The 72,089-nt window shown below is 38.8% G+C and overlaps 2 protein-coding genes across 2 annotated transcripts; one reads left to right on the top strand and one right to left on the bottom strand.

Moving 5' to 3' along the window:
• Positions 1-28,548: 28,548 nt before the first annotated feature.
• On the top strand, positions 28,549-52,556 carry LOC114305957 (mediator of RNA polymerase II transcription subunit 20a). The gene is made up of 5 exons (XM_082869052.1): positions 28,549-28,775; positions 28,857-28,999; positions 29,118-29,296; positions 41,108-41,197; positions 52,223-52,556. The coding sequence occupies exons 1-5, from the start codon at positions 28,762-28,764 to the stop codon at positions 52,463-52,465; spliced, it is 669 nt and encodes a 222-aa protein (XP_082725178.1). The 5' UTR covers positions 28,549-28,761; the 3' UTR covers positions 52,466-52,556.
• On the bottom strand, positions 45,829-46,793 carry LOC145790682 (putative WRKY transcription factor 7). Its single transcript, XM_082869051.1, has one exon. The coding sequence runs from the start codon at positions 46,657-46,659 to the stop codon at positions 45,889-45,891; it is 771 nt and encodes a 256-aa protein (XP_082725177.1). The 5' UTR covers positions 46,660-46,793; the 3' UTR covers positions 45,829-45,888.
• Positions 52,557-72,089: the final 19,533 nt, after the last annotated feature.

The raw sequence follows: 72,089 nt of genomic DNA, 5'->3' as shown, positions 1-72,089 counted from the left end.
ACCGAAGGCCAATTTTCAAAATCCACACACAACAGAGTATAAATATATGGGGTTCACAAGTACGGAAGCAATACATACAAATCAGATTAGTCCATAAGAGCTGTGCGTAAGTCAAATGAAATGGCAAACATCCACACATGGGTTACAACTTAGTACGAATGAAGTAAAGTACTTATTACATCTTGATCAAGAGGCTTCTTAAGCCGACGTGTGCAAAATACAAGTATTACAAGTCGAGAAGCATAATTTTCAAGACTGCCGACGTGAATACAAGTCAAACCGACATAACAAAAATCCAAAACAAGCTCGCGAGTCACATCTAGGCATCACCGCCTTCTTGCTCATCACCTACATATATATAGAGAGGGTGAGCTTGGATACTCAGTGAATGATATAAATAATAAAGGGTTTGCACGAATAATAGCCGAAGTCTTTTCAAAATGATACATATCAAAACTTTATATAACAAAGGATGGACCTCGTCCATCTAGCAAATCTTTAAAGCTTCAAGGGATGCTTACTAGCATCAACATATTACAAATGATGACATCCCGGACAAACAAACCCACGCGGTAAACCGTCAGTGGCAAAACAAGACAAAGCAAGGGAGATATCTCAAACAAGGGTGCTACGAAAGTTTCGAGTCCTCTAGCATAAAGGACCTATGTTACAAAGGCCCGTAGCCCCCTAACACGAGAGTACTGCGAAAGTTTAAAGTCCTCCAGCACAAGGGACCTTCAAAACAAGATGTGCAGTTGCATTATAGTCCCCTAGCACTAAGGACTTTCAAAACAAGATGTGCAGTTGCATTATAGTCCCCTGGCACTAAGGACTTTCCCTGGAATGTCATCCAAAACAAAGCTTATACTTGATACATAAAATAGGGATATCATTCATGCTTGATCAAATACTTTTCTAAAACGAAGCAAGGCTTTATCAAAACTTTATAACATAGCTTTATTAAAAATACCACTCACTTAGTTCTTCAAACGTCGGGGTCAAGGCAAAAGCCCGAGTCCTACAAACACATGACAAAGTCTATTGAACGTACTTTCAAACAAGATTCACATGCAAACGGATGATCTCGGCATTCATCAAAACTAAGTTAAATCAAAACAAAACACTGTTTCTCATATCGGGAGAACATGCTGGGCACCAACCAGGTCTTGGCCGAGGTCCCACACCATCTCGCCGAGGTGCGGTCTTGACGGCCACATACAAAAGCGAAGTCGGAAAAATCTGGGTTTTCCCTTTGAAGAACATGAAGAACATGAAGATGGAGAAAATAAAGAACATGCATGCTAAAATCATGACTTGTTATTACAAGGTCTGAGATTTCGTGCTATGAGTTTGAAAACATGGACCTGGGCACCCATATTCAAAGATCTTGGAACAAACACAAAAACATGGTTCTAGATGCAAACTTTCGGACCAAAACAAGACTTTTCTTCAAGAACACAAGAACACTATTTCCTCTTACTAAAATCGACTTTAAATCAATGCATGGCATGCAAAACAGATTCGATCGTGCAATGCAGCTAAATGATCAATAAGAACAACAAGGGTAGATTAAGATTCTAACCTCAAAACTAGGATCTAACGGTTCAAACTCCAACGATCAAGCTTGGAAGTCTACTCTCTCACTCAAACTTCTCCTTCTCCTTCCTAGAGCCTCTCTCTCTCAAAAGACAAGATTTGATACAAAATGATATGTTTTCCTCGACAGTCACTAACTTAACCCTCTGCTGGGACACGTGGCATCGGCTGATTGGCTTTACTCAAAAAGGTGACTGACTGACAAGACAAGACCATGACAAAGTGTATTCAACAAGCTAGACGGCAAGAGCACTCCGGCAAGTGATGATCTCGGCTAAGGGCAAAGCTTCGGCAAGTAGGGTGACAACGACATCGGCTTGGAAGGACAACACTTGACTAAGCTGTGCCACACCTTGGCCTATATGTGCCACACCTCGGTCTAGGTCATACTATTCCAGGAACAAAATCACTGAGTGCAAGGATCAAGGATCTAGAACGCCTAGATAATAACATCTCAGCCTAGATAATGCACATCTCGGCCTAGGTGACGCGCACCTCGGCCTAGATAGTGACATCTTGGCCAATATGCCAGGGTGAAGATGGAGGTCAACCGAAGTGGTTCCAAGATAGTTCTAAGTGTAGAAAGGTTCCAAGGTGTTTAGGCTTAAGATGACCTCGGCAACACACCAGGCAAGAACAAAGCATGCAGCAACACTCAAGCAAATCAAGACAGGGTTTTCAAATGCACATAACAAAACAAGATCATACATAAATGTATGCAAGTATGACTAAGTTGAAGTGAGGGTTGTTACAGAAGGGCTGGTGGTCCGGTATGGTAAAAAACCCTAACACTTGGGTAATCATGGATTCTGTGATGCTGACGATGTGGCCATCAATAATGGACAGAAGTCCTACATTAGTGAGTGACTCGTACATGTTATGGTAGAAGAGCCGTACCAGACGAGGATAAGTGGGCACCGTCACAATGCAAAGGCCCAACTATTACCGGAGGTGGAGCTACTCAACAGCCCAAGAGGTGACTGGGTCATTTTGAAAATAGTTGATGTTGAACTGTGTAAGCTTGTGAAGCGAGCGTAAAGTCCACTCCAGTCGTGGTAACTCAACCGGTGGTGGCGAGGCTGGTGTGACGGTGGCAGTGGCGACGATGGCGCCGAGGAGGACGAACCTCTGGCCTTTTTGGAGGCCCAGGTGGATACCTGTGGAACAGCATGAGAATAAAGTAAGATATTGAAGCACAAGTTTGCCCACTTATGTACCACATGCAATTCTCATCATTTTTCTTTTTCTTTTTCTTTTTTTTGTAATAAATGAAACTTAAAATAAAATAAAATAAGCTAGACACATTAACATTTTATTTAAATAACTAATAACTAAACAAAGAAAGATAAACTACACTAACAAGTAATGAATTAAACTAACAAGTAATAATGAGATGATAGAATAAAAAATAATAATTAAAAAAATAAACAACTAAATAAATAAATAAATAAACAACCTATGAAATAAAAAGAATTAGAAAAGCTAAGCATTAGTATTTTTTTTTGTGGGTTGCACGTGCGCCAGAGATGGCCGCACGTGCAGTGGTTGTCTTCTCGGCTGCCTAGAATTTATTTATTTATTATTATTATTTTTAATTTTAACAATGGATCTCTATTAAACTATCCCTAAACCTCACTACAAGGGAAGATTGAAAGAAGAAATACAAATTTTAAACAAAAAGGAGGATGTACCTTGAATTAGCGAAGAGAAAGAGTGTCACGACCCCAAACCGCCCCTAGTAGGATGGTGCCGTGATGGCCAGTAATCCGAGATTACCGGAGGCCACTTTCAAAAATTCACACACAATTAGAGTATAAATATATGGGGCTAACATGTGCGGGAGCAATACATACAAATCTAATTAGTCCATAAGAGTCGTGCATAAGTCAAATGGAATGGCATACATCTTTACATAGTTTTAAAACTTGAATGCAAATAAAATGAAGTACAAAGATAGATATTACATCTTGATAAAAGGCTTCTCAAGCCGACATAAACAAAATACATGAAATACAAGTCAAGAAACATAATCTTCCAGATTGCCGACATCCTCACTGCCGACATAACATACATACAAAACACACATCTCGACGTAGCCGACTTCTTGCTTGTTACCTACATATATACATAGGGAGGGTGAGCTTGGATACTCAGTGAATGGTACAAGTAATAAAGGGGTTAAATGAATGATTCTCGAGGTCCTTGTCAAAACAATACATATATCATAACTTGCACAAAACAAAGCATGGGATGAATCAAGTTCATCAATCAAATCTTGGCCTTTCAAATCTTCTTAGGATGTTTAATAACATCTACATAATACATGGGGTGATGACATTCCTAACAAACAAACCCACCGCTTCATAGACCGTCGGTGGCAAAACAAGACAAAACAAGGGAATAATTGACCCAGAATCGATTAGACAAATCCACCCGTATCCTAGACCGTCGGTGGGGCCATCTGTTCATAGACCGTCGATGGCAGAGATCTCTCATACTTAGTACTGCGAAAGTTTAGAGTCCTCCAGCACAAGGGACTTATGTTACAAAGGCCCGTAGCCCCCAAACACGAGAGTACTGCGAAAGTTTAGAGTCCTCCAGCACAAGGGACTTTCAAAACAAGATGTGCAGTTGCATTATAGTCCCCTGGCACTAAGGACTTTCAAAACAAGATGTGCAGTTGCATTATAGTCCCCTGGCACTAAGGACTTTCCGAGAATGTCATCAAAACAAAGCTTACTTGATACATAAAAATAGGGGTAATCATTCATGCTTGATCAAATGCTTTTATCAAAACGAAACAAGGCTTTATCAAATCTTTATAACATAACTTTATTAAAAATACCACTCACATAGTTCTTGGGACGTCGGGATCAAGGCAAAGGTCCAAGTCCTTAAAACACGGGTCTAACGGTTCGATCTCTAGGGATCAAGCTTGGAAATCTACCTCCTCTCAAGAACTCCTCTTCCTCACCTAGAGCTTCTCTCTCCTCTTCAAAACAAAGATATAGAAATGATAGGTTTTCTCCCTCTGCTGGCTGACTTAACACTCAGCTCGGACACGTGGCAACGGCTGGTTGGTTCTCCTAAAAAAGGTGACTGAGTGAAAAGACAAGACTATGACAAAGTGTACTCAACAAGCTAGGCAGCAAGAGCACTCCGACAAGTAACGACATCCGCTAACAACAAGACTTCAGCAACTAAGGTGACAATGACCTCGGCTAGGAAGGACAACACTTGACTAAGCTGTGCCACACCTTGGCCTAGATGTGCCACACCTCGGTCTAGGTCATACTACTCCAGGACAAGATCACTTAGGTGCAAAGGTAACATCTCGACCTAGAAAATACACATCTCGGCCAATATGTCAGGGCGAAGGTAGAGGTCAAATAAAGTGGTTCCAAGATAAATTCTAGACTGAAGATGACCTCGGCTTGGAATGATCTAGGCGTAACATGACCTAGGCTTAGCATGACCTAGGCTTAACATAACTCAGGCTCGAGACACCAAGGAAGGAACAAAGTATGTACATAACACTTAAGCGAATCACATAAACACAAAACAAGGCATGGACGTTACTTAGGCAAAACAAGTCATAAACATACAAATGCAAGCTTAACGAGTCATAATCATACAAATGCTCATGAACATAACTAAGACATAAATGTGAGTTGTTACAAAGAGAGAAATAATGAAGATTCGCCGGAAAAAATGGTGGTTGTTGGAGATCACTGGACAGAGAGAAGGTAGGGAGCCGGCGGTGAGGCTCTAGTGGTAGAGTGATGGTGAGAAGAGGTTGGGTGAAGGTTGGTGATGGTAGGAGGAAAAATGAAGAAAGTTGGTGGTGGTGGGGTTTGAGTGAGAGAGAAAAGGAGGAAGAAGATGATAAGGTATAGAGAGAGAGAGAAAGAGAAAGAGAGAATGAGAAGTAGAGAGAGAGTGTATTTGTGAGAGTTGATGGGAGTGGGCTAGGTTTTTTATGAAATCAAAAAATATATATATATATATATATATTTTATAGGAAAGACGAAAATAAAAACATTAAAAATAAATAAACAAATAAAAAAATAAATAAGCAAATAAATAAAATAAAAACTATAGTAATTTTTTTTTTTCAACGTGGTGTCGCACGTGCGGTAGTTTACGCCACCCGTATGGAGATATGCCTGCACCAGCCTTCCTGCTAGTGCATATAAAGCAAAAGCAAAAAATAAATTCAGAAATTTTCCGCATGTGCGTGCGGGACCCAGGCCACACTTGCGGCATGCAAGCCGCACCACCTTGTGCACCTGTATTTAAAACAAAAGCCAATTTATGGACTAGAGTTTTCGCCGCACATGGTTGTGGCGTACGTGCGGGATTTTTTTTTTTTTTTTTAAACCCCAATTACAATCCAAAAAAATTTCAAACCAATTCTACCTTGATTGTACATTTAAAATAAAATAGCATTCTGAAAACATCTAAATGTGCAACAAAGGTATAATATTCACGCAAAAACCACGGGTACTACTTTTCTCCCTAACAATTTTTGTAACTTTCCCTATTCTCCAACAAGGTGACAGACTAGGTTGATTCAGTATCCATAATCGAGGTACATAAAGCTAACTCGACCTATGGGGCTGCCATACAGAGTTCAAGCCAGGTTGGTTTTGAAACAATCTCCACACCCTTGGGTATTTAAACCAGACTTTAGTCTCGAAAATTCCAAACCTCTGTGTTCTAGGCTTTGCCATTCGAACTCTAGTTTCTACTGTCTCAGTTGGTCTCTTAAGAACTCACTACAAACATAATTAGGTGGCTATACTAGATCGTCAGATGCCATTCGGGCACGGCAAACACCAAAGGAATTACACCTTCATAGGATTTAAAGTCTCCTAGACTCAAAGCAATTACTATGAAAGATATATTGGATCTGTCAAGTGGACAACCTCAATCATCTCCCATTTCTCAATACCATCTACATAATGTTTCAATCTTTGGCATTGACCTTGAAGGTCGTACCATCTTGTGGATTTTTAATCTTAACCACCCCATGCGGAAAGACTTCTATAACCTCATACGGGCCATCCCACCGAGACCGGAGTTTACTCAGGAACAAAGGCAATTTGGCATTGAATAACCACACTTTTTGGAAAGGCTCGAAGGACTTACGAGAAATGTGTTTATCATGAAATGCCTTAGTCGTGGCCTTGTAAATTTTGGAGCTCTTCTATACATCATTGCAGAGCTCTTCTAACTCATTAAGTTGGAGTTTTTGATGGTCATCGACTTTGGCTATATCAAAATTGAACTTCTTAATGGCTCACAAAGCCCAGTGTTCTAACTCAACAAGGAGATGGAATGGTTTCCCGAACACAATCCTATATGGAGACATCCCGATGGGTGTCTTATATGTAGTGCGATAGGCCCAACGTGCATCAACCAACCTAGTGGACCAATATTTTTTATCGGGCTTCACAGTTTTCTCGAGAATGTGTTTAACCTTCCTATTAAAAACCTCTACTTGACCGCTAGTCTGGGGATGGTAGGGAGTGCCAACTTTGTAAGTGATCATGTATTTGCGCACTAATGCCTCGAAGAATCGATTGCAAAAATGTTTGCCACCGTCACTAATTATGGCATATGGGAACCCAAAACGACAAAAAATGGCTTTATGGAGGAGTTTAACCACAACTTTGTGGTCATTTGTTCTGGTGGTCACTGCCTCAACCCACTTGGAGACATAGTCCACAGCCACCAAAATGTATTCAAATCCAAAAGATGGTGGCAAAGGGGCTCACAAAGTCGATGCCCCAAACATAAAAAATCTCAACAATCAAAATAGGGGTCATTGGTATCATATCTTGTCGTGACATAGAGCCCATGCGTTGACATCACTCATAAGCTCTACAGAAGTTATGGGCATCTTTGAAGATAAAGGGCCAGTAGAACCCACATTGTAAAACCTTGACGACCGTTTTCTGCCCACTGAAATGGCCGTCACTCACATGAGAGTGACAAATGGTGAGAATGCTATAGGTTTCACTCTCAGGAACACAATGTCAAATCACTTGATCCGGACAATACTTGAACAATTCTAGGTCTTCCCAGAAATAGTGCTTGACTTGTGAGAAAAATCGGTCTTTGTCTTGCTTAGACCAAGTTTTAGGAATTTGACCAACCGCCAAGTAATTCACTATGTGAGCAAACCACAGGAGAATCACTTGTGATATCACGAGAAGTTGCTCGTCCGAAAACGAGTCGTGCAAGGCTACAGGATCACTCGTGTGCTCAATAAAGATGCGGGATAGATAATACTTATATTCTCGGATCCCTTCTTGTCCCAGATTTCTAGGTCAAACTCCTAAAGGCGTAGAATCCACCTAATCAACCTAGGTTTGGTCTCTTTTTTGGACAATAAGTACCGCAAAGTGGCATGATAAGTGAACACAATGACTTTAGACCCTAAGAGGTAGGACTGGAACTTATCAAGTGAAAAGACAACAGCTAGTAACTCTTTTTTAGTAGTAGTGTAGTTTAATTAAGCATTAGAATGAGTACGACTAGCATAGGATATAACATGGGGAACTTTATTCACCCTTTAGCCTAAGACGACACATAGGGCATAATCAGATGCATCACACATGATCTCAAACGGAAGGGACCATTTAGGAGATTGCATGATAGGGGCAATAGAAAGGGCCACTCGAAGTGTTTCAAACGCCTTCAAACATGCATCATCAAAGATAAAAAGGTGTGTTCTTAGCAAGTAAACTACACAAAGGACAGGATATTTTGCTAAAGTCTTTGATGAATTGATGGTAAAAACCTGCATGCCCTAGGAAAGACCTAACTTGACGTACAGAAGTGAGTGGAGGAAGGCCTGTAATGGGGTCAACCTTAGCTTTGTCAACCTCTATACCTCGAGGGGACACAATGTGTCCCAACACTATACCCTCACGAACTAGAAAATGGCTCCTCTCCCAACTCAAAACAAGGTTTGTCTCTACACATCGAGTAAGTACTTTAGTTAAGTTTTGGAGACATTCCTCAAAAGACAGCCCAAACACGGAGAAGTCATCCATGAAGACCTCTAAGAATTTCTCCACCATGTTAGAGAAGATAGCCGTCATGCACCGTTGAAAGGTCGCTGATGCATTGCAAAGCCTAAAGGGCATTCAGCGATAGGCAAAAGTGCCAAAGTACATGTGAAGGTGGTCTTTTCATGGTCATCCAGATACACATGAACTCGATTGTAACCAGAATAGCCATTTGGGAAACAATAGTAGTTTTGCCCTGCTTACCACTCTAGGATCTGATCAATAAAAGGTAAGGAAAAATGATCTTTCCTAGTCATGGAATTCAATCTCCTATAATTAATGCACACTCGCCACCCAGTAGTGGTTCGTGTGGGGACTAACTTTCTTCGCTCATTCTCAACAACAGTGATGCCCGATTTCTTGGGCACCACTTGTGTGGGACTCACCCACTTTCTATCCGAGATGGGGTATATAATACCCGCATCTAACAATTTCAACACCTCTTTTTTCACTACCTCATTTATATTGGAATTAACTTTCCGTTGCATTTCCCGAGAAGATTTGGCATCCTTCTCTAGATGTATATAATGCATGCACGCGGAGGGATTTGTCCTTCTCAAATCAGCTACCAACCACCCTATAGCACTCTGATGTGCCACAAGAACACTCATTAATTGACTTTCCTATTTTGCAGTTAAGTCAGATACTATGATGACAGGTAAAGTATCCTTTGGACCTACAAATGCGTACTTAAGTGTGGCCGAGAGTGGCTTCAACTCAAGTGTAGGTGGTGTGACTAGGGATGGTATGGCGAGCTCTTTAGATAGAGGAGAAAGGCACTCAAACTGGGCTTTTTATGTAGAAAAATCCAGTGTAGAAGAAGAATTAAGTAAGACGTTCACCTCCTCAACCGACCCGTCAATATCAAAATTTTCAAACTCAAAATGAGCTAGACAAGCCTCTAGAGGGTCCTCTATAAGAATAGAGGGTAAAGCCTCCTCCATAATCCCATCCACAACATCCACAAATAAACACTCTTCTTTTTTATGGGGTTGTTGGGATGCTTGGAAAACATTAAGTTTCACTTGCATATTTCCAAATGAAACATCCATAATCTCGGTATAACAATTTATGCATGCATTGGCCATAGCCAAGAAAGGTCGACCAAAGATCACCAGGGATTTGTTTCCTAGAGTTGGCTACCGGTTCCATATCTAAAACCAAAAATTCAACAGGAAAATAAAATCTATCGACCTTTACTAGCACATTCTCAATCATGCCACGTGGCACTTTGAGGGACCAGTCAGCCAACTGGAATATGATAGTAGTGGGCATCAACTCGCCAGCCAAGCCAATTCCTCGTACACAGAGTACAACAACAAATTGACAATAGCCCCTAAATCTAGCAAGGCCCTATCAATGAAATGGTCCCCTATAATGCATGCAATGATTGAGGCACCTAGGTCTTTAAGTTTTGGGGGTGTGTCACTCAATAAAATGGAGCTTACTTGCTCCGTGAGTACGACCTTTTAGGACACGTGTGTCCTAGATTTACACTTTTACGTACAAAGGTCCTGCAAAAATTTAGCATAAGAGGGTACTTGCTTAATCGCCTTAAACTGGGGAGGTTGATTTTCACCTGTTTAAAGGCCTCCATCATCGCTTTCATGGATGACGCCTTCTTATTAAAAGGGAATGGTGTATCAAGACATTGGGGAAAGGATGCCTTAGGCACATTTGGTGTCTTAGGCTCATGTGAAGTGCTAGGGACTAAGTCGTCCCCCTTAGGTGTTTCTCTCTCACCCTTGGCCTCTTTGGGTTTACCACCATGGTCACCCTTCTTAGCCTTAGTTGCTTTAGAGGCAACTGGCCGAGGCTCTAACTCCCTTCCACTTCTCAAGGTAATCACCGCTTACACCTGTTCATGGTGCTTTCCATTCCCACCCGACCCCTCTGCTCATATTAACCCTTAGGGTTGGTCATAGTCTGACTCAGTAATTTTCCCTCATCTCTTCTATTCATGTTGTTAGCCATTTGACCCAATTGGGCCTCTAGCTTGGCAATGGAGTGAGTATGGGAGTGAACTACTGGTGCTAACCCCTTAAGTTCTGAAAGAACTTCCAACACCAGAGTCTCAAAGGCAGAATTGCCTTGAGGAACAGGCAGGGGTTGTGGTTGTCGGTAAGGTTGTGGGGGTCGGTAAGGCTATGGTGGTCGGTAGGAAGATTGCTTAGCAAAATTATTAAAATTCTACCTTGGGGGTGAAGGATTGTAAGAAGTGCCTTATAAATGAGGTCTCCATGAAAAATTAGGGTGATTTATCCATCCCAAATTGTATGTGTTGGAAGATGTTTCATTACCCAGGTTGGAGAATCCTTGAGCCGTATTCACATTCTTTTGGACTAATTTTGAAAATTGTGATGCCAAAGGGCACTCACTCAAGTTATGAGCAGGGCTCATACAAATAGCACATGCCTCATGAAATTGAGGTTGATCTTACTGTGTAGGGGCATGTCCCACAGCTAATAACTGGTCCATCTTGTGGGACAATGCCTCTACTTGTTGGGCTAACTCTAGGTTTTGTCCTACCTCATAAATGCGCCTAGTTTTCAGGGCTCCAACTACCGGTTGCCTGACTTGCCGGGCTGCGGAGGCATGGTGAAGGGAATTATGACTTAAGTTCTCAAATAATTGCCACTCCTCGACATCATTTTTGGACATGAATGTCCCACTACAAGAAGAATCCACCATTCGGCGGTGAGGCTCAATTAAGCCATAGTAAAAGGTTTGAACAAGTTGCCAATTAGGCACTTGGTGGTAGAGACATTGTCAGAGAAGGTCACAAAGTCTTCCCCATGTTTCATGAAATTGCTAACCATCAATTTGAGCAAAATTGGTGATGGCTCGCATAAGTTGGTTGGTCTTACTAATGGGAAAGCACTTCTCCAAAAACTTCTGTTGTAATTGGTCTCATGTTGTGATAGAGTTAGCAAGTAAGGAGTTCAACCAATGTTTGGCTTTATCCTTTAGTGAAATTGGGAATAGTCGCAACATTAAGGCCTCATTTGTGAAATTCTGGATCCTCACTGTAGAGCAAATTTCCAGAAATTCATAGAGATGTTTGTAAGGGTCATCATAAGCTAGTCCATGGAATGATGGGAGCATTTGGATGGTGCTAGACTTAATCTCATAATGAGCAGCGATGGTGTCGGGAAACTGAATGCATGATGGTGATGTATATGCAGTGGGTGTGAAGTAATCCTTAAGGGTACAGTTGGGCCCATCTAGGCCATTCAGGTTCGCCATCTCAATTGGTTCAAAGTACGAGTATGGATATTCAAGCCTAGGAACACGGGAAGAGGCTCTAAGTTTCCTAAGAGTCCTTTCTAGTTCAAGGTCCAAATTCCACAATTCAAGGCGACAAGAATGGTGTTCGTGAATACACCACTCATTCACACACACACACACACACACACACACACACACACACACACACACACACAAAGTTTCGACACTGTGCACTAAGTTATGAAAGCAAAATACCAAAGGAAAAAATACTTACAATGGTTTAATGAAAACGCTTTACTCGTCTTGTAGGTGCTTGACGTGTAGACTGTTGTTTCCACCCTCCACTTGAGCCATTTCTTTCTTTTTAGCACTTTGGTGCTTTGCTTGCGAGCATTTGCTTCTTTTTTTTTTTGTTTTTTTTAAGCACTTTGATGTTACGGTTTGTTTTTAAAGCTCAGTTGTGCTCCGCTTGCACTTAAGTGATAGCTCCACTACCAAACACTCTGCACACTTAGCAACACTAAAATATAAAATCCTAAACTAAAAATTAAAATAGAAATGTAACTTTAAATTACTTAATTTCACTAGAAGTCCCCAGCAACGACGCTGAAATTTGATGAGTCATTTCACACACCAAAATAAACTCTAAACTGTACCAAATTCCTTAGAATAATGGTAAGTCCAGGTATCGATTCACAGGGATAATTGTGAAATTAAACTCTTTTAAATGCTAAATTCCTAAATTAATTCTAACGAAAAAGATGGTTGTTCATAACCTAATAATAATCAAATTAAACAAAGTAATTAAACTAGCGATTAAAATTGAAATTGGAATTACTAATAGTGGAAAAATCTAGGGAACTAAATTCACCACTAGTTACATAAATAAGGTTTCGATTTGAAAATCAATTATGTTACAATTCGAACGGAATAATACTTCGCAACTACAAGCTCGAAGCATTTATCAAGAAAATTATCACATTCAATGTACAGACATGAACCATCTCAAGTAGTACAAATCGTTCGCTCTAAAATAGGGTAGCGACCCGACTTGTCCCTCGTAGTATGGTTCGTCTCATACCTTGAATATAAAAGAATAGAAAACCATTGTATCAACAATCACAGAAAGTAGAATACTTAAAGAGATAATGAAAAAAATATATTTGAAACTTCTTAAACACCATACAGTTTGTTCAAACCTTTACATAATCAAAAAGCAAAGAAAAAAACCCTATTTACTTGGCTAGGGTTTCATCAAAACCTTAGAAATAGTAGCCTAGCCACTCATGAATGAGTGGGAAGAAGTAGATGGAGAAGAACCATCTATGGAAATTGCCTTAGAAAGCTTTAGAATCCTTTCTTTCAAACCCTAGCCTCTTCTCTCTATTGGAATTTTCAGAACCCTAATCCAGCATATTTTCTGTCTTTTTATACCTTTAGCTTCTTCCTACAGATTCAAAATAGTAGGCTTATGTCCCGAGGTACGGCCGCATGTGTGAGAATGGTCATCGCACGTGCGGGAAGGGTTTCTCAAGTGTGGAAAAAACCCTCCGCACGTGCGGGAAGCTTGGGCTCTGTTTGGTTGCGAGGTAAAGGCCGCACGTGCGAGAATGGGCCTCTGCACATACGGGAAGCAATTTTCTCTGTATTTTTGCTCATTTAATGCTCCCACTACATGCAAACCTGATTGACATTAAACAGGCATAAAATGTATAGTTTGATAAGCAAGTAAAGTTAAGAGATCCTAATTAACGACCTCAGTGTTGTACAATTCAGCCTGAATCACCAAACCTGCATAACCTCAATCAAAGCAACTCCAATGGTTCTGTCAGATGCCTTGCCAAAGCCAAAAAATTGGCTTCAGTTCACAAAATCACTCCTCTAATGGTGAGGATCATGGTTTTGTTGGCGAGTAAAGTACCTTTAGGTACTGTCATTGCATTTAAAGTTCTCTTATTTCATGTTGCTGCAAATTTTTTTCTTTGGGAATGATTTCCTCCTGTGGATCATCCTTCAAATTAATGGACCATCCAAAGCTAATAAAGAAAGATTATTTGAAGAACATTGTGCATAATGTTTTAGATCAAACGAATTGACTCAATCATTTGCATTGCATAATTACAAAATGATAACTTAGACTGAACCCAAGTTTTGCAATATCATTTTGCAACATTTTTAACAATTTTGCTAAACCGGCAACAACATTCATAACCAAATTTCTTTCCCTCGGAAATAATTTTCTTTTTGATTTGCACCAACATAAAAAAATAAAATAAAAAAACTATCAAATTGACAGTGACCCTAGATAATAATACACCATTGGAGGCATGATTCACCGTCTTGCGGTTCCCTGATAATCTAGATCTCTTGTATTCGTGTCACGACCCAAACCCGGCCCTATGGGTTTAGCACCGCAACCGGCCAGTAATCCGAGATTACCGAAGGCCTGCTGAACAGTAATACAGTGAAACAGAGTACAGGGCCTGGCGGAAGCCAATACAGTAAATAAATAGTGTCCATTGAGCTGTGACAGTCTGTATGCAAAAAGGCTTTTCATACATTATACAAAAACAGTACAGAACAGTATACACAATATTCACATCCATTTAACTAGGGACTCAACCCCACATAACAGTACATAAAACATTCCGTCTGTACAACACCGTATACAAAATTAACAGTCACACAGTACAGGGACCTAATCCCTGTATAACAGTACAGTAAACAGTCAGTCTATACAAAACAGTGAAACAGTACAAAAAGGGGGGGGGAAATTCTAAAACACCCCTAAGCCTTAACAGTAGGCTCGGAACCTCGCAGTGAGGCACAAAGGCTGGCTTGACAAAACTGGAGTAACCCTGACGCCTCTAGCTGCGGTCTGGTGCCTGTACACCTACATATATATATGAGCAGTGAGCTAAAGCCCAGTGAATAACATAAAGCGTAAAGGGGTTTAGAATGAATGTCCTTACAGTAATGAAAACAGTTCATTTCAATCAGTAATTCAGTTGCTCAGTACAGTAAACAGTCATATGTGGTACATCCATTAGCATAACAGTAACAGTAGGTCTTAAAAGACCGAACAGTAATGATGGCCATCAGTCAGTAAACAGTAGTGGTTCCACAATGAAACCGACAGAGATCTCTGTGACAGTAACAGTAACAGTAAACCGTAGATACTAAGGATGCCACAGTACAGTTCAGAAATAAAGGACATACATTCATTCAGTAAATAATACCAGTTCAGTAAACAGTTCAGTTCAGTATTCAGAAGATAATCAGTTGAACATATCTTTACACAATTGTTACTCACAGAGTTCTGGGCTACAGTATGCTAGAGCGTGTCTCCCCAGTTGCCAACCCTACACAGTTCACAGGTTGAACACACTAAGCTACACAGTTGGGAAATCTCATAACTTAATCCCTAATTTGCCTTGGTGTGTTCTACAATGATATCCTCATCAAGGTGCCTTAAACTAGGCCTAAGAATGCCTAGGATGGGATGAGGATGCAAAAATACACTTAGAAAACATTTCGCAAAGTTTGCTGAAAATAGGAGCCTCGCTCGAGCGAGACTTTCTACGCTCGAGCGTAATTCCAAAATCAAAGGCTTCGCTCGAGCGAGGAATCCTTCGCTCGAGCGGTCTGCAAAACAGTAAAAGTACTGGATGCTGAAATTTTACGCGCGATGGTCGCTCGATGGTCGCTCGAGCGGAGCCCTGGACAAAGGTGCTCGCTCGAGCGGGGAATCCTTCGCTCGAGCGAGGAAGCCAAATCTGGAATTTCCAGATCTGCCTCCCAAGCTCAAACCAAGCATTCTACCACTCCAAACTCGACCTCTTGGGCCCAAATTCTGGAAAACATCATTAAATTCAATGTATAACAAGTTTCAAAGCTCAATTTATGAATTCAAGCCCCAAAGGTGAGTCAATTAGAACCATATTCAAACCCATTTTCAAGAATATGAAGAACATGCAAACATGCAAGGATTTAAACCAAATCAAAGCTTCAAAGCTTGTTCAAATGAGCTCATTCTTTTCAAAACAAGATGAAAACATGGTCTACTCTTACAACATGGACATGCATGTAACCATTTACCATGAATTCAACTCAAAACTCATTAATTCAACCATGCATGCAAGAAATGAGCTTCAATTCACCATTAATGACCCAAATCATGACTTAGTTCTACAATGAAGCATGAACCATGCAAGAACTAGTTCAATAGCATCAATAAGAAGATAAGATCCTTACCTAGAGCTTGAATTAGAAGACTAGGAGCTCAAATATGCAATCTATACTTCAATTCCTTCAATTCTCCAAGCAAAACCCAAGGTAGAATTCAATTCCTCTCACTCTCTCTCCTCTCTTCCCTCTTGGTCGGCAATGAGAAGGAAAATGGCTGAGGAAATGTTGTTCTTGGCTCAAGTATGTGTGTGAGATAGTGGCCCACTCAATGGCAAAACGGTAATTAAGTCCAACTCTTCAATTGGCTTATTTTAATCTAATTTAATCATACCTAATCAATTTTCAGATACTTATACCATAAAATCACATTAAATATGAGGGTCACGTAACATCAATCGGTTTCAGGTTCGGCCGCCGATAAGGCCTTCAAATAGCAGTTTAAACATATAAACATGAACAGATAATCAGACAATCAAACAGATAGAATGCAATTAACTAACATATACTCAGTCAATTCAGTTTCAACTTCAGTCAGTCGGTTCAGTATTTCATTCAGTTCGATTATCAGTTAGTTATCAGTCATTATCAGCTTCGTTTAACAGTAATCAATCGGTCATAAATCAGTAAACAGTACGAGGGTTGTTACAGTCTCCCCTCCTTATAAAGAGTTTAGTCCTCTAAACTCGAGTTACCTTCATTCTGGAAGAAAACAGGATTCAGTGGAAACAGTTCAGGATATCGTTTGGCCATGTCATCTTCCCTTTCCCAAGTGGCATTCACGCCACCGTGGTTTTGCCAGTCAACTTTCACTAACGGGATCTCTTTGTTCCTCAGTTTCTTGATCCGTCTGTTTACAATCTGTATAGGCCGTTCCTCGTATGTGTAGTCATCACTCAACACTACGTGGGTAGGCTCTATTACATGGAAGGGATCCCGAAGATAGTCTCTTAACATAGAAATGTGGAAAACATTATGCATGTGTTCCATTTCAGGAGGGAGCGCAACTTGATACGCCACCGGATTAATTTTCTCAATAATCTCATAAGGTCCGACGTATCTCGGTGCTAACTTGCCTTTGACTCCAAAACGAGTCTGGCCTTTCATTGGTGTCACTTTCACAAAAACGTGATCACCCACTTCATACTCTCTGTCCCGTCTTCTGACATCTGCATAACTTTTCTGTCTACTCTGTGCAGTTTTCAATCTTTGCTGTATCAGTTTCACTTTTTCAGTTGTTTCATATACAATCTCGGGCCCAAGCAAAGGCCCATCTCCAACTTCTGCCCAGCAAATTGGAGATCTACATTTTCTGCCATACAATGCCTCAAAAGGCGCCATACCAATACTCGAATGGTAGCTGTTGTTGTAGGCGAATTCAGCTAAGGGCAAATGGCTTTCCCAGTCTCCCTGAAAATCAAGGACACACATTCTCAGTAGATCCTCCAGAGTTTGGATGGTCCTTTCAGATTGGCCATCTGTCTGAGGATGATAGGCACTACTCAGCCTCAATTCAGTACCCAATGCAGTCTGTAGGCTTTGCCAAAACCTCGATGTAAACTTCGAATCCCTGTCAGAAACAATAGACACAGGCACTCCATGCAGTCTAACAATTTCATCAATATAGATAACAGCCAATTTGTCCGCATTATAAATCGTCTTGACAGGTAAGAAGTGAGCAGATTTGGTTAGTCTATCAACAATAACCCAAATTGAATCCATACCTTTTCTGGAGCGAGGTAACCCAACGATAAAATCCATCGTGATGTGCTCCCATTTCCATTCCGGTATGGGTAAGGGTTGCAGTAATCCGACAGGTCGTTGATGTTCAGCTTTGACCTGTTGGCAATGAAGACATTTGGATACAAAATCAGCAATTTCTTTCTTCATTCCCGGCCACCAGAAATTCTGTTTCAGATCTTGGTACATTTTCGTATTCCCCGGATGGATAGACAATTTCGAATTGTGGCCTTCTTGCAGAACTCTTCTTTTCAGTTCAGTATCATTCGGTACACACAGTCTTTCTTGAAATTTCAGTACATTATTCTCAAATTTGAATCCCGGTCTCGGTTTAGATTCTCTTTCCTCGATGATCTTCTTCAAGAAATCATCCAGTTGCTGTTTCTCTTTAATTTCCTCAATCAGTGCCGGTTGAGCAGAAATAGCAGCTAAGGTTCCACCTTGTTCCCGTAAAACAATTTCAATTTCAGATTTTTCAAGGTCACAAAGCAACTCTTTCTGTCCGGTAAGCAAACATGCTAAGTTTCCAATCGATTTCCGGCTCAATGCATCGGCAACGGTATTGGCTTTTCCTGGGTGGTACAAGATCTGTAGGTCGTAATCCTTTATCAGTTCTAGCCATCTCCGCTGTCTCATATTCAGTTCTTTCTGTGTGAAGAAATACTTCAAGCTCTTATGGTCGGTATATACTTCACATGTTACCCCGTACAGGTAGTGACGCCAAATTTTCAGTGCAAATACTACTGCAGCAAGTTCCAGATCATGGGTCGGGTAATTCCTTTCATGTGGTCTCAGTTGTCGGGAAGCATAAGCTATAACCTTCCCATTCTGCATTAAAACACATCCCAAACCCATATGAGAAGCATCACTAAATACAGTATAACCATCCGTACCTGAGGGTAAAGTCAAAACTGGTGCAGTCACAAGTCGAGTTTTCAACTCCTGGAAAGCAGATTCTCTTTGGTCGGTCCAGTCAAATGATGTCCCCTTTTGAGTTAACTGAGTCAATGGTAGAGCAATTTTGGAGAAATCTTTGACAAATCTTCTGTAATATCCAGCCAATCCCAAAAAGCTTCGGACTTCAGTCACATTTGTTGGTCTAGGCCAGTTCACCACAGCTTCAATTTTCTGCGGATCAACAGAAATTCCATCTTTGCTAACAACATGCCCCAAAAACATAACATGGTCAAGCCAAAATTCACATTTAGACAGTTTAGCATACAGTTTCTGTTCCCTTAAGGTTTGTAGGGCAAGTCTCAGATGATGTTCATGCTGTTCTATACTTTTGGAGTAAATCAATATGTCATCGATAAATACAACAATAAAGTCATCAAGGTATGGTTTAAAAATTCTGTTCATGAGGTCCATAAAAGCAGCTGGTGCATTCGTGACTCCAAAAGGCATAACCAAAAATTCATAATGTCCATACCTCGTTCTAAAAGCAGTTTTATCGATGTCTTCCGGTTTAACCTTCAGTTGATGATACCCCGATCTGAGATCAATCTTAGAAAACACTTGTGCACCCTGTAACTGATCAAATAAATCATCAATGCGTGGCAAAGGGTATTTGTTCTTTACAGTTACCTTATTCAGTTCACGGTAGTCAATGCACAGTCTCAGTGAGCCATCTTTCTTCTTGACAAACAAAACAGGAGCACCCCATGGCGAAGTGCTAGGTCTGATGAACTTTTTGTCTAACAGTTCTTGCAATTGCACTTTCAGTTCCTTCAGTTCAGTTGGAGCCATTCTGTAAGGAGCTTTAGAAACTGGTTGTGTTCCGGGAATCACATCAACGGTAAATTCAATCTCCCTATCAGTCAAATCTCCTGGAAGATTATCTGGAAAAACATCTGGAAATTCCCTGACTATAGGAATACAATTCACATCAGTTTTAACACTATCATCAGTAGACACAGTCAGTACAGAACACAGATATCCTTTACACCCCTTTCTAATTAATTTAACAGCTTTCACTGACGAAATCAAATACGGAGGAGGTACTACTCCACTCCCATTAAACACAAATTCAGGCAAACCAGGTGGACGGAAAACAACTTGCTTGGTCACACAGTCAATAGTGGCATGATATTTTTGTAACCAATCCATCCCCAATATTACGTCAAAATGATCAATGTTCAATGGCAGTAAATCAATAAACAGATGCATATCCCCAACAATAATTTCACATGCAGGGTACATATAAGCACATGTCATGGATCCCCCTACGGGTGATGATACGGCTAGCAGATAGTTCATGGGTTCTAAGGGTCTATCCAATTTCCGTGAAAAAGCATATGATACATAAGAATGCGTAGACCCCGAATCAATCAGTACATATGCATTTTGAGTACAGATAGAGAGAATACCTGACACAACGGTCTCGGTATTCTGCACATCTCCCGGTACTAGTGCGAACACTCGGCCTTGCCTCATAGGCTCTTTCCCGGTAGCTTTAGGGTTAGGCTTTGGTGGAGCATTTGATACTGCTGCGCTTGGTGCAGCTTTACCACTGGCTTGTGGAGCAGAGGGGCAGTCTTTAACCATGTGGCCCACCTTGCCACACCTGTAACAGGCTCCAGATATTCTGTAGCAAACCCCTTTGTGCTTCTTGCCACATTCAGAACAGGGTGGTATGAAACCACTCCCTTGGCTGGGGCTAGTTGTCAACCCCGTATTCTGTTTCTTGTTGGCTGGGTTGTGCTTGCCTTTCTTAAATTTGAAACTCTGCCTTTTTCCATGCCATTCAGTCGTTGGTGTTTCAGATTGTTTCACTGCTGCAATGTTCGACTCGGCCATCAATGCCCGGTCGAGAACACCCACAAAAGTCGGTAATTTCAAAACATTTATCCGGTCAAGTATTGCCACATTAAGGCCACCTTCAAATTTTCTGGCCTTCTTATATTCAGTATCCACCATGTGCGGTGCATAACGGGCAAGTTCAGTAAATTTGGTTTCATATTCTGCAACGGACATTGTGCCCTGCTTTAGCTGTTCAAATTCAGTCACTTTTCTATCCCTGACACACTGAGGGAAGTACTTTTCAAAGAAGGACTCCTTGAACTGAGCCCAAGTCATAACAGTGTTTGTTTCACGGATTAACATCCACCACCTTCTAGCTTCTTCTTGTAAGGTGAAGGTAGCTAACAGTACTTTATTCGCTTCAGAGCACGGAAACACTTCAAATAATTTCTCTGTTTCCAGAACCCAAGCTTCAGCTTTTAGCGGTTCAAGGCCTCCCTAAAAGGATGGCGGTTTCATCTTACTGAACTTCTGGGTGAGAGCAATAATATCCCCATCATCCGCATTCACATTAGGTTCCGGCTGTACCGGAGGAGGAGGAGGTGGGGGCTGTTGGTTCTGTTGTTGTTCCAGTCTAGCAGTTATCAGTTCTATCATTCTTTCCATTCTTTCCATTCTTGCCTCAGTAGATGAGGACTCAGGTTCATTTGCATTGTCCATTTCACTATAAGCAGTTATAACAGTTTTAAACATAAGCAGTCATTTGTTTCATAGTTTAAGACATTAACAGATATTCAGTCATAACATAGCCACACACTTTTCAAGTTCATGAGATGTCCTAATTACTTTTCTAGGACACCCTATAGCTCATTTGGACACGTGTGTGCGGTATAACTCGTGGTAAGTATCGCTCTGATACCACTCTGTCACGACCCAAACCCGGCCCTATGGGTTTAGCACCGTAACCGGCCAGTAATCCGAGATTACCGAAGGCCTGCTGAACAGTAATACAGTGAAACAGAGTACAGGGCCTGGCGGAAGCCAATACAGTAAATAAATAGTGTCCATTGAGCTGTGACAGTCTGTATGCAAAAAGGTTTTTCATACATTATACAAAAACAGTACAGAACAGTATACACAATATTCACATCCATTTAACTAGGGACTCAACCCCACATAACAGTACAGAAAACATTCCGTCTGTACAACACCGTATACAAAATTAACAGTCACACAGTACAGGGACCTAATCCCTGTATAACAGTACAGTAAACAGTCAGTCTATACAAAACAGTGAAACAGTACAAAAAGGGGGGGGAAATTCTAAAACACCCCTAAGCCTTAACAGTAGGCTCGGAACCTCGCAGTGAGGCACAAAGGCTGGCTTGACAAAACTGGAGTAACCCTGACGCCTCTAGCTGCGGTCTGGTGCCTGTACACCTACATATATATATGAGCAGTGAGCTAAAGCCCAGTGAATAACATAAAGCGTAAAGGGGTTTAGAATGAATGTCCTTACAGTAATGAAAACAGTTCATTTCAATCAGTAATTCAGTTGCTCAGTACAGTAAACAGTCATATGTGGTACATCCATTAGCATAACAGTAACAGTAGGTCTTAAAAGACCGAACAGTAATGATGGCCATCAGTCAGTAAACAGTAGTGGTTCCACAATGAAACCGATAGAGATCTCTGTGACAGTAACAGTAACAGTAAACCGTAGATACTAAGGATGCCACAGTACAGTTCAGAAATAAAGGACATACATTCATTCAGTAAATAATACCAGTTCAGTAAACAGTTCAGTTCAGTATTCAGAAGATAATCAGTTGAACATATCTTTACACAATTGTTACTCACAGAGTTCTGGGCTACAGTATGCTAGAGCGTGTCTCCCCAGTTGCCAACTCTACACAGTTCACAGGTTGAACACACTAAGCTACACAGTTGGGAAATCTCATAACTTAATCCCTAATTTGCCTTGGTGTGTTCTACAATGATATCCTCATCAAGGTGCCTTAAACTAGGCCTAAGAATGCCTAGGATGGGATGAGGATGCAAAAATACACTTAGAAAACATTTCGCAAAGTTTGCTGAAAATAGGAGCCTCGCTCGAGCGAGACTTTCTACGCTCGAGCGTAATTCCAAAATCAAAGGCTTCGCTCGAGCGAGGAATCCTTCGCTCGAGCGGTCTGCAAAACAGTAAAAGTACTGGATGCTGAAATTTTACGCGCGATGGTCGCTCGATGGTCGCTCGAGCGGAGCCCTGGACAAAGGTGCTCGCTCGAGCGGGGAATCCTTCGCTCGAGCGAGGAAGCCAAATCTGGAATTTCCAGATCTGCCTCCCAAGCTCAAACCAAGCATTCTACCACTCCAAACTCGACCTCTTGGGCCCAAATTCTGGAAAACATCATTAAATTCAATGTATAACAAGTTTCAAAGCTCAATTTATGAATTCAAGCCCCAAAGGTGAGTCAATTAGAACCATATTCAAACCCATTTTCAAGAATATGAAGAACATGCAAACATGCAAGGATTTAAACCAAATCAAAGCTTCAAAGCTTGTTCAAATGAGCTCATTCTTTTCAAAACAAGATGAAAACATGGTCTACTCTTACAACATGGACATGCATGTAACCATTTACCATGAATTCAACTCAAAACTCATTAATTCAACCATGCATGCAAGAAATGAGCTTCAATTCACCATTAATGACCCAAATCATGACTTAGTTCTACAATGAAGCATGAACCATGCAAGAACTAGTTCAATAGCATCAATAAGAAGATAAGATCCTTACCTAGAGCTTGAATTAGAAGACTAGGAGCTCAAATATGCAATCTATACTTCAATTCCTTCAATTCTCCAAGCAAAACCCAAGGTAGAATTCAATTCCTCTCACTCTCTCTCCTCTCTTCCCTCTTGGTCGGCAATGAGAAGGAAAATGGCTGAGGAAATGTTGTTCTTGGCTCAAGTATGTGTGTGAGATAGTGGCCCACTCAATGGCAAAACGGTAATTAAGTCCAACTCTTCAATTGGCTTATTTTAATCTAATTTAATCATACCTAATCAATTTTCAGATACTTATACCATAAAATCACATTAAATATGAGGGTCACGTAACATCAATCGGTTTCAGGTTCGGCCGCCGATAAGGCCTTCAAATAGCAGTTTAAACATATAAACATGAACAGATAATCAGACAATCAAACAGATAGAATGCAATTAACTAACATATACTCAGTCAATTCAGTTTCAACTTCAGTCAGTCGGTTCAGTATTTCATTCAGTTCGATTATCAGTTAGTTATCAGTCATTATCAGCTTCGTTTAACAGTAATCAATCGGTCATAAATCAGTAAACAGTACGAGGGTTGTTACAATTCGGCAGGTCTCTAGAAAGGGATCTGCAAACAAATCAAAATTTCAAACATAATCGTTGCCATTTAAAAAATTGCATAGCTTAGTTCCAATAGCAATTTAATCTACACAATTCAACAAACAAATTGAAAGGTAGGTAATAGTCATAAAGGAAAAAAGCTTTTCACATGAAAAAAACCCAACTGATAATACAGACCAACCAAAATACTCTTGTTTATCTGCTTCCCAGAAGCAAAAGGTATGGTCTTAAACCATGCCTATACTTTGATATAAAAATCAAGTAGCATGATGAACACTATAAAATGTAGAACAAAGCAAATAGTTTAAAAGACAAGTTCAAATAATCAAATGAAAATAACAGTATTATAATAGAGCAAAATACACTCACAGATTTATATAACATGTGTCCTATAAATTTCTACACGCAGGCAACTACACAAGCACTGCACCAACCAAAAGAGTAACTACTTTGGGGCCAACTACACAAACTCTTTCGACAGTTTAGCTCAATGTGCCCATACCATTCATTAAATCATTGCCTATTACCTTTTCTAAAAGCCCAAATGCAAATTCCTATTGGATTTCCTATAGTCCATATCAACCTGTCAATCTTTCTAGAGTATATGCAGCCTCAATTTGAAATCAATATAAATAAATAAAGAAAATGTGCTTTCCTGTTGGTTTCCTATGGCAGATTTGGAAGCAATAAGAAGGTCAAAACATTGTGGTCTTGCATTATCTTTGCTATCTTTTGGACCATTTGGTTGGAAAGAAATGATAGAATTTTTAATGAAAAGGAATCTGAAGTTGATGCTTTGTTGGATAAGGTGAGGTATCTCATATCAGTTTGGGCTTGTGTGTCTCCCTCTTTGAAGGACATATTTTTTTGATTACTAGGGATTGGGCTACTGTTTGTTATACTTAGGTGGTTTATTTTATGTTTTAATTGACGCTTCTTAGGTTTTTGCGTAGATCTCTCAACTTTTTACAAGGGCTTCTTGTCCACCTCTTGTTTTCACCTTTTAGTTCAATAATATTGTTTTGTTGCTGTTCAAAAAAAGAAAAGAAAAAAGAGTGCTTTGTAAGTGAATTTTGAAACATCTATGACCTAACTTTTTAGTTTCAATAAGATAATGTATAGGATACAACTACAAATCAATTCAATCTCTAAATTTGTTTCACTGTTTCCATACTTGTTCATATTATTTGCAAATTTTAATAGAAGGCTAAACCCAAAATCATCTGTTCTCACTTAAATATAGTAATTTTCAAAACAGAGTAAACGCACGCATTTAAGACCAAGAAAAAAACTCCCTTATATGTCATTCAACCATTCAATCAAATCTAATTTCTCAAAACAAGAAAACCTATAAATCTACAAACAAAATTCAAGTTTCTTTCTAACAAATTCAAAATTTTATATGATGTTAATCCATATGAATAAATTGAAGATGAGTAGAACATTTTCACATCAATTAGCAAGAAAGTGTATAAAGAACCAATTTTGATACATATTTGAACACGCTCACATACTAACCTTAAAGGACTCTATTCATTCTATTCCTTTTACCAGCAAGACTGCCTCTTTTTTTTGAAAACATACACACAGACACTCATTCCTTTGATTTCTTAAAGCTCAAACCTTGAAATCATTATCATCTAATCCATTAACACCAATACATCCACCATGTATACACTTGGAAGACATAGGTAAAAACTCACAATTCAACAACCACATAATAAAAAAAGAATCAGAATGTCATGGCCCTCAATATATATGGCAACTACTAGAAATTATTTATATAAAAAAAAATCATAATTAAAATTGGAACAAGAATGATTTTTCTTTTTAATAATTAAAGGACAAACACAACTAAAAAGAGTGGGAATATATCGCCACCACAAGGTTCACATGGTTCCTGAAAAATAGAATTAAGGGATTTTCAGCAATCTTAAACCATATGTAACTAATCCATCAGGCTTCAATCAGAATTCCTTGTGAAGAAAGACAAGAAAAATAAAGTTCGAATATCTTTGATTAGGGAAAAAACAAACAAACAAAAAATCTTAAAGGTTATATAGTACATTCATCAGTTGACATATATACTTAATGTGGGAATTGAAAATATCCTAAGACATCTAGGTTGTACAATACATTCATCAATTGCACCACATGCACACATGAATGGATTTGTTGAATAATAATCTAGTTAACAAACACTTAGACTAAGTTTCCAATGTAAAAAAGAAAAACACCAAAACAAAAAAAAAAATCTAATAATAAGCAAAAAATGATACCCCAGTTGCATAGGTCGCATTACCTTAATATATAGACCAAAGTTTGAGTCTCCCTACCTTACCTAACAAAAACATGACAAAGGGAAAGAAAATACTATCAAAACATTTTATTAAAAAAAAAAAGAAAAAGAAAAAGAAAAAAATGAAGCAATAAGAGAATAGAGACAGAGGACAGTATATCATGCAATACTAAACTCAGGTTGCCATTCAGCTCAATTTCCCTAAGGTTTAGTTTGAAATGCAAAGAGCATGCAGGTCAGGCCTCCACCAAGGAAAAACACAACCACTATGGCACTTTTTTATCTATCCTAATAGATGTACTTATCAAAAAAATTAAATAAAATTGAATTTCATTAAGGTGTCATCTTACTAAGTGAACAGCCTCAACCTCATCATAGGGTACAATTAATGCTAGAAACTTTCAAGTTGTGCTAAATACAGTTTAATTTATGAATTCAAATTTACCTTTCATCTAGATTAATAAAAATTCATAAAAATTTAAATTGAATTGCCTATTTACCATAGCTCCATGAGCATTGAATAATTTCTCATATTGACTAATTGAATGAAAATCAAAATCAAGTTACACAGACAATTTAATCAATTAAAAATAATAAGTTAACTACAATGGATACAAAAATAACCCCAACCCCAAACCTAATTTTTTCAATCCCTAATTTTTCAATTGAAACCCACGAGGCCATGAAACAAATATTACATTCAAACTGTAAATAGGCAAGAGATGAGATAAAATATGGAAAACAAAAATTAAAAAAAGAACAAGTAAGACAGTAACAACTAGGCAAAGAATCCATTATTAGATATAATGTATCAAATTCTACCAACAAATTTCACCCAATATATCTTATAATCAAGTTGTGCGAGATAGAGTTTGATTCAGGGAATTGCCTATTAATCGAGAAATAAGGCTTTAGGGATTTCAAGACATACCTCTTCAATGAGAACTCTTTTGAACCAATAAGCTACATGAGAAGACAAAGATCTTCAAGAAGCCTTCGAAAGCAAGAGACTAGAGTGAGAGATGATAATGAGCAAGAGAACGAACATAGAAATCATAGAGAGAGAGAGAGAGACAGAGAGAGAAACCATAGATTCGGATAAAGGGGAAGAAAATTTTAGGGATTTTAGAGCCATACCTCTTCAATCCTTGCATAGCCTGCGACTTCGATCTCTATTCGTGGAAGACGACTAGAGAAGAGAGAGATGAGAGTCCTGTTTAGCCAAACTATAGAGAGTAGGGATGGGCGCGGGTCGATTGCGGCCACAGAATCTCCAATCCGTCATCTGTCTACTAGATTGGCAAATTGGAGAAAATCAATCCGCATCTGTTCGCCAATTCGGCGGATGTGGATTGAATGGATTGAAGGATTAATGTGAATCGGTCTGGCGGTTTAAAATGTTATAAATTTTTAATATAATTCAACTTGCGCAGTTCCTCAAAAAAAAAAAAAAAATATATATATATATATATATATATATTACAGTCAATGACTTAAAATGTATTACAATCACTGCATGCCTCATCCAAAGAAAGAAAGTTTGAAACTTTAGAATATTATAATCATTACATCCTCATCCATATATTACAATTACAGCATGTCTCATCCACATAAAGTATTACAATTTGTGGTTCTTAATATATAAAAACAATTCAAACCACCAAAACCATGAGCATAACAGTAGTAGATATTGTATATCTCTGCATTATTACATCTATATCTGTTTTTGAAAATAAAAATCAACCAGTACATATTATCTTTTTTATTTATTATTTTTAGAGTTAGATTTAAAAACTAAAAAATATAGATAAATAATACATTTATTTTTTTCAATTCAAAAAATATATTCAAGTTGAAAACATTTTTTCAATAGAATATTTAAATTATTTTTTAATTGAAAACATAAATAGAATATCTAAATAAATTGAAAACAAAAAGTCTTATAAATTACTAGGGTGCTTGCAATTGACGGTTCGGTTGTGGTTAAAGGAATTTTAAATCCGTCATCGGTTCAAAACTAGACGAATTAGAACAAATCTATCTATAACTGTCTGTTTATTATCACGCATTCGTTTAAAATGTGACGGAACGTTTAAAATGTGACGGATCGATTTGGTTTGGTTAATTTGGATGAATCAATATCATTCCTGTGTGTGAGAGAGAGAGAGAGAGAGAGAGGAGGGGGGCGTTGAGGGTAAGGAGAATGGCTGGGAAAGTTTCAACCGGTAAATGGTACAAACTGTATAAAATATTGAAGGGTTTAAGATTAATATCAAATCTAATGCTGAAAATAAGCTTTTCAAGCCTTGCACACTACCACAGGTCCCTTTAAGAAAAAGGTAAGAAACGCACAGGGCAACGAGGAAAAAGGGAAAAAGGGTGGGGAAGGTTGAATACCCAACGACCGAAGAGAGACTGGGAACAGATATAATTTAAAGGCAAACACTAGTTGCTTGGCATTTTATATTGCATTGGTTTGTTGCATCTCCGATACAATGACCATCAAATGGTAACCCCCAATCTCATTCTTGGATTTGTATTTATCGATTCACTTTCAATATTCTCTTATTCTTCCTTGTCCTCTCACTAGGGTTTTGCACTGGCAACCCAATGCCGGAACTACCGTCAACAGTCAAATTCTCAACGAAGTATCGCAGTGTGTTGAGAGCATCAATGGTGTCAAGGAAGGAAGGTGGAAAGCTACTCTCACCTTTTACAAACCTATTGTTAGAGGTATTTCTTTCCTCATCTGTATATATGTCTCATATATACATACATACCTATAGTTTTTTTTTTTTTTTTTTTTTGTATTATATATAAATGCAAATCTTCTTCTATTTATTATTGTTAGATCAAGCACCCACTACTGAATTCCCTCGGGAGTTCCTGGGGATTTCTCTTCCAGAGCAGCCCAATAAGTACTACTTTGTAATTCGAGGCCAAAAGATAGTTCTCGAGGCCGAACAGACTATTCAGACTATCATGGAGAAGCTGCAGTCTTACAAAACAAGGGTGGCACTCAATTTCGAGGTTTGTTAAGTTCGAGGACTTGAAAATGTGCTGGTTGTGTTTGCCTGTCATTTATTTATTTATTTATTTTTTGAGGTTTCTAGATTAATGGTTTGAGGTTAAGTTGATGCCTAATTCTGAAGGTTTGTGGGCTACTGCACTTGTTTGTAATTATGGCTTGTTATTTTTCCATAGGATTATCCTGGGAATTGAATATAGCAATTTGGGAAATCAACATGATAGTGAGGTTGATTAGAGACAATGATAGGTTATATCTGCTATTTGTGCCAGTGACTGTTGATCATCTTATAAGTGTTGTTGTGAAATAGGCTACAAACCATGTATTGAACCAGTGGTAGGCTGAGTAATATAACCAATGTTGGAAACTTAAATGCCATATAAAACGGTTAGACTACTCACAGAAAAGTTGATAAGGGGATCATGTCGTTGTATTTATATAGCATAAGATGAAAGTTAATTTTACTGCACGCATTAGTGGTCTCTCTCTCAACAAAATAATAATTTCTTACCATCTTTTCTGCCAATAGCTCATTGCTTCTCTAGTCCACTTTAGTTGATTGTCCAACTCCTTTATAGAGCATGGCTAAGTAGCACAGACACGACACGGACATGCCGCACGTTGATTTTCAAAAAATGCAGGACACAACTTAGGACATGTTAAAATTTTTATATATTTATAAATTTATTACATGTCATATATGAATTATTTATTCAAAAAAAAAAATTGTAACATTACACTAAATATATTTAAAAAGTTTACGAATTTTTCATAATTTAAACCTCAATATATTATTCACATAAGAATTATATTCTAAAGAATACAAAAAAATTTCTGAACATTATAATATATGAAGCACGGGTACTCCAAAAATAGTGTCGTACGAGTACCGGGTACTTACCGGGTGCGGGTACGCGTACTGGTACGGCGGTACGTGTACCGGGTACGGCAAAAGGGGGTCCGGTACGTTTGGTTCATTCGGGTACGGTATGGGTACGCCGTGGGTACGCGTACCCGGTACGGAAAAAGGGGTCTGGTACGTTTGGTTCATTCGGGTACGGCGCGGGTACGGCGTGGGTACGGCGTGGGTATGCCGGAGCCATTTTTTTTTTTTTTGCGCCCTTGCAAATTAGCAAATTTATTTATTTATTTATTATTTTTTTGGTGTCCTTGCAGATCAGCAATTTTGATGTTTCTCCGTTATCCTGTCTATTTGTATGAATTGTATAAGTATATCAACAAATGATTTTGATGTTTTTTAAAAGCAATTTGAACAAAAAAAAATAACAAGGCTTATAAAGGGCAGTTCTGTGTATGACTATGCATTATACTTTTGCTTCAAATCCTCCTAGAATTTCTTTATAAAATCTTTAATCATAACAAACTTTTAAAGTTTATGCACAAAACATTAAAAATTGATACAGTTTTAGTTGATTAGTAGTGGTTGGGAATGATGCAATTTTATGTATTATGCAAATTGCAATTGACAATCTGCCTTAATTGAGAATTTGGTCTCACCCTATAAAAATAGCAAATTGATGAGTAAAAAGAAAGATTTTAAAAATAAATTATGATCACAAATTCACAGTGCGTAACATGTCAAAGTGAGAGATTTCACAAATATTATTTTTAACGCTTAATGATTTTAAATTATAGGAAAATGAGTAGTTCTCTTCTTAGTTTTGATATTTAATTTTAATTTGTAGGTTGAATCCTTTAACCATAATTATATAAATATATATATATATATATATATTGGCGTACCGCAGCCGTACCCGTATCATACTTTTTTTGAGTTTTGCCGTATCGGCGTACCCGCACCCGCACCGCACCCGCACCCGCACCCGCACCCGCACCCGTATCGTACTCGTACCCGCACCCGTGCTTCCTTGATTATAATACACATTATGTATTTACCTTATAAATGTTTCAAAGAATTTTTATTATGAAGTGATTCATCACATAGGACTTGTTTAGAGGCTTAAAGAAGTGTCGTTGAAATGTTTGCGAAGTGTCCAATAATATGGATATGATTTTTTAATAAAGACATGTTGAAGAAGTGTTAACCTTAGGGGTTGGTCAAACGGTAAAGACTTGAGGATAAGATTCAAAGTCTCAAGTTTGAGTCATCCAAGGCGCCATTGGAGGTTTGTCGTGTCATTAACTTCAGGGTCCTGGGATTAGTCGAGGTGCGCACAAGCTGGCCTAGATACCTAGTTATCAAAAAAAAAAAAAGTGTCGGACACTCTTTTAGAAGCGTCCAAAGAGTGTCGGTGTCCAACACGGGTGTCGGACATGACACGCTTCCTTCTTGGAAGTGTCCGTGCTTCGTAGGAGCATGGATTTATGCCTTGACATCCAAATACAACTAAATTAATTTGAATTAGATTTTTTATCTGCATTTCATTGGAGTAGTCAGGCTTTCAAAATTGAGAGAGGACAGTGGGATAGAGAGAATGAGAGCTGTTGTCAAAAGACAAAGAAGAAACTAGATGGAGGCCAACAGCCTTATGCTTCAAGCTTTAATCATTACATGTTTACATATGCTATTACTTGTATTCGTCAGTAATTGTTCTTGCCTGGGGCATGAATGCATATTAATCCTCCTTTTCTCAACAAGTTATTTACATAGATTTGAATTGACTTTTGGTCAAACAAATTTATAGACAAAAAACTTTGTTAAAATACTTTTCCTCACCAAAGGAAAAGATTGTGACTAGGGGTGGGCGCGGGTCGGTTGCGGCCACGGAACCTCCAATCCGCCATCCGTCCGCCAGATTGGCGGATTGGAGAAAATCAATCCGCATTCGTCCGCCAATCCGGCGGATGCGGATTGAGCGGATTGGCGGTTTGGCGGATGGATGCGAATCGGTTTGGCGGTTTGAAATTTTATAAATTTTCAACATAGTTCAACTTGTGCACTTCCTTAAAAAAAAAAAGAAAAAAAAAGAAAAAAAAAAGATATTACAGTCAATGACTTAAAAAAGTATTACAATTACTGCATGCCTCATCCAAAGAAAGAAAGTTTGAAACTTTAGAATATCACAATCACTGCATGCCTCATCCACATATTACAATCACAACATGCATTATCCACATAAAGCCTCTGTTTGGCAAGTTGGTTCTTGGGCTTTTTTGGCTATTTTAGCCACAAAAGACAAAATAGGCTATTTTAGCCATAACAAACAAAACATCACATCCAACCCATAATCATTACATTCTTCTCTCACAAAAAAATTCAAAAAAGCCAAAAAGCCCTTCCCAAACCAAGCTTTTAAGCCCAGGCTAAAATAGCCAAAAAAGCCAAAAAGCCAAAAAGCCAACCCACTTCCCAAACGGAGGCAAAGTATTACAATATGTGGTTCTTAAAATATAAAAACAATTCAAACTACCAAAACTATGAACAGAGCAGTAGTAGAGATTGTTGTTGACATATTATAATCACCGAAAGGCACTTAGCATATTATATTAGCCGAAAGTCTCTAGGATCTGTAATCATTTTTACGCACTCAGGGATTATCTTGTAATTGTCTTCTTTGTAAACCCTAAATCTTCATTTATAAATAAGGGGTGATATCTCATCATACCCTAAGCTGGTTACCCAAGCTTCATGGTATCAGAGCATCACCTCCAGGGCTAGGGTTCAAAGCATACCTAGTTGGATCATCTGCTGAATCGATCTTCTGCCATCATCATCATTCCGCTTCGTCTTCGTCTCTGCCATCATCATCATCCCGCAGTTCGTCACTCGTCTTCATCAATCGCAGTTCATCCCGCAGTTCGTCGCTCGTCTTCATCAATCGCAGTTCGTCGATCTTCATCGCAGTTCGTCGCTCGTTGATCTTCTCCCGCAGTTCGTCGCTCGTCTCAGCCCTCGTCCTTGTCGTCCTCACCCTCGTCCTCGTCGTCCTCTGATCTAGGTACATATAATATATATATATATATATATATATATCCTGATATAGATATATAACTATAGTCTGATATATATATTTATATATAAATAGATGTATATATAAATAACTCAACATATATAAAAAAAAAAAAAAAAAAAAAAAAATCAAATAAAAAAAAAAAATAATAATAAAATAAAATAAAATAAAATAAAAAAAAAAAAAAAAAAAAAATGGTTTCTTAATTTTGTACTTTGTATGTCTTTATAGTGATCATTGTGCCTGTTATCTCACTACCACCTTCCGGGTTTGTGATTTCCACTAATTTGTTGCGGGTTTGGTAGTATTGTATCCATGACAGATTCCACTAGTGTGTCCTCTTCGTCTCAAACACCAAAAAGTGAGAGTCTCATTCTACCTACTACCATGATTGAGAACCCCAACCCTAGTCTGAAAATCACCACTTCTCTATTTAATGGTCAGAACTACCTAGCATGGTCTCAAAGTTTGACTTTGTTTTTAAAGAGCAGAGGGAAGATGGGGTATGTTGATGGCAGGATACAGGCACCTAGTACCACTGACTCAAGTTATGACCAATGGGAGATTAACAACTCTTTGATTATGAGTTGGCTTATCCATTCGATGGTTCCAGAACTTGGTGAGGGCTACTTGTCTATGGAGACTGCCCAGGACATTTGGGAGGCTGTGGCTGTTACCTATTCCCGCAAAGGAAATTTTTCACAGGCATTTGAGTTGCGTCGCTCTATTGAGAGCACACTTCAGGGGGAGCAGACTGTTCTTCAGTACTTCACTTTCCTCACCAACGGCTGGAAACGCCTTGACCACCTGGAAGACTATAAGCCCGTTTGCCCTACTGATTCTATCGGGTACAAGAAGTTCATCGCACGGGAACGGGTCTTTAAATTTTTGGCTGGCCTAAATATGGAGTATAATCCAGTTAGGGGTCGAGTTCTGAGTATGGACACTCTTCCTTCACTGCAAGAGGCATTTGCCTATGTCCAAAATGAGGAGAGTCGTCGGTCTGCTATGATGTCCCCTGTCTCTACTGACCGTTCCGCATTACTGTCTACTCCTCGAGATAGCCTCAGCCTGCCTCCTCCGTCTGCTGCTAAGGAGTCTGTGTTCTGTGATTATTGCAAAAAGCCGCGGCATACTCGTGAGACATGTTGGAAGCTTCATGGGACTCCATCTGGGGGTCGAAATGATCGGTCGGGTTCTCGAGGAGGTCGGTCAGGCCACTCTCGAGGACGTGGTTCCTATTCCCGGGCTCATCAGTCGAGTGCTGTTGATACCCTTGATTCTAATTCCCCTTCTGCTACCCAAGCTTCTGATACTGAGCTGGAGGATGCTTTGCGCCAATTGTTGGACCGCCGATCTTCTACTGCTCTCAGTACCGCTTCCTCGTCCTTTGCCCGCTCAGGTAACTTAGTCCCTTCTCCTTGTGCTTTCCTGTGTCATACATCTTTGCCTTGGATTATTGATTCTGGTGCCTCAGATCATATGTCTGGCTCCTCTGATCTTTTCTCTGCCTATAAGCCCTCTTCAGGTCAGGACAAAGTTAGGATTGCCGATGGAACTGTTTCTTCTATTTCTGGAAAAGGTTTAGTCCAAGTCACTCCTACCATGCATCTATCTTCTGTTCTCCATGTTCCCAAGTTTTCTGTTAATCTGTTATCCTTAAGTCGTCTTACCCAGGATTTGAATTGTTGTGTGACGTTTTTTCCTGATCATTGTCTTTTTCAGGACCTTGTCACGGGGAGGACGATTGGCAGTGGTAGTGCAGAAAATGGTCTCTACTTCCTAGATCAACCGGACAAACTTGCTTATTCTTCCACCCCGTCTTCTCCTACCCCCGCTGATGTATGGCTGTGGCATCGACGTCTTGGGCATCCCTCATTTCATTTACTTAAGCATTTATTTCCTTCTAGTTTCGCAAATCATCATGTGTCTGACTTTCTTTGTGAGTCTTGTCAACTTGGAAAACAACATCGAGCTTCTTTTGCTCCCAGTTTGAATAAAAGCTTAGTTCCTTTTTCATTAATACACTCTGATGTTTGGGGTCCCTCTCGTGTTCTGTCTGTGAAAGGTCATCGCTGGTTTGTTACATTTATTGATGATTTTTCTCGTACTACTTGGGTGTATCTCATGAAAGATAAGAGTGAAGTTTTCTCTGTGTTTCGCACTTTTCATAAGATGATTTGTACTCAGTTTGGGGCCACTATCAAAATATTTCGTTCTGATAATGGCGGGGAATACATAGATTCTGGGTTAGGACAATATTTCTCTACTCATGGCATTATCCATCAGACCTCTTGTACCAATACCCCTCAACAAAATGGGGTGGCCGAACGCAAGAATCGGCATCTTCTTGACATGGCTCGGTGCATGTGTTTTTTTATGAACGTGCCTCGACCCTATTGGGGCGACGCCGTTCTCACCGCTGCCTATCTTATTAATCGTCTCCCTACCCAGGTTTTGGACAAACAGGCTCCGCTTCACGTCCTCCTCGGTTCTCAGTCCTTGTTTTCTATTCCTCCCAAAATATTTGGTTGTGTCTGTTTTGTCCATAATCACTCTCCCTCTCGTGGTAAGTTGGACCCTCGCTCCCTCAAGTGTGTTTTCCTTGGTTATTCTCCTACTCAAAAGGGGTATAAATGTTACCACCCTTCTTCTCGTAAGTGGTTTGTGTCCATGGATGTCACTTTCTTTGAGTCCCAGTCCTATTTTTTGTCCTCTCCGGTGTCCCCGACCTCACTTCCGGGGGAGCCTTGGTATGAAGTGAGTCCTGTGCCTCCTATGGTAGAAGTGAGTCCTGTGCCTCCTATGATAGAACCAGTTGTTCTTGCACCACCTGGAACTATAGAACCCACACCACCTGGAACTATAGAACCCACTGTCACCAAGAATAAGGATGGACATGTTTATATCCGGGACATCGACAGAAAACACATGCACCGAGCCATGTCAAGAAGATGCCGATTCTTGCGTTCGGCCACCCCATTTTGTTGAGGGGTATTGGTACAAGAGGTCTGATGGATAATGCCATGAGTAGAGAAATATTGTCCTAACCCAGGTAGAAGTGAGTCCTGTGCCTCCTATGATAGAACCAGTTGTTCTTGCACCACCTGGAACTATAGAACCCACACCACCTGGAACTATAGAACCCACTGTCACCAAGAATAAGGATGGACATGTTTATATCCGGGACATCGACAGAAAACAAGTTAACTGGATACACGGGACCGTTTCTGCTACTCCACTGTCATCTCCTGCTTCTGATGAGAGTCTAGGTAATTTTGAATCTCGTGAGTCCATTGATCTTGATGTTCCTATTGCCAAAAGAAAGGGTGTGAGATCTTGTACTCAACATCCTATCTCACAGTTTGTATCATACTCTCATTTGTCATCCTCATATAAAGCATTTGTGTCCAATATTTCCTCTGTTAGCATTCCTAACCATTTTCAGGATGCTCTTGCTATCTCTGAGTGGAAACTAGCCATGATTGAGGAAATGAAAGCACTTAGGAAGAATGGCACTTGGGAATTGACCGAGTTACCTACGGGCAAACGACCTGTGGGCTGTAAATGGGTATATACTGTGAAACACAAAGCAGATGGGTCTATTGAGCGTTACAAGGCAAGACTTGTGGCAAAAGGGTTCACTCAGACATATGGCATTGATTATCAGGAGACCTTCGCACCCGTGGCTAAAATGAATTCAGTCAGAGTACTTCTTTCTCTAGCAGCTAATCTAGATTGGCCGCTTTATCAGTTTGATGTCAAGAATGCTTTTCTCCATGGTGACCTCGAAGAAGAAGTATATATGGACATTCCTCCGGGTTTTGAGAATCATCAAACAGAAGGGAAAGTATGCAAACTTCGGAAGTCGTTATATGGTCTCAAACAGTCTCCAAGGGCTTGGTTTGAGAGATTCACTCAGGCTATGATTAAATTTGGCTTCAAACAAAGTCAGGCAGATCACACATTATTTGTGAAACATTCCTCATGCGGTAAGACTACAGCACTTATTGTTTATGTAGATGACATAGTTCTTACAGGCAATGATAGTGGGGAAATACCTCTGTTGAAGAAATATTTAGCCCAAGAGTTTGAAATCAAAGACTTGGGAAGCTTGAAGTATTTTCTGGGAATTGAAGTTGCTCGCTCTAAGGATGGGATATTTATCTCACAGAGAAAATATGTGCTTGACCTGTTGAAGGAAACTGGGATGCTTGGCTGCAAGGCATGTGCCACCCCACTGGAACCCAATCAGAAATTGGGGGATGATGAAGGAGGAGAAATTGTGGATAGGGGGAGCTATCAACGTTTAGTGGGTAAGCTCATTTACCTATCTCACTCACGTCCTGATATTGCTGTTGCTGTCAGTATAGTTAGTCAGTTTATGCATGCTCCTCATCAGATTCACTTTGAGGCTGTCATGAGAATCTTGAGGTATTTGAAGTCTGCTCCTGGTAAGGGTCTGTATTTTTCAAAGTATGATCATCTTCGTGTAGAAGCCTATACAGATGCTGACTGGGCTGGGTCAGTAACTGATAGGAGATCAACTTCAGGGTATTGCACATTTGTCGGCGGCAACCTAGTTACTTGGAGGAGTAAGAAACAGAATGTGGTTGCCAGGTCAAGTGCAGAAGCTGAGTTTAGAGCTATGGCACAAGGTGTGTGTGAACTTTTATGGATCAAATTATTGTTGAGTGATCTAGGTATTGCTCAGACGGACTCCATGCGGTTATACTGTGATAATAAGGCCGCCATCAACATTGCTCACAATCCCGTTCAACATGACAGGACAAAACATGTTGAGATTGATCGCCACTTCATTAAGGAGAAACTCACTAGTGGTACCATTTGTACTCCTTTTGTTCAGTCTGGTGAACAACTTGCTGACATTCTCACCAAGGGAATTGGGAATAAACCGTTTCATGACATATTAGGCAAGCTGGGCATGAAAGATATCTTCGCACCAGCTTGAGGGGGAGTGTTGACATATTATAATCACCGAAAGGCACTTAGCATATTATATTAGCCGAAAGTCTCTAGGATCTGTAATCATTTTTACGCACTCAGGGATTATCTTGTAATTGTCTTCTTTGTAAACCCTAAATCTTCATTTATAAATAAGGGGTGATATCTCATCATACCCTAAGCTGGTTACCCAAGCTTCAATTGTATGTCTCTGTATTGTTACATTTATATATGTTTTTGAAAACAAAAACCAACCAGCATATTTCATATTTTCTATTTATTACTTTTAGAGTTAGATTTAAAAACCAAAAAATATAAATAAATAATGCTTTTATTTTTTTCAATTCAAAAAATATATTCAAGTTGAAAACTTTTTTTCAATAGAATATTTAAACTCTTTTTCAATTGAAAACACAAACAAAATATTTAAACAAATTGAAAACATAAAGTCTTATAAATTACTAAGGGTGTTCGCGGTTTGGCGGTTCGGTTGTAGCCAAAGGAACCTAAAATCCGCCATCCGTCTGCCAAATTGGCGGATTGGAGAAAATCAATCTGCAATCGTCCACTCGTCATCACGCATCCGTCCAAAATGCGGCGGATCGGATTGGATCGGTTCGGTCGGTTTTGGCGGATCGATATATCCGCTGCTCACCCCTAATTGTGACAACAACAAAATTAGGATGATTGTCTCAAAATCTTTCGGCGACTGTTACTGAACTTGCTCTCTGTCATTTATGTAGCAACTTTGCTACAAACAGCAACCATTGTATTGAATGGATTACCAACAAGACACGTCAGTGTGCTTGTTGGTAATCCATTCGTTAGTTTGCTTGATGTCCCTATCATTTTTGTTTATTTAATGTGCTTCTTTTTCAGACGTGCAAATGAGGGGGAAACAAATATGAAAGTATTTTTGCTGGTTACTTGTTGGGAGAAAGTTAGGAAGATAGGAACTACATGGCAGTTCTTTATTTCAACCTCTTCATTTTCTCTAGAAGTAGTTGGAAGAATGCCTGTCTCTGTTGCCCCACCTTGTGGAAACCAACCAGTCCTTTTAGCTCAACCAATGGAATCACCGTTCCACTACGGACACCCTGTTAATACTTGTGAAGACCACCAACTCAATGATTTTTTTTTCATCATTGCCCCAACACTTGCTCTGTTGAATGGCCATTGTTACTGCCATTGCCTCCAGCCCCTTCCTCTCCTTCAAAACTGTTTGCTTTGCTTTACCTTTTCCCATGTATCTGAGAGAGAAATGATCTTTACTTTTTCACTTTGTTCTTCTCTCATCATTCCAACATTTATTCCTTATCTAGAAACCAAATGAGGCACAGCACAGATCACCAAAAATGGTTCTTCCCTCACCATTCCCCTTCCCCTCTATTAGAAATAAAAAATTCCTAGTTTAGTTGCAGGCACAAAAAATTCCTAGAAATAAAAAATTCCTTATTGACTTTGTTGTACATGACACTATAATGCAAGGCGCCATTGGAATTTTTACGGGCAGCTAGGATGTTTTCAAATATTTCTGCAAGCTTCTTGCGAGCCTGGTCACGACGGCGGTGGGCTGGGATGGGCAGGTATGGGAATATAACACTAATGGGAGCATCCCATTGTCGAGTTCATGGAAGAGAGCAGACACATCAGCAAAGAGCTTATTGCGTACTTCTTCACCTAATAGACATCTACTGGCTGTCAAGATGATTAGATGCTCCAACTCATATTTCAAATCCACCTCGCCACTATCTCCCCATTTTGAGAAGTATTCCTGCACAGTTTCAGCTCGCATAAAAACAAGGGACCAAAGAGTTTCTACTCTTGCTAATTGAAAAAAGAAAAAGAACGAAGAGAACATCATTTCAAGATAATAATTTGAGGATGTCAAAACAAGAATACCCTTTTTTATCACTAGGGAGATAGATGAACCGAGCTTGATCAAAGTTAAACAAAATTCATGGATATGCATGGGATGTGTTGTGTAACTGAAATATAAATGACTACCCATCAATTGTCCCCCTTACCAACAACATCGTGAAATTTATATATTAACTGCTTGAGTCCCTGAAATACAAACATCCAATTGAGGTAAAGATCATTCAAGGCTGTGTTTCTCTCGGAAACAAGTTACTAGGGAGGCTAAAATTAATGCAGATGGAATTGTGACTGAACCACAAATTGTATATCTTAGCATGCTGTGGTCTTAAGGTATTATTTTGAACAGAGAATCAAATAAACGAAAATAAAGGGCCTTCCAAAGTTATTAACAGAGGAACCAAGCATCAAACACACAGATAAATAAACAGTAAAATTCTGATGGATAACAATAAGCAAGAAAAGGATGAACTATACCACAGTAACTTTGGATTTGAGATAGTTCAAAATAGTTTTATAAGAGATCAAGTAAGAGCTTGTAAATAACCATCATTAGGAGAAGGGACAGTTAAATTGAGTTCATTTACGCTTGGCATTCAAGTCTTTCACATTTTGCTAAAACTCACTTTCTGTGGTGAGGTGATATCTTGGAATTTGAGGTAGACATTTATGTTTGTTGTAATTTTTGCACCACCAATTTACTCAAATTTTACGAGGAAAAATTCCAAGTATCATGTTGACTTTGTTGTGCCTGCAACTAAAAATTCCAATGGCGACTTGGAAGACACCAAAAATTCCTAGAAATAAAAAATTCCTTATTGACTTTGTTATACATGACACTATAATCCAAATTTGTAAAATTCATCTCCTTTGTGATTCCAACACCCCCCCCCCCCCCCCCCCCCCCTCTTGTGGACATTGCTAAATCAATGAAAATTGACAACTAGAGCAATTTTTACACCTTTTGTTATACCATGATATTGTTGTTTGTTTTATTTTTTGGATAACTTATGTGTATGAGTTATGTAATTTATGTAGGGGTTTCAATATCAACTTGGTGATTTCCAGTTGAGAGTTGGGAAAGTCGTTCCAATGCACTCTGAGAATTTGAGGGGAATAGTTATGGAGGTATGAAGCTCTTGTTAGATTCCAACACTGGTAAATTTTGAATGCATTGCAAATTTACTGATGTCCAGTACATATACAACCTATGAAGCTTTTTAAATGTATTGTTTTGGTTTGCCAATGTAAATATAGCTCATTTTCTGACTACAATTATACGAGTTCAAGTGTGATAACCTTCTTTGTATAGGGAAATAAATCAGAACATCTAGAGAGCGAAAGTAGTATGATAAATCAATACCTTGAGAGCTTTTAATTTTTTAGCCAAGAAGCACATTCACTTCTAAGAAAGAAAGGTGTTGTGTTTGTGTTGGTCCATTGGACACCAACAGTCGCTGGAAAGTGCCCTTTTGTTTTGTGTGTATATATGTATATATTTAAATGCTAGTGCAGATTGAAACTTATGTTTGGACCTCATTTGTTTTCTTTTGACTATTAACCGTTGCTTGACTAGATGAAGGAACTGCTCACCATCATTAACTAATTTGGTATTCTTTAAATCGCTATGTTTGTTAAAACTCAAAAGATGTTACCTCTGTAATAAGATATCCCATATAGAGTGGCCTTCCCTTTTTAGGATATGACTTGTTCCCGTGTCTCAAATGAATCTGATAAAGTAGATCCATGTAACTCTTTCCAACAGTAATAGCTTGCCCAAAAAGGACTAAGCACTAGGATCTAAAATGGTAGATTCTAAATATTTTTTGTTGGTGATTTGCTTATTAGGCAAAATAATTGATAACTTGCTCTTTCTATATATATATATATATTTATTTTAGTTTTGTTTTGTTTTGGTTTTTATTTATTTAAATTTTTTTTTGGGGGGGTTGGCTGGGTGAATGTGCTCTTTTGTTAGTGTTTAGTTTGACTTTTAATTCACCGAGGAAATGCCAAAATGTAGCCTTTGAAGTCTTGAGTGGCCAAAGTTCCAAAACTCAATAGTATATCACCACTCTTAATGTTTCCATGATTAATTGGCATTACTTCACAAGAAACATATATATATATATATATATATATTTCCATTCCAAATGAAACAGATTTATTTGTTTGTTTGTTTGTTTTTTGCTTGGTGATTTGTTTGTTGATGTGCTTGATTTTATGAATCACATTCAGAAGCTTTCATAGTGGCCAGTTTGCTTGAAGGAATTTCTGATGATAACAAATAGGAGTATGAGCTTTTGCAAAACAGAAGGCCAGTGCATCTGTTCTTTTACAATGATGTCTTTGAGCCAGTAAAAAAACCAGTATTTTTGCTGGCTTATTTAAAATCAGGAGAAACAATGTTTAAAGTAAGCAACCTACTAAAATACTTGTCTTCCTTGGGGCCAAGTGAGAGAGTTACATAATCAATTTTCCCTGGGTAATGACCATTATTTCTTTGTCACATGCTGATTACTAGGCCATATGACTGAGCTATCAACTTGTTTTTCCCTTTTGTTGCCTTTGGCTTGGTTATAATATCTCGTCATATTGTAGTAGGTTGTCTTTGTTGCATATTTTCAAACAATTTTACTTGAGGTTTACCAGCTTGTTCTATATTTGGTGCTATACTATTACCACAATTCATTTTACATTTTATTACAACCCATCCAATTAAGATCCTCATTTCAGCTAGCTTATTTTTTAGTAATTTGTTTGTTGATTGTGTAGCCTTTGACATCCTAGTGAATGGTCTATCAAACATATATGTGTGTGTGTCTGTGTGTATATGTTTATACAATGTGAATTTAGTTAAATTTTTATTATTTAAATCTCTCTTTTATTAAAGAAAGCCTTGATGTTTATTTGAGTAGAAACATGATTTGTTATTCAAATCCTGGTGTGTATTTGTATTTCAAGCACTAACTTGTCATGTTGATGACAAGAAAGGATTAACGGCCTGTTTGGCACAATTTTAGTTTTTTTTGTTATCGGGCTTGTCGAAGAAATGTAAGCAAGTTTGGTTCATTGTTCTCAACAGATGTTTTCAGGAAATTAAATTAAAGGACCAGTTTCCCTTAAACACCATATTGTGCTAATAATGTCTACTTATACAAAAATTGACGGTACAATATTACTGATAGTACAATATTACTCATAGTTACTTTAAAAAAAAACAAAAAAAAAATCTCAGCCATACAAAAATCATTGTAAGAAAAATCACTCTAGAGGATCATAACTCAATTTTTCGCCTAGTAAAAAAATAGGACAAAATTCACTTAAACCCCTGAGGTACTTTACTTCCTATCGTTCAAAAATAGCCAAAGATGCCCCATATGGTTTTAGACTAAAATGCATCACTAACTTTTTAATGGCAGGTGAAAAATGATCCTATAACTCCTTTACTATCTTCTATCTATATTTGGTTATACACGTAAATTTTTAACTTAATCACATATTAACCAATTAAATGACATATTGACCCAAATACCCGCAATTTTATAACCTAATTTCTAATTTTTAACTTAATTTATATTTATCACATTTTTAATTATACATATATATACACGGTAAATTTTATATAACTAGAACAGGGAAGATCCATCATAAACAAATTGTGCACAATCTCTTTTTTCTTTGTTTTGGTAAATTAAATTTTATTCAAGCCAAAGAACATGTAAGAAATAAATTGATAGATAGAGAATAAATTGTATGTATTATTGATTGATTTGTTGATATGTTGTATTACAATGATTCATGATTCCTATATATAGAAGAGGGTGAGTGTGTAGTAGGTAAGGAGTAGGTGAAGTGGAGGTGGTAGTGGTGTAGTGGGTTAGGTTTAGTGGAGTAGGTGAGGTGGTAGTGGTGTAGTGGGTTAGGTTTAGTGGAGTAGGTTTAAGTGGGTGAAGTAGGTGGAGAGTAGGTGGATTTTAACAGCCCCCCGCAAACTCAAGGGGGATAGGAACTAACCAACTTGAGTTTGGAGAGAGTAACAAAACAAGAAAATACATAAAAATAAAAGAGGATAAGAGACACTGTATGGTCGTGTCAGACCATTGGTGAAGACACTGGATGGTGGTGTCATAACGTTGTAGAGGACACTGTATGGGGGTGTCATAACCATGTAGAGGACACTGTATGGTGGTGTCATAACGGTGTAGAGGACACTGGATGGCGGTGTCAGACCGATGTAGAAGACAGTTTATGGGGTCATGTCGGACCGTTGTAGAGACACTGTGTGGTCGTGTCAGACCGATGTAGAAGACAGTTTATGGGGTCATGTCGGACCGATGTAGAAGACAGTTTACGGGGTCATGTCGGACCGTTGTAACAGACACTGTTGTGACAGTTGTTGTGACAGTTTACGGAGTCTTGCTGTACCCTTGTAGAAACTAACCGGAATCAATGTCGGGACAGTTTACAGAGTCTTGTCGGACCCTTGAAGAAGCTAACCGGAATCAATGTCGGGACAGTTTACAGAGTCTTGTCGGACCCTTAAAGGAGCTAACCGGAATCAATGTCGGGACAGTTTACAGAGTCTTGTCGGACCCTTAAAAAGTCGCACCCTCAAAAGGTGTGCCCAATCTTTCAAAAGGCGTGCCATCAAAAGGCGTGCCCTATCCATAAAAAGACGTGCCATCAAAATGCGTGCCCAATCCATAAAAAGGCGTGCCATCAAAAGTTGTGCCCTCAAAAGGTGCGCCCACTTCATCAAAAGTCGTGCCCGACAGAAAGCGTCGAGCCATCAAAAGGTGAGCCGCAGACGCGGCGAGGCACGTGAGCGACAGAGCGGCGTGTCGGCCGCGTCGTCTGTGTCAATATAAACCAATGCGGAGGCGGAGGAAACCAAACTAGACTGAAACCTCTGAACTTGTTATTCTGAAACAATCTGTAAACACTCTGTATCCAACCCTTCTCGGAAACACTCAGCAACCCAAAAAGCATGGCCTCTTCTTCCCGTTCAGCTACCCAGAATATGGCCTCTTCATCCCGTGGTCTACTCACTCTCTTTCCCGACCTCAATGAGTCAACAAGAGAGAGAACTAGTGCGGTGGCCAGTGAACCTCAACCAAACACCTCTGTGTTTGCTCCGTTGAACTTTCCGATGCGGTCGGTGGAGCAAAAAATGGCGGTGCAAACTGATATTGAGGCCAATCAGTATACTCTGAAGTCATGTGTGGAAACCATGACTGCGGTCACAAACTTGTCGCACCGGCTGCAGAGCAGGACAAATGAGGTGCAACAGTTAAACTCCCAGCTGGCTCTGCTCCAACGCATGTATAAGGATGCGCGAGCAGAGATAAGTGTGCTAAAGGCAGAAAACAAGGAGCTGAAGCGGAAGGCCACCGTGATGTTCCGATTCGGAGGTCCGCCATATGCTGCAGTGGAGGAGCAGGGAGGAGGCAACTTGCTTGGTGGTCTAGGAAGCACGGAGACCGGACTGGCACGGGACACCCAAGATAAAAGTAAGAAGAAGAGACCTGCAGTAGAGTAGAGAAGAAAAATCCCACTGTGGGTGTGGTTGTGTTTGTTTGTTTGTTTGTTTGTTTTTTTTTTTTTTTTTTTTTGTGTAAAAGTGGGAGCAAGGTTGATACCTGAGATGAATAAAATATGGTTTGGTGTGAAAATTTGTAAATTTTTTTTTTTATTATTTTATTATTTTATTATTTTATTATTTTATTATTTTTTGTTTTAAATAAAAGATAAAAAGTTGAGGTTCAAAGAAGTTGGGCGGTGGAAAATGTGATGATGGTTTTTGAGTGGAGAATATTTTAAAAGATATTTCTCTCTTTTTTGTGTATGATGATGTCTGCTCCTCTGCCGACATCACAAACCCTCTTCAGCCTCAGCTTTCTTCTCTTGGAACAATGGCAGCGGCCGGAAGAGCCACTGCACTTGCCGGAGGCTGCGTTTTCCGACGAACTGCACTTTCTCTTCAACAAGGGCTGTTTTCCCGCAGAGGAAACCTGCGACAGATTCGAAATCTGAAACGCCGACGACGACGAAAGTTGCTTGCTGTCAGTGTCTCCCGTCAAAGACGACATGAACGAGGTGGTGGCGCCGGAAATCGCCGGCGAATATGAGGAGAAATTAATCGATTTCGACGTCGAGTCTTTCCAATCAATAACCCCATTTTTCACGATTATGAGGTGGTCGTGCTGAGATTGAAGATGGTGGTGGTGAGAATTTGGGTGAGGAACAGCGAGAGGAACTTGTTGGATTGGTCTCGGGCAATAGATTCTAGTCGATTCAGAGACTTCTTTGGAGTCTCTGTTCTGGTTTTGAACCGGTAACGCCAGAGGGGCTCCTCTGAACCGGGCATGGCAAGTTCTAGTCCGACCCAGAAGAGAAATGACTCGCTTGAACTTGGTTACAGCCACATCAGCAACTGCTCTACAGTCCATCTCTATCTCCATAGTCGATCTCTGCTCTGAATTAGCTGATAATTGACCCTCTTGTCTCTGTTGTTGTTGTTGAGACTGAGAAAGAAGTCTAATGAGCTTCTCAACACTCTCTCTCATGATTTTGGTGGGGATGATCATGCATCCGCCAACCCCAATGCAGGGAGTATGTCCAAGTTGAAGGAACTTGTGAAGAGGCACTCTGAGCTCATTAGCTACCCAATCTACCTCTGGATAGAGAAGACCACAGAGAAAGAAATTAGTGAAGATGAAGATGAGGAAACAAAGAAAGAAGAGTTTCAGGTATGTGTTTGTGGTATGTGTTGAAAATTCTAGCGGACTAGGTTGAGGTCCAGCGGGCGGCCAAGGCGAGGTTGCCGCCCGCCGGTGAAGCGAGAAATACTAAGGTCTTAACCTCGCTCTGATACCATGTAAGAAATAAATTGATAGATAGAGAATAAATTGTATGTATTATTGATTGATTTGTTGATATGTTGTATTACAATGATTCATGATTCCTATATATAGAAGAGGGTGAGTGTGTAGTAGGTAAGGAGTAGGTGAAGTGGAGGTGGTAGTGGTGTAGTGGGTTAGGTTTAGTGGAGTAGGTGAGGTGGTAGTGGTGTAGTGGGTTAGGTTTAGTGGAGTAGGTTTAAGTGGGTGAAGTAGGTGGAGAGTAGGTGGATTTTAACAGAACAAAATACAGAGAACCAAGTGGCATACCCCCAAGCATCCTCAGGACAAAACTAACATACTATCTAAGCCAGCAACCTAAAAAAGATTATAGTTTGACTATATATGGCGGATAGATAAGGGTACTTCCCATTCCATACAACTCTGCAAGTTAAGAAAAGTTTTTCTAACGTTATTCAAAGAACAAATTCTAGCTCTGATATCTTGAATGGAAGTGACAAGGATGACCCCTGGATGACTAACAGCTTGCCTAAAATCTCTGTTGTTTTTTTCAATCCAGATGTGGTAAACTACACAAGCCAAAGACAGATTATGAGCTACACTTAGCAGAAACTTGTCTGAGCAAAGCACGTTACACCACTAAATTTTCTCACTCCAATCCAAAACACCTCTGGTAGTTTGATTAATCTTCAACAGATTATCCCATATATACTGGCTAAAATGGCATTCAAAGACCCGATGCTTATGGCTTTCCTGAATTGCATTACCTAGCACACAGAGGGGATCTATCTGCATTCCCCATTGCAACATTCTATCCTTAGTAGTTAGCCTCTGCTGACAAACCAGCCATGGAATAAAGGACCATTTAGTAAACCAAACAACATCATGCCAGATGACTTCAGATCTTTTGTGTGTAATGGCCTCCCAGGCTGACTTAACAGTGTAAGAACCATTAGGAGTAGGAACCCATTTAACTGCATGTTCCTTAGTAATATCAGGCACTAAAGAAGCACCGTTAAGCGCTATAACCTGCTGAACTGCCCTATTTATTTGTCTGTGCCAATGCCATTCATGCTGTCACAATGGCAGAAGCTTTAGCATGCAAGGCTCTCCCAATATTTTGAACAATAAAATTGCCAAAATATTTGTATAAAGGACCCAATGGGTGCCAATTATCTAGCCTCATAAAAGTGTTCAGTCCAATGCCAATTTGATATTGAATTAAAGACTGCCCAATCTCTCTTAGCTTAAGATCTTCCTCACGGACCAAGAAGAATCTTTAGGGAACATCCCAAAAACACTGGTCCTTCATTATATAAGTATGAATCCATCTTGCCCATAAAGAATAAGCTTTTTTACTAATAACCCACAAATGTCTGAAGATGTTTGCTTTATTCCAACTGTTTACATCTCTGATTCCCAAACCCCCCCTTCTTTCTCAGGGACACATACATCAGCCCGTTTGACCTTAGCTCCTGTCCTCCTCATATCAATCCCTTTAACAGACTCTCAATTTCTTTTAAGATTCTTTTGGGAAGGAGGGATACACATAGAGCACCAATAGATCTGAATACCCAACAAAACAGATTGAATGAGCTGCATGCAATCTACCACCATAAGACAACAAGTTATTTGCCCATGATTGTATTCTGGTTAGAAGTCTCTCTTTAAGTTGAACACAATCTTCATATTTTAACCTAGTGCAGATTAAGGGAACCGCTAAGTATTTAACAGGTAAGTGTCCTTCAATAATAGGCAAAACACTCAACAATTCTTGCTTCAGACTTCCAGAAATCCCAGCCAAAAAGAAGCACTCTTTTGAAGGTTAGGCTGTAACCCAAACCATCTTTGAAACTGCACCAAAGCATCCTTAATAATTCTGAACAACTGCACATCAGCTCCACAAACTACAAAAAGATCATCAGCAAAAGCAATGTGACTAAGATTTAGGACTTGACATTTGGGGTGGTCAGAGAACTACCCCTGAGCGAGCTTCTTCTTAAGCATTGTAGTGAAACCCTCCATAACTAGCAAGAACAAGTATGGAGATATGGGATCTCCCTTCCTTAGACCTTTATCTCCTTTAATGTACCCTTCGAGCTCACCATTAAGAACAGTTGAATAACTGGCAGTAGAGACACACTGAACAACCCAATGAATGAAGTTGACAGGAAACTGCATAATCTTCATCAAAGCAAACAAAAATTCCCGCTTAACTGAGTCATAAGCCTTCAAAATGTCAATTTTGATTGAACATCTAGGAGGAGAGTCATTTCTATGATAGTTCCTTACCAATTCTTGCATTAACAACACATTATCAGCTATAGACCTCCCCTTCACAAAGGCAGATTGAGATTGACAAATCAGACCATTCAACATGGGCAACGTCCTAGAAACCAAAATTTTATAAATACATTTATAAGGCACATTGCAGCAAGAGATAGGTCTAAAATCCCTCATTGTGTTTGGACAAGGAATCTTAGGACTTGGGAATTAGAGTTATAGCAATGGCATTCCATTCTTGCAACATAAAACCATTGGTAAAAAAAAGCTTGGACAGCTTGAACAATATTCATACCCACAATGTTTGTATTTTTGATAAAAAGTAGAATTATACCCATCAGGTCCAGGAGCCTTATCCCTGTTGATAGAAAACATAGCCCTCTTAACCTCATCCCCAGTCACTGGTTTAATCATATCAGCTTTGAGATGGTCTGGGATGTGAACAAAATTCAGATCTTCCAATTCATTTGTGGTAGCTGGCAGCTCAAAAGTCTGAGTTTCCTAGTAAGGCTTGATGGAACCTAACAACTACCTTCTTAGTGTCCCTTTGTATCATCAAGTTTATGCCCTTGTTCATCATGAATACTTAAGATCTTATTCTTCATTTTGTGAGAAACAAACTTCTTATGAAAATACTATGATCCCCTAAAGCCAGCCATTGGACCCTAGATTTTTGTTTTTTGAACTCTTCTTCAGCATAAGATAAAGCAATATATTCAGCCATGGCCACTCTTTCAGCTTGAAAGGTGTCATCAACCACATTATGATCCAAGGCATAATTCCTGAAGCTTATCCAGTTTAGATTTAGCTTGCAACACCCTATCTGAAATATTACTATAGCAACTCTTAATCAATTCTTGTAATGCAGGCTGAAGCCTTCACAATTTTAGGGACAATTTTAACATAGCAAAACCTTCAATAGGGACTGCTCAAGAATACCCTTGAACCTCTTATTTGCCATCCAGAAATTAAAGAATTTGAAGGGACGTTTAACAGCCAAATCAGCACAAATACTTACCAAAATAGAACAATGATCAGATATGCCAGGATGCTTGAACAAGGCTTCAGATTTTGCAAACTTTTCCTGCCAAGCTGAATTCACGAGAGCTCTATCAAGTCTTCACACTCCCCATTCCACCTGTTTTATTAGTCCAGGTAAAACAGAAATGTTTGAAATTTAAATCTTCAATGTCAATATCTTCAAGATAAGAATTAGAATCAGCAATAGCATTAAGGTCAATATTATCAGAATCCATCTTCTCAGCTACCTTCCTGACAACATTAAAATTCCCAAATAGTATTGACTAACAGAAAAAGCCTCCTCAAAACCAACCTGAGGGAACCTCTACTGATAGGATTATTGTGTGCATAGATCATAGTAATACACAAACTTTTCCCAGAAGCCTTATGAACAGCACTGCAGGCCAACAACTGCTTTAGTAACCATCAGAGGAGATATATCCCATAGTAAACTATGCCAGCCAAATAAAATTCGAGCAACACATCGAGAACCAACATTATCCAAACGAGACCAATCCTTAGGAAAACAATGACCAATTACAATAGGAATGTTACACTTTGTATCTTTAGTTTCTTGTGGCTGCATGCCGACACTGCATAAATTAGTTCTATGCTCTTACTAGATCCTGCCTACCTCTGCTTCTATATGAACTATACTATATACACACACACACACACACACACACATATATATATATATATATCAAATTGGTTTGAACAGATTGTGGGTGGGGGAAAGGTGTTTGTGGTGTGGCTGGGGTGGCATGTGTTTGGAAGGAGGTGGCTGGAGGTAACCTGGGGGGGTGGGGGGGGTGTGTGTTTACGGTTGGACTTTTGGGGAAAGATGGTTACAGGTTATGGATTAGGGTTTTTGGGAAAAAAGATGAAGATAAAGAGTATTTCTCTTCTTACATTGCATTTTTACTTCGACTTAATTTTTTTTTTCTCTCCATTTCAACTCTCAAATTCGTTATGGCATAGACATGGCACGTGACACAATATTGACACGCCGACATGCCAATTTTTAAAAAATAAAGGACTTGACACACTTAGGGCACGTTACAATTTTATATTTTAAAATTTTATTATGGCATATATATATGAATATTTATTCAAAGATAATGAAAAAAATGTATAGAATAACACTAATTAGATTGAAAGGCTATATTCATTCGTAACTTAAACATTAAGATATCATCTATGTAACAATCACATTCTAAAAAATGCAAAACAATTACAGGTAAATGTAAATTGTAATACACATGATGTATTCATCTTCAAAATGTTTCAAAACATATTAGAGTTTACAAGTTGTGTTATGAATAATGCAAAACATTGTCATTATGAAGAAATTCATTACATAGGACTTGTTCAGAGAGCTCAGTGTCGTTGAAGTGTTGGTAAAGTGTATGATATCATGAATTTGATTTTTTGATTAAGACGTTGAAGAAGTGTCGAACGCAACAAGCTTCCTCCGCTGTGCTTCTTAGGTTGTGGCACAATTTCTGTCAATTTGGTCTGAATCAACGATGGTAAATACAAAATGATCACAACCATATGAGGTGTCTTTGGCTATTTTTTAATGAGTGTTCTGGGCCATATGAGAGGCAAATAAAATGGATTTTTCCTAAAAACTATTATAATAACTGAACACAACTTGTTTTCAAATTTTTCACTGTTTTAAGAGAACATGTTCCACAAATCTTATTTCTGTAATCTACACCAAATAGGGCTGTCTTGGTTTCTTGTTACTAAATGATACAAAAGAGAAGACTTTTGTTTTGGAAGTAGTTCCAAATATTACCTTTCTGTCCCATCTTAAAAAATATATATTGGCCTTGAGTGATGAGGAATTCGGTATCGTTGACTGTGTTGTCCTTGTGGTGCCATTCACCAGCAGTTCTAAATTAAATAGAAGTTAAGAATGTACACATGAGAAGTTTGCGATTAAATATAATTCTTAAGAGCTAACTTTTACTTTTTGCAGATGGAGTATCTTCCTATTTCTTCATTGGATAAATCCCGACAAATTATGGAGGAGTTCTTTGATATATGGCAAGAAGCTCTGTCAAAAAGATCATTACCAGGTCATTTTATGCATACAGAGCCAAACTTTGCAGAGTTTGGCCTCGCGGATAACTATACTTCACAACACACAGCCATTCAGTATACAACTATCATGGCTCAAGTGATAGCAACCGCTCAAGCCGTGCAGGCAGTTAGAAATTAGATGACTGAAAGATTCTTGCAATCCTGTTTGTTTCAGATGATGTTTGTATCAATTATCCTTTTCCTTTTTAAGTGAATTTGTTTATGGATCAGTTCATGTCTTGCTTGATGCCTGCTTTTTTGTGGCTGATCATTCAAACTATGTGAGAGGACAGACATTCTTGAAAGGCATGGGAATGAGAGAACTGCACACATAGGCTTGAATGGAAAGCCTTGAATATAATCAATGGCTGTGCAGAGACTATTTTGGACTCGTCTTGCATGGCGGTGAGCTAAGAGCTCCCCCGCATCTTTGTATTGACTTGTAAAGAACTAATCTTATCATAATTTGTGTTTTGGCAAGTAATGTCCGAAGCTTTTGGATTTGGCAAACACCATTTAGCTCACACAAACCCCATGCCACCCCTTCTTCGTATCACCCATCATCAAACCAATCCTCAAGTGCAAATCAAACCCATCTCCATAAAAGGTTGATGGTGTATCAATCAAACAACAACGAATTATAATCAAACCAGCATGCTTGATGGTGAAAGTCGATCCCACCCAGATCTAGCCCATTTGCTACATATACAAAACAAATCAAATCTATCTCCATAAAAGGTTGATGGTGTATCAATCAAACAACGATGAATGATAATCAAACCAGCAATGTTTGATGGTGAAAGTTGATCCCACCCAGATCTAGCCCCTTCGCTACATATACAAAACAATGACAGACCCAGCCCCTTCTCTGCGCTTCCCAACCTAGATCTAATTGAACAATAAAGGCCAATGGCAATGTTTGATGGAGGTAGCGTGAGATGGTTGATGGAAGATATGATTTTGTTTTAGTGGTTGTGGTTGATTCGGCAGTTGAAGTGGTGGCGATCGTCATCTGATTTTTAGAGTAGATGCAATACCATGATATTGAAAGAAACTAATGTCTTGCTTAAAGCCTTGAACAGTACAATTTGTGTTTTGCTGCTTTTGGGTTTTTGCATAAATCATATTGTTAGTTTGTGTAGTATTGGAGACCAGTACATTTTGGCAACTGCCAATGAAGAAAGGTAAAATTTGTTTTCTTGGAGTGAACAAAAAGAGATAAAGTAGTTTGTGATAAAAACAGAAAGGTGCGAGTTTATTCTCACGACCCCAACCCATCCCTAGCAGGATGGTGCCGTGATGGCCAGTAATCCGAGATTACCGAAGGCCAACTTTCAAAATTCACACGCAATCAGAGTATTACATATGGGGCTAACAAGTGCGGAAGCAATAATTTACAATACAAGTGGTTCGAAAGAGCAATGCGTAGATCAAATGAAATGGCATATATCTTTACATAGCTTTACAATTTGAATATAAGCATAATAAAATACATATTACATCTTGATAAAAGGCTTCTCGAGCCGACATGTTCAAAATACATGAACTACAAGTCAAGAAACATAATCTCCCAGGTTGCCAACATCTTCACTGCCGACATAACATACATACAAAACACAGATCTCGGCGTAGCCAACTTCTTGCTTGTTACCTACATATATACATAGGGAGGGTGAGCTTGGATACTCAGTGAATGGTATAAATAATAAAGGTTTAAATGAATGATTCCCGAGGTCCTTGTCAAAACAATACATATATCATAGCTTGTTCAAAACACGAGATGAATCAAGTTCATCAATCAAATCTTGGCCTTTCAAATCTTCTTGCGATGTTTAATAACATCTACATAATACATGGGGTGATGACATTCCTGACAAAACGAACCCACCCGTTCATAGACCGTTGGTGGCAAAACAAGACAAAACAAGGGAATAATCGACCTGGAATCGATTAGACAAATCCACCCGTATCCCAGACCGTCGGTGGGGCCATCCGTATCCCAGACCGTCGATGGCAGAGATCTCTCAAGCAAGGGTGCAGTTGCATTATAGTCCCCTGGCACTAAGGACTTTCCAAGAATGTCATCAAAACAAAGCTTACTTGATACACAAAAATAGGAGTAATCATTCATGCTTAATCAAATGCTTTCATCAAAACGAAACAAGGTTTTATCAAATCTTTATAACATAACTTTATTAAAAATACCACTTACATAGTTCTTCAAACGTTGGGGTCAAGGCAAGTCCAAGTCCTACAAACACATGGCAAAGTCTATTGAATGCTCTTCTCAAAACAAGTCTTGCGTGCATGCAAATGATCTCGGGAAAACATGCTGGAAGTCAAAACACTGCTTTACATGTCAGGAAGACATGCTGGGTACCAACCAAGTCTTTGCTGAGGTCCCACACCTCCTGGCCGAGGAGTGGCTACCTAGGCTTCGGCGTGCGGCTGCATGCCGAGGTGCGCACAAAACAAACTAAAGGTGTAAGTGATCATGCAAGGTAGGCTAAGGTGAGATACGATGCTTGGCCTAAGTGTGTAATCTAGGTAAGAGTGATTTCGGCGACTACACTTAGGGAAGTGAGGTCTGGAGATCTGGGTTTCCACTCGTGAAGAACATGAAGAACATGAACATGAAGACCATGAAGAATATGAATGCTAAAATCATAACTTCTTTATTACAAAAATCTGGGATTTCATGCTATGAGTTCGAAAACATGGACCTGGGTACCCATGCTTGAAGATCATGTGAAAACAAATATAAAAACATGGATCTTGGCATGAACTTTCGGATTAAAACATGACTTTTCTTGAAGAACACATGAATACTATTTTCTCTTTCTAAAACCGAACTTCAAAGCAATGCATGGCTTACAAATCATATTCAACCATGCAATGCAATAACATGAACATAAAGAACAACATGAGCAGATCAAGAATCTAACTTTAAAACACGGATCTAACGGTTCGATCTCTAGGGATCAAGCTTGGAAATCTCCTCTCCCTCAAGAACTCCTCTCCCTCTTCTAGAGCTTTTCTCTCTTCTTCAAAACAAGGATATAACAAATGATAGGTTTCTCCCTCTGCCGGCTGACTTAACACTCAGCTCGGACACGTGGCAACGGCTGGTTGGTTCTCCTAAAAAAGGTGATAGATTGACAAGACATGTGTAAGACAAAGTGTATCTAACAAGCTACCCGGTAAGGCACTCCGGCAAGTGATGACATCGGCTAAGGACAAAGCTTCAGCAACTAAGGTGACAATGACCTCGGCTAGGAAGGACAACACTTGACTACGCTGTGCCACACCTTGGCCTAGATGTGCCACACCTCGGTCTAGGTCATACCACTCCAGGACAAGATCACTTAGGTGCAAATGTAACATCTCGGCCTTGGTGATGAACATCTCGGCCTAGATAATGACATCTCAGCCAATATGTCAGGGCGAAGGTGGAGGTCAAACCAAGTGGTTCCAAGATAATTCTAGACTGAAGATGACCTCGGCTTGGAATGATCTAGGCTTAACATAACTTAGGCTCGAGACACCAAGGAAGGAACAAAGCATGCACACAACACTTAGGCAAATCACATAAACACAAAACAAGGCATGGACTTTACTTAGGCAAAACAAGTCATAAACATATAAATGCAAGCTTAACGAGTCATAATCATACAAATGCTCATGAACATGACTAAGACATAAATGTGGGTTGTTACATTTATAGTATAAAAATGTTACATATTTATTATTATTTTTCTATCTACTAGATGCAAGGTCATGAATTAATTCCAACATTAACCTACATAGAATTCACTTGTTTGTAGGGGTGGGAATCTTGTGCGGTGTTGTATCGTTTTTCTCATGTCATTGTGGATTCGTGTCGAAAACACTCCAACAATAACACGATTCATTTAACTAAACACGTTAAATATCATCAAATTGACTTGATGTACTTATAATTTTGTCAGCTAGAATATGACTCACCTGACACAGTTAGATAAAAATTTGTTTGATAGTACAATATATTTAAAGCAAACATATTTCATATTACATGCATAAGAGCATCTCTAACGCTTACTCTTTTTTTTCATCAAATTTGAGTAAGGATTTGGGTTAAAAGTTTCATCTGATAACAAGTGTTCTAACGCTAAATTTTTAATTTTCATCATCTGGTTGTTCGGTGTACTGTGACGTCCCAACTACCTGGAACAATAAAGGCTACCTTATCAATTTGATGAAACGCTCAAGCCTCCCCCATTTGATGAAAGTTTTTGGTTTTCCCACATTTGATATGGGTTTAAATTCATGGTTGGAATAGCAAAACTGTACTTATTTAATCAAATTTAAATTTAATGTAAAGAAAGAGAACGCTCTAAGAAAAACATGTTTAAACATTAACAACCACAAAAATAATATATAGGAAAAATTACATTTAAGTGGATTTAACTCAAAGTCATTATACTTGTACGGTTGCAACAAGTGAGGGTTATATCCCATGCCATGAATTTTACTTGCATAGTGTTGGCTTTTTGGCTTTTGGAAGGGTATTTTTGTAAATGTGAGCGTGCCAGCAAGGATCAATCAGTCCTTACAGAAATTGTGATTGCCAACCAATTACCAGACGATTGTGTTTTAGTTCTTTCAGCCTCAATGAAGAGGACTTTTACTGGTGGCTTGACTTAGGAGAAATTAAGAGAAATAACAATTAATATGAAGAACAATGGAAGTATTTCATAAAAATGAAAAACTTACAATAGTCCGAACTCAGCCTCGAAGAGAGTTACAGCAACAGTCCACTTGAATCTACTTGAGACTACTCCTATGAATTGAAGTGCAGTGCAGATATGTAAAGTGCAGGTATTAAAAGTACAGGAATGTAAAACTGGAAAGTAAAATATGAAATAAAGACTGGTATGTATGATCTGAGTTCCGTCCTTTTTCCTGGGGGTCTCTCTGCTATTTATACTTGTCAAAGATGACCTTCGAACTGCTCTTCGAACCGTCGAACTGCTCCTCCATGATCGCTCATCATGTTGCCTTAGAAGTAGCTCCATTATGCCACCATTTGCAGTTAGGCTTCCCTCATGTATTTGAATTTGAATATGAGTAACCGTTGAAGCCACGTCACCTTGCGTTTCTTTACTGATCCAATGTTGCTCAGACCATGTGAGAACCAATTATCATCACCACGTGTACGATCAGGATTGGAGACTTAAATTATTTTCCAATAATATCCTTATTCTGCCACGTGTCGGATTGTAACTGGCTTTTACAAAATATATAGCTAACACATAGATACAGGCTAGTTTGCACTTTCATGAAGATGTAATTATTTTAAGTTATTCCTATTTAGGTACATTTTCCCCTAATATATGCTAATATTCATAAAAACAATTCAAAATATTCATTACTAATCATCCACACATCCAATTATCACCCATTAATATCTAAACATCTAACAATTTTTTTTTTTAGGTGAATATCTAACAAATTTTTTAAAACAAAACAAATTTTCGTCCAATACCAAATTGTAATTCAATGGCTAAGAATAAAGCATTTAAGATTTTACGATTACTGGATTTATGTTATATTTGGGTTACTTGTGGATTAATAGTGGATTCGTGTTCACATGTCGACACAAATTATGACATGGGTTGAACGGGTCTTGTTTGAATTACATGTCTTCAACCATAGCATAAGTCATTTAATACGCATGTTGTCGGCCATATTCGTGTTAGTGTCAAAAATAGACCAATCCAAACCCTCTAATTAAGTATACAATTCAAATCGTGTTAACAAAGGTCGCGTGCCAAATTTCCGGCTCTATTTGTTTGTGTTTAGTGGTTTATATATGTGACATTTTCTTTTATTTTCAATATTGTATGTACTCGATATTGTTCGGAGATTTGTAAATATCTACAGAACTAAATCATAAGCATCTATGATTTATCATGCTATAAAATCATAAGGAGAACAAATTTGTTCATATTGTGTGAATATTACACATTTTTTTTTATTGGTGGATAAGTAGAGTGGTCCCATTTTCACATCATAATGGACCAACCACAATGAAGTGCAATGTCCACACACTACAAAGGGTGAACAAATTTGCATTCAAATTGAAAGCATTTATCATGCTATATCATGCTAGAATCAAAAGTATCATCTATAATTTAATATGCTATAGAATTGAAAGTATATATGATTTATCATGCTATAATCAAAAACATCTATGACTTATCATGCTATAGAATTGAAAACATCTTTAATTTACCATGCCAAATCGAAAGCATCTATGATTTATCATGCTATAGAATCGAAAACACCTATAATTTATTGATGTGGTCGTTTACGCACTAAAATATTTTATTTAAAACTAGATTAATAACTACTACTTCGTAGAACAGCGGTTAAGACCAAGCGTCGATTCTCAAGGACTAATCGTGTGACAACCTTGTTCCGTATTAAGCTTTTAATTCATTAATTATATATGTGTTTATATGTCTAATATGAATCTCAATGCTAATTATGTGTTCTATGTGATTTTTGTATGCCTATCTGTTGATTGTAGAAAATTTTGTTACAATCTCTACTATAATATGAAATTAGGGGCCGTAGAGGCAACATAAACCGAAATTGATTAATTTAGTGTGATCAACGTAATTTTTAGAGCTTACTGTGAAGTTTGATTAAAATTTGATTCAGACTGAATTAATTAAATTTAAATCAATTAAATAAGCCTTGGATTAATCAACCTAAGCTCTAATTACTTAGCTTAAGCTTAGGTTAGCTAATTAATCTAATTGAGCCTATATATATGTTAAGTTGAAGGTCTAAACTCATCCTTACACTCAAAAGAAATTCTAAATTTAGACTTAAGAGAGAGAGAGAGAGAGAGAGAGAGAGAGAGAGAGAAAGAGAGAAAGAGAGAGAGAGAGAGAGCTTACTCTTGAATGAATTACTAGGAGACTTGAAGATTTAAGAAGAAGAGCTCAAGAATTGAGCCTTGATTTCTAAATTGTGATTGAGCTCAAGAAATGAACTAAAGATGGTGAATTTAGAATTAATTCTTGCATGCATGCATAATTTTGTTGTATTCCATCATTTTGAGTATGAGTTTTGTCATCTATGTTTAAATTAAGGATCATACCTTACACGCATTCATGAATTATGAAGTTTTGAAGATTAATTCCATGTTTTGAAAGTCTTGGAAGGGAATTGAAGTTGAATTGATGCATGTAGTTGAATTGATGCTTGTATAGAAGTTTTGATCTCAATTTTGGCAATTCATAACACTTCTGAGCTCATACATGTGTACTTCCATGTAATTTCAAGAGTTTGGTTCAAACATGCAACCTTATACACTTTGGAGTTGAGTTTTGAGAGTTTGAAAATCTTGCATCTACTAAATTGATGAGATTTTAAAGCAAATGGTTTTAAAGGGCTCATGTCTATATGTCTTTTAAAGTAATTTTGTGTTTTTGAATGAGCCAAACATGACCCTAGGCTTTGAATTTGTGTTTGGAAGCCAAACTTTATGTTTTGAAACCCAAAAATTTCACAGATGGCTTGAGCGACCAAGTGGTGGCTGGAGCCAACATTGCGAGCTCCCAATATTTTTCACTCTGCAAAAGTTGGCTCGAGCAACCAGATGGTGGCTCGAGCGAACTCAGTTTATGTCTTCAGATGGCTCTACTGACCAAAAGATGGCTCTAACCATCAGCTCATTTTCAACACGTTTTCAAAAGGTATTTTGAGTTCATATCTTCGTTCTTATCTCTTTCCGGACATTCTTAGGTGTGAATTATGACATATTAAGGATTAATAAGCTAAGAAACAACATAAGTAAATGATTAGGAAAGAGAGGAAAGATTCATTTGGTTTGACCATTGAGTTTCATCCTTTGAGCATCAACCTTGTAATCTATGTTTTTGAAAGAATTTCTAAGTATTCTTTGAAGTTGTGGATAAATCCATACAAGTTCATGATTTGAAACTAAGTGTTTGAAGTTTAACTTTGTTATAGAAATTCTAGAATTTTGCCTCATCGTTCGAGCGAACAATTTGTCGCTTGAGCGCACTTTGCATGTATCCAGTACTTTTATAGCCCTAGTGGTCCGCTAGAACGACTAATGTTGCACTCGAGTGATGTAACGCCCCAAATTTCTAGTCCAAATGATAATGCAATAATCATGGCCCCTTTAAAGGAAAAACCAATTATACAGTCCTGCATTTGCATTCCATAATGTAAATAGTTTTCTCATGCAATAATACTTTAATCCGACATCAAGTAAAGAAACAAATAAATACCCCCAAGGGTTATAAGTTTCCAAGGCTTAAGCCAGGTTACACAAAAACGGTTATTCAAACTCACACATACAAAGCCCTTGGCTTACAAATAGAATCACAGCAAATGAGAACCTTATACTCTCAGCACACACATTTCCATGCCCTCAGTTAGGCGAATTCACCACGTTTTTTCCTGTACAAAAATCCCATAGGGTGAGCATAAAGCCCAATAGGAAATCCTTCACAAAGTATATACATTTTATACAAGTCTCAAGAGATGAATGCACATGCCATGCCATGCCTTTTTGAAAATAAAACACATCTTCATCTTTTGAAAACCATCATGTTCAATGATATTATGCAACTTCAACTGTTCAAAATTTATCAATTTAATTCAAGGGGTGGTAAATATAACTCTGGTAATCCCTAGGTCGGAGTACTACCAATTGTCATTTTTACCGGTATTAATCGGAAGGCTCGACACCTATCCGTGCGACTTTCTAGTCTTTCACCAAGGACACTCAGGCCAACTTAAGCAATTTCATCTGCACCACCTATCAAGACTCACCACCATATTTACCCCAAAACCATTTCATGAAAACCCATTTCCCAACATTCTTTTCTCAATGCAAATTTCCAAAACTTAACATAGTCCAATGAATTGAAATGCCAATGTATGATTAATAATGCAATGCAACATTACTTCCATATTCAATTGTTCCACAAGATGAATATATATATATATATATATATATAAACTTTTATATCCAATTCATTCAAGAGAATAATGTAATTCCTACATTTCGAACAATCTCAACAATTTAGTCAATTCAAGACTAAATCAACATTTTGACAACAATTTTCAAAATAAACAATATTTCTCATTTTTTTTCACAAAATTCGTCATTTATATATAAATAAACAATTTTCAAAACATCCATTTATTTTGGTACACAAAATAAATATGACAACATCTTCCAAGGTTTTCAACATCTTTCAAAGAAAGACCCAATTTCTAGGTTTTCTCACCAAAACCATTCATCTCCAAAATATTTAGAAGAATCTCCCCAAAATCATCTTTCTTAAATCAATATGGTTCAAAACCCTCAATTTCTATTTCAAAAGGAAAATAAAATAAACCCTCTTTCAAAATCATTCATCTTCTTGAAATCAAGAATCAATTTCTCAAAGCTAATCAAAGGATGATTTCTAAAATCATCTAGATCTTGCAAAAACATATATATAACTCAAAGGAAATCCCTACCTCAAGTTTGAAGAAGAAACGAGTTGAAAACTGTGATACCCCTGTTCCGTAATATATTAATTGGTCCTTAATATGAGTATGATTATGTGTTTAGTATGATTTTATGTGCCATTATGTGAAAATATGTGGTTTTGAATTTCTATCTGTTCACCGTAGGAATATCTATTTAATCATCTGCTTTGGAAATTAAATTGAAGGCTTTATCGGCCACAGAACCTGAAATTGATTACGCCATTGTGATTGGCATAATTTATAGAGCCTACGGTGAAGTTTAATTGAAAAATTGATTCGAACCAGATTAAGTTGATTAAATTGGTGAATTAGTGCCCAATTATTTATTATTATTAAATTGTGCTAGTGGGAACTTATGTAAAGAGGCATTACACCCTCTATTCTCTCCTTATAACTTCATTTGGCTGATTTGAACTCAAGATAAAGAGAGGGCCGGCTATAGAGAGAGAGAGAGGGAGAGAATTGTGTAATTTTTTGCTCAAGCTTGGGGATTTGAAGATTTAACTCAAGAATTAACTAGAGCTTGGGTGTTTGAAGCTCCTAGGTGAGTGAATTTGTGTATATTAGTTGTAATTTTGTGAATTCAAGTTTGATTAATGGTCTAGAACTTGGATTAGTTTGATTATAAGGGAATTGAGTTGATTTTGCTGTATTTGGAGCCAATAGATGCATGCATGTAGGAAATTACTATGAATTTCCATATTTGAACACAATGTGCATAATCTATGTTGAATCTTGTATGGAATCCATCTATTTGCTCATCTCTTTACCAATTAAGTTGATATGAATGAATATTTCTCACATGCAAGAGTGGATCATGGAGGTAGGAGCTTTGCATGTTTGAATTTGATGTGTTGGTAATGAGTTTGGGATAATTTGAGGCATGCATGTAAGTAATTCAAGAAATTGAGCTTCATTGTGTGGTAATTTGGTGTTGGTATCATGTTAGTATGTGTATATGTGAGATTCGAGCCATGGCATGCAAGAAATGTTGGTTAGAGTGTTGGATTTTAGCTTAAGAACCATTATGGAAAACCCATTATTTTTTATGTCCGCTCGAACGGGGGAAACCGCCGCTCGAGCGGGGGTTTCGAGCTCCCAGTATTTTCTGCAGACATGGTGTCCACTCGAGCGGAGAAGTTGATGCTCGAGCGGGGAGCCATGTAGAGAGGCCTTCCGCTCGAGCGCCGGAGTGGACGATCGAGCGTAAATTCGACCTAACTAGCACTTTTGCAGGCCTCAAGGGTCCGGTCGAGCGGGGACCCTGTTTTCTGAAATTTTGAAAAGACATTTTGTGTTTCATTTTTTGTTCTCTTTCACTTCCAAGTACTCTTAGGCATGCATTGAGCATTGTAATTGAATTAAAGAGATAAGAATGAAGCCTAAAGAGGAAAATGTGAATTTAGAACGGATTCAATTGTTTGTGACCCTTTTGTGTTCATGGAATGTGTAGGGTCAAGCTCCAGGGCAAACCAACCAACCGATCACTGTGAGTAATATCTTAACAAAGATATGTGAAATATGTTATTGTCCAAATTGCTTATTTCTATGTTAGTTTTATAAGTTCACTGATTCGATTGGTGGACAATGGTTGTTATACTAAATGATTGGGCTAGAGGCCGTTTTGATAAGAATGAATAAATGGGCCAGAGGCCGTTTTGACAAGAATGAATGAATGGGCCAGAGGCCGTTTTGACAAGATCGAATGGATGGGCCGAAGACCATTTTGACACGAATGAATGGGCTGAAGGCCGTTTTGACATGAATGGATGGGCCGAAGGCCGTTTTGACATGAATGAATGGGCCGAAGGCCGTTTCGACATAAATGAAAATTTGAATGGGCCAAAGGCCAGTTTGTTAAGAATCGCAGTCACACGACTTAAATTGTGTATATATGCTAAATAAAAATATGAATTGGGCCCAAGGCCGTTTGAAGTTTGTTGTTCTACATATCATTTGTATAACTTCTGTATTTGATATTATTCACTGGGCTATCGCTCACGCTCATTCATGTATTTGTAGGTGAGCCAAGAGAGGTCCAGACCCAGCCTCAGTGAAGCCTGTGTGGAACAACCCAAGTTTTGGAGAGTCAGCCCTTACGTCTCACGCATGAGACCCGTCTTCGCTCTTTTGTTGTCTTGTTTATTTTGTCATGTTGGCGAGGACTTTGTGTACACCTGTATATAGTTTTGATGGGTTGACTTAGACTTATATCATCCTGTCTGTACAGAACTTTATGGTACTATTTTTCCGTTGTGAGTTATTATTGTTTATATCTTTGGTTTATTTGATGTGCCATGTAAGCACAGCTCTATGGACAAAGTTTGAAATTTTGCTTCCGTTTGGCCCCTTTACTTTGATGAGTTATGTCTGATTTGGTTTGAGGCCGTAGGTAATCTCAGGATTACTGGCCGGTTATGTCCGTAACCCATAGGGGCGGGTTCGGGTCATGACAGAGTGGTAGCAAAGCACGAGTTAATAACTCACACACTTGTCCAAAAGAGCAATAAGCGTCTAGAAAAGATCTAGGATGCATTCATGTGATAAGTTTGAATTTGAAAGCATCAAGAATATGCTTAAATGTTGTGATATGAACAATTATGTGTTATAAGTTGTGATTTGCCTGCATTGCAAATTATCTGAATATGTATGCTCTTTATTATATGCATACTTGTAAATCTTTTGTATGAAGTATAATTTAAGTTTAATTAGATGGTGAAAACAAGAGGTGATGAGATAGAGGAATCCTCTACTGCCAGAATAGACAGGATGGAAAGACTGATACAGGAAATGGCAGAAGCTTTGAGACAGCAACAGTAGTGGCAACTGCACTGGCAGCAACCACATCCGCCACCTCCACCTCCGGCACCACCCGTGCCAGATAATCAGAATGATGATCGGATAATAGCTCTCACCAAAGAATTCAAGAAAATGAAACCACCACAGTTCCACGGGGGACTAGATCCGTTGAAAGCCAAAGCATTGGTCCTCGGCATTGAGAAGTTGTTTGAAGTGTTCCCTTGCTCGGAGACACAGAAAGTGCTTCTAGCCACTTTTATGCTAGAAGACGAGGTAAGAAGATGGTGGATGTTAATGAGAGAAAATCACAAGGGTGTTGATTGGGTGAAATTTCTAGAAATTTTCTATGACAAGTACTTTCCGCAGTGTGTTCGGGACAGGAAAGTAGCAGAGTTCATGGAACTAAGGCAAGACGGTATGACTGTAGCTGAGTATGAGGCCAAATTCACTGAATTGACCAGGTTTGCACCACATGTGATTGGCACTAACTATAAGAAAGCAAGTCATTTTGAAGGTGGGCTTCGAAGTGACATCCTAGAGAGAATGAATGTCTTGAAGCTGGAAACCTACATTGGAGTGCTAGACAGGGCCATCATATCAGAGGCTAACATAGCTAGACAAACTAAGCCAACAACGGAATGGAAGAGTAACAAAAGGCAAGGCTTCTTTTCAAAGAAGAAATTTTCAAAAAAGCAAAACATGGGCTCCTCGAATACTCCAACTCCTTCCCGAGACACAGCTCCTATGTGCAATATTTGTAGCAGAAAGCACCGTGGAGTTTGTTACCGTGTGTCAGGAGCCTGTTTCAAATGTGGGAAACAAGGGCATATGGCCTGAGATTGTAATCAGAATGGGGGAAAGATAGCTGCTAATTCCACTGCATTGATCCCGAAACCGGGAAATACTTTGAGATCCGCTACCACCGGGGATACCGTGAGATAGGGGAGAGTTTTTGCGCTTGTTTCAGGCGATACACGGAATGCCAACGCAGTTGTCTCAGGTACTATTTCTATATGTAATCAGGATGCTTTTGTATTAATTGATTCTGGATCCACACACTCTTTTGTGACATATGCATTTGCATCTAGACTGAATAGACCTTTAGAATTACTGCCATATCTGCTATGTGTGTCAGCTCCATCTAGGGAATCTGTATTGTGTGAATCTATATACCGGTTTTGTGATATGCGTGTTGAGGATGCTATCCTATATGTAGATTTGCTGCCCTTGAACTTTAGGCATTTTGATGTAATTTTGGGCATGGATTGGTTGACCAAGTATTGTGCCACCATTGATTGTGTGACAAACGAGTTATATTTAAACCACCAGAACATAAAGAGATTGTGTTTGTGGGTAATGGGGTAGTGCCTCCACCTTATTTGATATCTGCAATGAAAGCATGTAAACTGATCAGGAAGGGGTGCCAGGGTTATTTGTGCTATGTGTTGTCTGAACAATCTGTGAATGTTGAATTGAGTGATATCCCTATTGTTAGAGAATTTCCAGATGTGTTTCCAAATGAATTACCAGGGGAATTGGTAGACAGGGAGATAGAGTTCACTATTGAGACTGTGCCAAGCACCCAACCCATTTCTAAAATTCCCTATAGAATGGCTACTGCTGAAATGAAAGAGCTGAAAGAACAGTTGCAAGACCTGCTTGACAAGGGGTTTATCTGACCTAGCACTTCACCTTGGGGTGCACCGGTACTGTTTGTGAAAAAGAAAGGTGGAACCCTACGCCTGTGCATCGATTTTCGGGAATTGAACAAGGTAACAATAAAGAACAAATATCCCCCACCCCGTATTGATGACTTATTTGACTAGTTGCAGGGATCACAGGTGTTTTCTAAGATTGATTTGAGGTCCGAGTATCATCAGTTGAAAGTTAAGGCAGAAGATGTTGAGAAAATCGCATTCAGAACGAGGTATGGACATTTTGAGTTTCTTGTTATGCCATTTGGAGTGACTAATGCTCCGGCAGCATTTATGGACCTAATGAACCGAATTTTTAAAACCTACCTTGACGAATTTGTTATGGTTTTTATTGACGACATTTTGATATATTCTAAAGATAGACTTGAACATGAACATCATTTGAGAGCTGTCCTACAATTACTTCGGGAAAGGAAATTATTTGCTAAACTAAAGAAATGTGAGTTTTGGTTGGATGAAGTTGTTTTCTTAGGGCATGTGATCAACAAGGAGGGAATTTCAGTAGACCCGCAGAAAATAGAGGCGATTGTGAATTGGCCTACACCGACAAATGTAACAGAGGTCCGCAGTTTCATGGGCTTAGCCGGGTACTACAGGAGGTTTGTGAAAAACTTTTCCAAGATAGCTGTACCTCTTACCCAGTTGACTCGCAAAGGGCAATTATTTGAATGGAATGACGAAAGAGAAGCTGCCTTTCATGAATTGAAAACGAGATTGACCACTGCACCAGTGTTGACACTACCGTCAGGTACGGAAAATTTTATAATTTTTAGTGATGCATCCTATAAAGGTTTGGGTTGTGTGCTAATGCAGAACGGAAAGGTTATTGCTTATGCCTCCCAACAGTTGAGACTGCACGAGAAAAACTACCCAACACATGACTTAGAATTGGCAGCAGTCGTTTTTGCTTTGAAAATCTGGCGGCATTATCTGTATGGGGCAAAGTGTGAAGTCTACACGGATCACAAAAGTCTGAAATAATTTTTCACGCAAAAGGAGTTGAATATGCGACAGAGGAGATGGCTGGAACTGATAAAAGATTATGATTTAGAGATTCAGTATCAACCCGAGAAAGCTAACACAGTTGCTGATGCCTTGAGCAGAAAATCAACGGAGAGTATGGCTTGGTAGCTTACTGAACAGAAAGAGATCTTGCAAGATTTTGAGAAGTCTGAAATTGAAGTGGTGATGTGTGAATAGGGCGGATTGATAGCCGCTATTACAGTCGAGCCGGCAATCATTGATGAAATCAAACAGAAACAGAAAGAGGATGAATTCCTCAAGAAAGTGATTGATGAATTTGAGACAAGTCCGAAAGCGAAATTTGGCATTGAGAATGAAGTGTTGATATTTCGGAACAGAATGTGTGTCCCAGATATTCCGGAACTAAAGAAGAGGGTTTTAGATGAAGCCCACCGATCTGTATTTGCTATGCATCCGGGTAATAATAAAATGTATCGAGATTTGAAACAAACCTATTGGTGGCCCAAGATGAAGAAAGAGATTGCAGAATATGTGTCCAAATGTCTTCAGTGTCAGCAAGTTAAAGCTGAACATTAGAAACCAGACGGTCTACTTCAACCTCTCTCTATTCCTGAATGGAAGTAGGAGCATGTGACTATGGATTTTGTTGTTGGCCTACCTCGGACTTCTCGAGGTATGGATTCTATTTGGGTTGTAGTTGATAGACTGACTAAATCTGCACATTTTCTGCCAGTTAGAACTACATTTAATGCTTATAGACTGGCTACCATTTATGTTGATGAGATTGTCCGTTTACACGGAGTTCCGGTATCTATTGTGTCGGATAGAGATCCGAAATTTTTATCTAGATTGTGGAAGAGTTTGCAGGAAACTATGGGAATAGAACTAAGATTCAGTACTGCATTCCACCCACAGACAGATGGCAATCAGAACGAACAATACAGACTTTGGAAGATATGCTTCGGATGTGTGCTTTGGATTTTCAGGGGAGTTGGGAAGACTATTTGCCACTTGTAAAATTTGCTTATAATAACAGCTTCCACTCCAGCATCGGTATGGCACCATACGAGGCTTTGTATGGTAGAAAGTGTAGATCACCTAATTGTTGGACAGAAGTCGGGGATAGAGCTTTACTTGGGCTTGAAATTGTGCAAGACACTTCTGAGAAAATCAAGATTATTCGGCAAAGGCTCAAAACAGCTCAGGGCCGACAAAAGAATTATGCAGATGTTTGGAGAAGACCACTTGAGTATGAGGTTGGTGACCATGTGTTCATCCGTGTATCTCTGATGAAGGGCCAAGTCAAGTTTGGAAAGAAGGACAAGTTGTCGCCCCGTTACATTGGGCCGTTTCAGATTCTGGAAAGACTTGGTCCAGTTGCCTATAGAGTTGCTTTGCCACCGGGATTCGAACAAATCCATAATGTGTTTCACGTTTCGATGTTGAGGGGTTACCTCCGAGACCCGTTTCATGTGATTGATTATCACCGGGTGGCTATAGATGAAAATATGGAATATGCTGAATGGCCGGAACGAATTGTTGATCGGCAAGTGAAACAATTGAGAAGCAAGCCCATCCCAATGGTGAAAGTAGAATGGAAAGAACACTATGGGACGGATGCCACGTGGGAAAAAGAGGATGAAATGCGCCTGTGATATCCACATTTGTTTCCCGACAAAGGTAAAATAAGTTTGAGGGACCAAACTTCCTAAAGGGGGAAAGACTGTGATACCTCTGTTCCGTAATATATTAATTGGTCCTTAATATGAGTACGATTATGTGTTTAATATGATTTTGTGTGCCATTATGTGAAAATATGTGGTTTTGAATTTCTATCTGTTCATCGTAGGAATATTTGTTTGATCATCTGCTTTGGAAATTAAATTGAAGGCCTTATCGGCCACAGAACCCGAAATTGATTATGCCATTGTGATTGGCATAATTTTTAGAGCCTACGGTGAAGTTTAATTGAAAAATTGATTCGAACCAGATTAAGTTGATTAAATTGGTGAATTAGTGCCCAATTATTTATTATTATTAAATAGTGCTAGTGGAAACTTATGTAAAGAGGCACCACACCCTCTATTCTCTCCTTATAACTTCATTTGGCTTATTTGAACTCAAGATAGAGAGAGGGCCGGCTATAGAGAGAGAGAGAGGGAGAGATTTGTGTAATTTTTTGCTCAAGCTTGGGGATTTGAAGATTTAACTTAAGGATTGACTAGAGCTTGGGTGTTTGAAGCTCCTAGGCGAGTGAATTTGTGTATATTAGTTGTAATTTTGTGAATTCAAGTTTGATTAATGGTCTAGAACTTGGATTAGTTTGATTATAAGGGAATTGAGTTGATTTTGTTGTATTTGGAGCCAATATGCATGTAGGAAATTACTATGAATTTCCATATTTGAACACAATGTGCATAATCTATGTTGAATCTTGTATGAAATCCATCTATTTGATCATCTCTTCACCAATTAAGTTGATATGAATGAATATTTCTCACATGCAAGAGTGGATCATGGAGGTAGGAGCTTTACATGTTTGAATTTGATGTGTTGGTGATGAGTTTGGGATAATTTGAGGCATGCATGTAAGTAATTCAAGAAATTGAGCTTCATTGTGTGGTAATTTGGTGTTGGTATCATGTTAGTATGTGTATATGTGAGATTTGAGCCATGGCATGCAAGAAATGTTGGTTAGAGTGTTGGATTTTAGCTTAAGAACCATTCTGGAAAACCCATAATTTTTTATGTCTGCTCGAGCGGGGGAAACCGCGGCTCGAGCGGGGATTTCGAGCTCCCAGTATTTTCTGCAGACATGGTGTCCGCTCAGACAGGGAAGTTGACGCTCGAGCGGGGAGCCATGTAGAGAGGCCTTCCGCTCGAGCGCCGGAGTGGACGATCGAGCGTAAATTCGACCTAACTAGCACTTTTGCAGGCCTCAAGGGTCCGGTCGAGCGGGACCCTGTTTTCTGAAATTTTGAAAAGACATTTTGTGTTTCATTTTCTGTTCTCTTTCACTTCCAAGTACTCTTAGGCATGCATTGAGCATTGTAATTGAATTAAAGAGATAAGAATGAAGCCTAAAGAGGAAAATGTGAATTTAGAACGGATTCAATTGTTTGTGACCCTTTTGTGTTCATGGAATGTGTAGGGTCGAGCTCCAGGGCAAACCAACCAACCGATCACTGTGAGTAATATCTTAACAAAGATATGTGAAATATTTTGTTGTCCAAATTGCTTACTTCTATATAAGTTTTATAAGTTCACTGATTCGATTGGTGGACAATGGTTGTTATACTAAATGATTGGGCTAGAGGCCGTTTTGATAAGAATGAATGAATGGGCCAGAGGCCGTTTTGACAAGAATGAATAAATGGGCCAGAGGCCCTTTTGACAAGAACGAATGGATGGGCCGAAGACTGTTTTGAAACGAATGAATCGGCCGAAGGCCGTTTTGACATGAATGGATAGGCCGAAGGCCGTTTTGACATGAATGGATGGGCCGAAGGCCATTTTGACATGAATGAATGGGCCGAAGGCCGTTTCGACATAAATGAAAATTTGAATGGGCCAAAGGCCAGTTTGTTAAGAATCGCAGTCACACGACTTAAATTGTGTATATATGCTAAATAAAAATATGAATTGGGCCCAAGGCCGTTTGAAGTTTGTTGTTCTACATATCGTTTGTATAACTGCTGTATTTGATATTATTCACTGGGCTATCGCTCACGCTCATTCATGTATTTTTAGGTGAGCCAAGAGAGGTCCAGACCCAGCCTCAGTGAAGCCTGTGTGGAACAACCCAAGTTTTGGAGAGTCAGCCCTTACGTCTCACGCATGAGACCCGTCTTCGCTCTTTTGTTGTCTTGTTTATTTTGTCATGTTGGCGAGGACTTTGTGTACACCTGTATATAGTTTTGATGTGTCACGCCCCACTTTTTATTACTCGAAGTCATTACCAAATTCATTAACTTAATTCAATTTCAAGGATATCATGCGGAAATGAACTTTTACATTCAATCCGTAGAAGTGATTAACAATACTCTCATTCGTATGCAAGTAAATATTACATGAACATACTTAACAAATTGCCCTTGGGCTTACATCACTTAAAGTGCAAGAAGAAGGGTGTAACCCTTTTACAACAATGGCATTCCGCCAACGTAACTGAGGCCCCGTGGCTAGTAAATAAGTAGATCCAAATCTTGTAGCTCAACCTGCTTAACACCTGAAAAAGATTCAACAACGTGGGATGAACATATAGTCCAGTAGGGAACTCAACATGATCCTCAACAATAACAACTTACAGATAGCTGTGATCATGAACACTCATTCTCGTACTAGAATAGTAATGTGACAGTTTATACAAAATATATATGTATAAACTTTTCTCGAAAACAACCGTTTCATTTAATGCTACAAGTGGTTTGTCTTTCTTTTTTTTCCTTTCATTAACCCCCATTCCCAATCTTTCATAACATTAACAAATACTTAGGAAGTAATCTCACTAAGTCCGATACTCTCTTCCATTTCCTATACATACTCAGATGTACCTTTTCAAACATGTTTATCTATAAAACATTCGTTCTCCTCCACACTTTCCAAAAGACAAAAAATGACATTTTGGTTCGTTTCCATTACTATCATGACTATACATGCATATCTTTTTAAAAATATAAATTTACAACCCATCAACATGTA

The sequence above is a fragment of the Camellia sinensis genome, chromosome 5 (assembly GCF_055761805.1).
Source record: "Camellia sinensis isolate YWXY chromosome 5, ASM5576180v1, whole genome shotgun sequence".
Classification (NCBI taxonomy): domain Eukaryota; kingdom Viridiplantae; phylum Streptophyta; class Magnoliopsida; order Ericales; family Theaceae; genus Camellia; species Camellia sinensis.
This window is presented reverse-complemented; position numbering and strand designations above follow the sequence as displayed.

What these genes read in the sequence shown, in the direction of transcription:
- LOC145790682 (XM_082869051.1), bottom strand. Translation starts at nt 46,659, where the DNA reads ATGATCATCCCCACCAAAATCATGAGAGAGAGTGTTGAGAAGCTCATT.
- LOC114305957 (XM_082869052.1), top strand. An exon ending in TTACAAACCTATTGTTAGAG is followed by an intron (nt 29,000 to 29,117) that starts GTATTTCTTTCC and finishes TATTATTGTTAG; the next exon opens with ATCAAGCACCCACTACTGAA. An exon ending in TGAGGGGAATAGTTATGGAG is followed by an intron (nt 41,198 to 52,222) that starts GTATGAAGCTCT and finishes TACTTTTTGCAG; the next exon opens with ATGGAGTATCTTCCTATTTC.